Genomic DNA, 64,583 nt, shown 5'->3' on the forward strand with positions numbered 1-64,583 from the left:
TCTGATTTTCTTTTTACAAGTACGCCACAGAGCGAAGCATCATCGAACAAGTCTTCTGACACTTCCATTTGGTCAGACTTCAATACAACAAAGCTATAATTACATTAGTCAATATATCTCTATGATAGATTTTTTGGTCCATATGCTTTATTAACAAGAAATGTTCAGTGTGCAATACATTTACCAAAAGTACATGATATAAAATAAATGACATATCATTTTTACATCAGGCAGATATAACGTATTATAAGCCTTCGAACGTCTCAGCTCAAAATGAGCATATAAAGAAAACTTTGTCTGATACAGTATGCGATATAAAAACAAATTTCATGCAATAAGTGTCATTTTGATAACACCTTTAGTATGTCTTTATGATAGCATCAAACGTCTATTCATCTGAGATAACAGTTAGGGAAAGCAGTGACTGCATATTTGATTGACACATTTCGTTAAAAAAACCAAAGAAACAAAATATATGTATCAATGAATAAAAAATAGCAAAAAGAACAAAACAAAAAAGGTGCCCCCTTCCAAAAAGAAAATGAAAAACTCAGACACGTTAATTTCCACAATGACATAATTTTGAAAACATCTATTCTACATTGTTTATACTTACCTTTGTCACATATTTCGCCAGACCAGCCGTCTGCACACCCATTTGAACAGCTTCCGTTAATGTGATTGCATGTTCGACCGTCTTTACAGAAACCACAAGACATATTGCAGTCCTTGCCATACTTCTGGAAACTACAGCCTTAAAATAAAGATTATACACCGCGTAAAATGACATTAGGGGGATTGGAACTAAATTCCATCCCCATAGATTTTTCTTGCGATTGACCCATACATACAGTTAATATGTACATGGAATGGCGGTCACATAAAACTTCATTAGAGTTAGCAAGTCACACAGCGGAAAGTCATCAAGCAACTCCACTTGTAACCATCTAAATGATGTAGAACATAGATACTAGAATAAAAATCATTGAGTGTGGGGATAATGTATAGTTAGTTCCTCAGACTCAGTGAATGAAAGGAATACAGCAATAATGTGCTCAGGCGATATACACTGTATATGAATTCTATACCTACTGTCTTGGAATATATGACATTTTGGCAAGAGCAACAAGACGTGTTTGACAGCAAACCTTTTCCAAGATGTCACTATCTTATACATTTCAAGACAGAGTCGAATACGATGTATTTTGTTTATCCTGAAACATGATATCAAATCAACTAAGGATTTTCTTACCGAAAATGACTCATTTTGCTATTGAAAAAAATCACAGAAGTATACCTTCAGAGTCGACAAATTTATGATCGGTTGAATATATAACAAAACATCCGCAAGCTCTGTAAAGCTTTTCACTGAAGTTGTGCCTTCAACATCCCAATGTAAACGTCAACAAACGTAAGCAGAATGTATGTGGCTATATTGGAGCATAGAATAGAGCTTTGGTGCATTGGGTTACCTTTATCGGGTCATCAATGCTTGTTTCTTTTTGTATCCTTCAAGAATAGTTCACTCATATTGAATGGTAAGACTAGAGGATGGTTTGGGGATAAATAACATTAGTAAGTAAGCGTTTGCTCTCTACCCTGGAAAACCTACCAATTAAATACCTGTAAACATATTATACTTACTACTGTTACATTTTTCTCCGGACCATCCGTCTGCGCACCCATTTGTGCAACTTCCGTTTATGTGATTGCAGGTTGCATTGTTATTACAGAAACCACAAAGCAGTTTACAGTCTTCGCCATACGTATTGGAACTACAAGCTTAAAATCAACATCATGCATAACTTAAAACATATTGGCTAAAGCACTACATCGATTTTAAATCTTATTTCACAAACATTATTATACGTATATATAGGTAGCGGATTTTCGTCCACCTAATATCTTTGTGGAAAGTTATCACTGTCTGATTATCAAACATAGTGAATGTAAGGAGATCAACTGTTAATTTGATAATTTGTAACAAATAGAAGTAACTTTGATCTGTTCAACAGAAAAGAAATTTCATATAGGGGGAAAACTTCTCAATATATTTACCATCGTCACATTTTTCTCCAATCCATCCGTCTTCACATCCATCTGCGCAGCTTCCGTTTATGTGATTGCACGTGTTACCATCTTTACAGAAACCACAAGGAAGTTTGCAGTCATCACCATACGACTTGAAACTACAAGCTTCAAATAAAAATAGCATGAAAATATCACAACTGACCGAAAAACTTTGCTACAAATGCATAAAATATTATAATTTTGTAAAGGTTCCATAAAGCGGATTATCACCCAGCGACGTAGAGTTACGTATTTCCGAAAATTGACAATATACATGTACATACATAGTATACATGTGCCCAGGCTTGGATTTTTCGAAAAAATCTCAAACCTAGGTTCGAGTTTTCTTCTATTTGAGCAGCCAAAATTTGAGTAAAATCTCAGACTTAACGTAGTTCCACACTCCTGTGACGTCATAAGATTTTCCAAAGTCAATAATTTAATGACTGGAACATAAATTTTGTTGGAGTCTTTTTCAATAGTTATTGTAAAAAATCTTGTTAGCCATAGAATATTTCAAAAGTCTTAGTTATATTTGAATAGTCAATAATGTGTTTCAAAATATTGAATCCAAGGACAATAACTGTTTTCATTAAATTATTTATCAAGTCCATTATGCAACAGATTTCCTATATTTTTCACAAACATTTTATCAAGGTGATGAGGAACTATTATCTGTGTCTTTTCATGTAATTACATAAAATTTTAATCCATCAGTGGTTTTGAATAGCTCAGCTGTATGGTGCCAGACTTAGGTTTTTTATGGGGGTGTACATATTCTGGAAGCTATAGATTTGAAATTATTAAGGAAAGGTATGAATTTTTTTTTCATAAATAATTATAACAGATGTACATCTACTAATATAAACAGAAAAAATGATATGTAAACCATGCTATAAGGAAGTTGCGTCCATATTAGTTTGTTTTTTAACATTTTGGAGAATAAGGCTAATTCAATAATTTTGCACTTATTATACTAAAACTTGAATTTCATAAAAATCTACATAGGGGTACATGCCTTCAGTAGTGACTGTAATGAAAATTGATATGGAAATCCTTAACTAATTTGCCTTTTTTTTTCATTACTATGAATGTTAATCTATTGATTCCAAACAAAAAAATGCTACCTAAACCCCAAAAATTCAGGACTAAGGACCCACCTTAAGTCCAAGTTTCGAATTAAGTTCTTTTCGAGAAATCCAGGCCAGGGGTTCTATCTATTTTGTATTGCTTATAGGAGTTATGAGATTGATCAACGTTCATTATTTTCACCTTTCATATACAAAACTTGGATTATATTTTTACGTAATATCAGAATTTCGTTCTACGTTTACCCTCAATTACATCTCTCTGAATCTATCATATCTTTAAATATCATCCAACAGGTGACTCTCTTTGTTTTAATTTACAATATATGAAAATATGATACAAACCGAATACATCTTCTCTGTGTTATGACTACACATTCAATTAGCTTAATGGGTTATCTATGTTAAGAATTCCAAAGTGATTTAGATTTATTTGATTCCCACTGGCTTCCAACCACTGTGCATGGAAATTTGCAAAATTGGTGGGGCAAGTGAAAGAGTGCAGTGCAGGTTAAACATAGACCGAATTTCTGATATTCTTGACTGCCGATCACAATGCTCTAAAATATGTTCACGAACCCAAAAGGGTAAAATCAGCGGTCACCAGTTCTTTAGTTCGCAATGAATAAAAAAATCATCTAATAAACTGTAGTTTGTTTACGTCAAAACGACTTTTGTCAAAGGTGGCTCTCAGGAGAGGAATTTACTTTTAAAAATCATTGGACGAAATCAAATTTCCTATGGGAAAAATAAATCTACTATAAGGAGTATTTTTAAAATCATTTGAAGTTTTTAATCTTATTAAATTCTAAATCCGCGTTGAATTATATGTAGATTCCTATTGAATATATGAAATCCCTTATAATTTTATAAGAATTGCACAAGATTTTAATTTTTCACATACGTTTTTTTTCTTTAGGGGTCTATGAAATTGCCAACCGGAATATCAAAATGTTTACAAGATACAACAGGAACAAGCACAATACCTATACTTGAGGACACGGATATAGAGATAAAATTCTCACATTATCACCAGTTTGAGATCGACTTTACCCATGTGAGACAGCCATGTGAGATTTTTCTGTCTCATACTGCTGCAACATCATTTGATTGTGATGTCATATATTTTCTATGATTTACGTTACACGGCGAAGATTTACTTTATAAGATGAAGTAAAAGTATTTTGCATTGTTATCTTTAAATTTTAATGTAGTATAGCTTTCTGGTGGACACCTTTGTTTTTAGCTCACCTGAGCTGAAAGCTCAAGTGAGCTTTTCTGATCACCCGTATTCCGGTGTCCGTCCGTCCGTCTGTCCGTCCGTCTGTCCGTCTGTAAACTTTTCACATTTTCAACTTCTTCTCAACAACCACTGGGCCAATTTCAACCAAAGTTGGCACAAAACATCCTTAGGTAAAGGGAATTCTAAATTGTTAAAATAAAGGGCCAGGCCACCTTCCAAGGGGAGATAATCAAGAAAAGGTAAAAATAGGGTAGGGTCATTAACAAATCTTCTTCTCAAGAACCACTGAGCCAGAAAAGCTGAGATTTATATGAAAGCTTCCTTATATAATGCAGATTCTAAATTGTTAAAATCATGGCCCCCGGGGGTCGGATGGGGCCACAATAGGGGATCAAAGTTTTACATACAAATATATAGGGAAAATCTTTAAAAATCTTCTTCTCAAGAACCACTGAGCCAGAAATACTGAGATTTATATGAAAGCTTCCTGATATAATGCAGATTTTAAATTATTGAAACCATGGCCCCCGGGGGTCGGATGGGGCCACAATAGGGGATCAAAGTTTTACATACAAATATATAGGGAAAATCTTTAAAAATCTTCTTCTCAAGAACCATTAGGCCAAAGAAGTTCACATTTACATGAAAGCTTTCTGACATAGTGTAGATTCAAGTTTGCAAAAACCATGGCCTCCAGGGGTAGGTTTGGGGCCATAATAGGGACTACGGTTTTACATGCAAATAGATATGGAAAATCTTCTGATATGGACCAAGGTGACTCAGGTGAGCGATGTGGCCCATGGGCCTCTTGTTTTTTTTGTTTTTTTTACAGTGTAAACCATTTTCGGGTATGCTCTCGTTGCCTATCTAAGTAGTTTTTGCATCTAAGTTCAAATGAGGATTTTGATAATTTAGAATTTTCTCAAAGCTCCTTTATGCACCTAACTGTATAGGTAACATGTGAGAAAAATAACCCTTCATTATTTATTCGTGTGGGATAGGGAAATTCCACCTCTGGAACAAGATTCACTGTCTAGGACTCGGCAAAACCTCGTCCTAGACTGCGAATCTTGTCCCCTCGGTGGAATTTCCCTATCCCACACTCGTACTAATGAAGGATTCTATTAATTCCTTACGTTTGTCGCAGAAGTTGCCACTGAATCCTGTATAACATTTAAAGCAGGCCCCTGTTTCCATGTGGCAGCGCTCCTCTCTGCAAGAAGATGAACAATTCCGACATTCTTTCCCCTGTACGTAGTGGTTCCGTACTGAGCAGCCTGAGAAATAATAATAATATCAGGCAAGTTAAATCATACATACAGTTCCGAAAATTAGATAACTTTCGCAAGTATATGTACATGTATAAATACATACATTGTTGTCTTCAAATGCTAAAACGTAACATACATGTATAAGCATAAAAAATATGTCAATGTACTTTTGTTCTTCTTCAAGACCGTGTCAATTACTAATTTTACTTTAATTACGATGTACATTTCATGTACAATATATCAGGTCAGCTGGAGTACTCCAGAGTGGTGGTCAAGAATACGTTATTGAACGTCACAAAGTAATAACGTCACACTTTTAGATGAATCAATCTGTCAAGATATATGCAAATTCCCAGAGACAGGGGAGACATAAGCGCTCAATATTGTGTTTGGGAATCGACATCGTTCAAAGAGATATTGTCTATCTCACAAACTGCCGTGTTTGTGACGATAGATATCCTTTAATTTCTGTTGGTCCTCAGGTTTAAACAGACTTAATTAAGGTTTACTACTTGTTCAAAAGAATGTTTAGGCAGTCGATGAACTACAGTTCAGGATACACATCTCAAAGATTGATTGATTGTTCTGCTGTTTTCCGCCACACTCAACAATTTTTCAGATAAACATCTCGCATCTCAAAGAGACCTCCCCTCTAAACAGTGTTTCTCTCCCGGGTCTGTATTTCCAAAATACATGTACTCAAATCCGAGTACTATTGGCGCTTTATAATCTTAGATATGTGGTTATTCTCATACCATGCATTAGTATTCTAAATTCGGTAGTCAGACTATACTCTTACTAAGTGTCTAAATGTCGATTGCTACCCTACAATATACTATATAGCCTTGGACTATGCTTTATTTTAGGCTTGAAAAAGCAAAACATGTACTCAATCCCTCTGATCCTATAGTACAACTATGTAACCAGGATTTCTAACTTTCTAGACTATAGGATTGATAAACAGGTTTTGTTAAACTCGAAACAATTGGTCAATCAAAAGGAAGAGAGGGAAGGTAAAAAAAAAAAAAAAACTGCTATCAGTGACGTCATATACGTAGTCAAGAAAACATCTTCAGAATTACCCATTTTTTCGGTGGTTGATTTTAATTGCTATAAGGGTCCTATGCGTTGAAAAATTAGGAAAACAAAAACCACATATCGGAATTTAGATTAATGAATCACCAATACGTATATTCTTATTTAAAGACAGAGGGGCAGGGTAGAACGCCCTGTGACCTGGGTACCGTGTCCTCGGCCGCATATTTTGCTAAAATGGTCATTTTAGGTTAGGTGCGTATATCACTTTGTTTATTTGAATTTTATTTATTTAAAATTAAGACAGGCGATACACTTAGTCCCTCCAAGTGACAGTAGATTTGTCAATGATTAAAAATACAGAAGAAAAAAATACTTATCTAAACTTATGAATCTTGTTTTATATCAGTTGCTGATATCTCTCTTATATCTAATATCTATCTTATATGTATCTTATATCTAATATCTATCTTATATCAGAAACACATATATAACAGAGATTAGCAACGTCCTCAAGTATCGTATTATCTCGCGGTTCCCTGTTTTCGGTAAAAATGTACACAATGATTTAATTAAGAATTAAAGTTCAAATCTTCCAAATTCTATCATTAAAACATTCAAGATACATTATATTCAGAAGATGTTTTACTTTTCAGGACATGTTTACGATTTGCCTATTTTTTTGTTAATAATATAGTTGTTGATTACCAAATCATTTAAAAACTTGTTACGTTTGATTCCAATTGATGATGGCAATGGATTAAGATTAAATCAACATCAATTTATCAAACCAATAATTATTACATATAGGTGGGACCGTCACATATTTTAAGCGGCCGTAGGAGTTGCTTATCTCTGTTATACATATATGTCTCTGCTTATATATACGTGTAACAATCTTTTAAAATTCTAGTACAAAATACAGACTAAGTTTTATACAACAAAGTTCGTTATTGGACATGTAGTTACCTAATACTTCTACTTCACACAGTTCAACACGCATGTAATTGAAATAGTAATCGGGATACGTAATTTCCGGTCTCCTCTCATTGTAATATATGACGTATCGCCCTTGGATGTCACAGTTAATCGTCATGCTGGACGGCGGGGAGTTAATACCATTCTGTATCTCATGGTAACACAGATAGCCATTCTCTCGCTGTGTGTCGTTTGAGATGTAGAGAAAGAATCCAGCATGCAGTCCCCTGTGCAATGTATCTACAAGAGGTGTTGATCTGTCAAGTTATTACAATAAAGGTACAAAGCCGTATCTAATAGTTTGTTAATTGGAGGAGGGTGTGGCAACAAGCACACGGTATGAGGTTATGAATATGCGTTTCTAAGCAAATAAGATAAACAAAACATATAATTACAATAATAAGTACAGGGTTACGGTGTTATCTTTCACACTTCTATATAGATTTACATGTCCAATGGTTTTGCCTTTGATATATCTACAAATTGTAACAGCCATTTCTTCATGAATGCACTGCAGATGTAACAGGACAGGTACGCGTATGAATACAGATAAATATAGTACGTCTATTTCAATGACTGGGAATTCCTACAGAAATGAAAGTAAAATGTAGTGATGGAGAATAAGCTTCGTTTTTGAAAATACACATGGGTATAAACTGCAGCGCTTCACGCCAGCGTACAGCGTCGCAAGTCATACCCTCATGTATTTTCAAAAACGAAATTGTTTTAAATAACATCATATTCCAATGACATGCATTGTGTAATATTGATTACATATTTGTTATATGAATGAATAATTCTTGGCTTTATGATTGGCTGAAATCCAACAAACTAGAAAAAACCCAGAACGTTATAACGCCACGGCGGGTGTGACTGGTTGACAGTGGATACCTACTCCTCCTAAGCACCCGATTCCACCTTTGGTGTGTCTAGGGGTCCGTGTTTGTCCTACTCCTGATTTTGTATCCTTTATAGGATTTATGATCATTGATTGTTATCTTCACTTTTTCATTTACATCTTTATGATTTACATTGCACTTTTACATACTTTGGGGTGAATATAAGGTTTGATTTTTCCACCATCTAACCAATAAATACGTTAGGAATTCAGAAAGTGATACGATTGCTTATTACTTTTGTTTATCCAATGAAACCTCGCGTCCTCAATAACTTTCGGCAAGTCTTGCACTCTACAACAGCTGTAAACAAAGATGACGTAGCAAGTATTGTTTCATAAGCTGTAGTAGCCAAAGTCGATGTTTTAGACTATTCTATTCGTTTATGAAACAGTCTTGACAATAGTTACTTTTGACTGTAGGTCTTGCGCTCTGTTCGACCGAGTATAGGTTGCTTACCTGTAGTAAAAGGTTTCGATGTTTTAAATCATTTGATCTTATAATATAGCAATTATTGATCTTATACGTGTAGTATATCAATTATTGACATTTTGCGGTCATTACAATGACCTGTCTACCCTAGAAGTTCAGAATCTACCTGGAATACCTAAGTTTCTAAACCACCTGGCGAGAAAATGAAGGAATTGTCAACATAAAACAACAGAATTCTCTATGGCCACAAAATAATTGAGCTATTGGACTTATACAGGATGATATTTACACACGTTGGATGTAGGAATACTGGTAATATGCAATTTAAATTCTCTCTCTCTCTCTCTCTCTCTCTCTCTCTCTCTCTCTCTCTCTCTCTCTCTCTCATATATTAAATTTCAACAGTGATAAAACCTACCCCAGTCTTCAGCCGGTTCTCCCACACGGTTGCCAATCAAAAAGAAAAGTGAAACGTCGTGAACAAAGTGATCCTTCTCCAGATCGACATACCACCATGTACTTTTGTTAACATTTTCACTGTTCAGGGATATGGCACACGAATCTCTGTAGGCATATTGCGTCCTGTCTCCATCTACAGCATTTTGTGAACCCCATTCAGCCCTGTATATTGTCGATTGATCTGTGCGTTTCCCTTTTGCAAGATTTTCTTCGACGATATGAAACAATGAAAAAATATCTATGTACATACATTTATAATTTGGTATTCAATTCTACATTACAATTTCATCTTTAGATTTTGTACAAAGATAGAATAAAAGTGTTTTTCTTATTGTCAAGGGTTGATTCACGAAAAGAATTAAAAAGCCCTTGACTCTGTAAAACTAACAAATTGACGTGGAAATGAACTTCTGACAGGTAAACAAAGATTTTTTTTTTCATTTCGTTCGTTTGTTTTTCCTACCCATAATATGTAATTAATTTCATAAATTGATTTAAACGATGACGTCATGTTTGCTTCTAACACTTATTTTAATGTCTGGGAGGTCCGACAGAAATGAAAGTAAAATGTAAATATAAGAAATAAACGTTAGTGCTTTATAAAACATGCCAGACTGAAGTGTTGCAGTTCATACCCTCGTGTATCTACAAAGCACTGCAAAATATTTAAAAAATACCGGAAATAGTTTTGTTTCTTTTAACCATTATAATTAGTCTATTTCTTATGAGACCGAAAAACCCGGTCACAGCAGATGTGGCACGATAAAATTCCCTCCCTGTTCAAAGGCCGTAAGCGCCGAGCATAGGCCTATATTTTGCAGTCATTCACTGGCAATGGTGCCGTCTCCATATGAGTGAAATATCCTGGAGGGGGACGTTAAACAATATACAATCAATCAATCAATATGGAATCAGAGACTTAACGATTTCGATATTAGTATTCCCATTATTTAAAGAGAACAGAAACATGGTGGGTTTGATCGCGTGTGAATTAATTCTGAGTTAGCAATGATATATTTATCTTGTTCCGTAAGCAGTGCTTTGTGTAAATTACATATATGCTACATGTATTACTTCTTATATGGATTTATTCTAGTGTTATTATCATTTGATTTAAGGGGAAGGGGGATCATCAGGAATCAGTGGCAGATTTAAGCAGCCGGCGCACGCCCATGCACCCACCCACCCCACAAATTTTCAAATTTAAGGTAAATCGTGGTATTTGCCCCCCCCCCCCTCCCATCAATTTTCAAATTCAATATAAATCGTGGTATCTTGTTTAGAAAAATGTACTAAACGATAAAAGAAGAAGTAATTTCTTCCACTCTCTGAGTAATAAATGACAAAATCTTTTGATTTCTTGAATTACTTTATTGGGAGAACTTCATTTTTTCCAAAAACTCTTAATTTGACTAATTTCACCTAATCAAAAATGATAGAAAATAGTACAAATGACTTTTAAAAATAGGAAACATATTTCAAGCCCTATAAAATCTGTAAAATCCAAGAGCTTTCGGGGGCTTCGCCCACTGGGCCCCCACCAGGGCTTAGCCCTGGACCCACTAGGATCCTCAAGACGACCCCCTGTCTCATAAAGTGGCGCCCCCTTAACCGCAATTCTGGGATCCGCCCCCTGGGAATACAACGTTTTCTATCGTACGGAAACCGGTCGGTACCAAGTGCACCAAAAAACAAAAAAAAAAACAAAAAAAAAAGCCCATGATTATCTGGCGGCCGCACAAGATTTCCTCCACTCTCGGAGAAATAAATGACACAGTTTTTTTTTTATTTACTGAATATCTTTCATTGGGAGAACTTAAAAGTTTTTCTGTATTGAAAATGATTACGTAGGAGACATATTTCAAGCCCTATAAAATCTGTAAAATCCAGGGGCCCCACCAAGACTTCGCCCTGGACCCCCTGCCTCATAAAGTCTCGCCCCTCAACCGCAGTTCCTGGATCCGCCTCTGATGACCACCAAATAATTATGTTCCCGTAGGGATCTGGGTAAGATTAGGTCCTCAGTCCCCTTATTTGTCGTAAAAGGCAACTAAATGGGGCGATTCTTTGGATGAGACAGGAAACCCGAGGTCCCGTGTCAAAGCAGGTAATTTGCAGCCCTTTACTGGCGATGGTAAAGTCTCCATATTAGTAAAAAGTTCTCGAGCGGGATGTTGAAAATAAACAACCAAATAATCATATGTCGGCCGCTAATCCGAAATATCTGACGTTTTCCTGACTTTTTAATGATTTTGATATTTACCGTGGCACGGTAAAATCAAAATCATGAAAAATGGCCAGGAAAACGTCAGATAGTTCGGACTAGTCGGCCGCATGAACTAATAATGGGCGACCGCCAGAAACATTGAATCAACTATTTTTCTCACGTGCGATGTATATATTTTCGCAATTTTAATCCAACTTTAAGTGTAATGATAAATGGTAAACGTTTCCAAACTTTGTATAATAAATCTATATATATCAACAGATTGAACTGAAAAGGAACAAAAATTAAGAAAGATCGTGACAAAGTTTTAAAGCTCATATCAAATACATAAATAAAAGAACAATTATTTACGTCACAATCGGACGTTAGATGACGCGAAATCTACCATTTACCGTTAGAGCTGAAGTAGACCCGTGGTACTCAAAGTATTTTATAATACGTAATTTCAAAAGAACCCCAACATGTGCTCACAGATTAAAGAATGTTGATTTAAAAAAAAAATCATAAACATGTATATATATCTCGAGCTCATTATTACAATGTACAAGCATTTTCTATTTTATGAAGGACAAATGAACATAATGATGTTGACGTGCCGTATGACAATGACTGAAAAGAATAAACCTCGCGTCGACGATGCGTAAATATCATACTTTGATCGCCTTGTAAACATATATAGACACAAGTAGACATTCATGTATACACTAGTATGTATATGTAATGTACATATATACTTCCTTTGACTGTGTGATAACGCGCGGTAACTTTGATATTTGAATAGAATAATGATGGGCCCCTAATAATAATTATTATTATAAATATGATATCAATAATAATAATAATATGACATCACTCACCATATGCTGTAATGCTTGAATGATATAAAAGTAAAACCAATGGCAGTAAGTTTCCTAACATATCGGCGCTGTTGGCTATTCATTTAGTACAAAACTTCCCTCCACGGAATATATTTCAAAACTCATAAATCTAGAGTAACGTCGTGACGTTACAGTTACGTCATTTTACGCTAACGTATAGCCTGTGTGGTGATATCTTGGAACGTCATAATATGATTACTGATATTACTTTGGGTAGCCTGCCAGGCCCGTTTTACAAAATAACTTACGACAAAGTTGCAAGTCTTAAAAAATAGTTTTACACACTTATTAGCTTAAATGATGGAATTAAAACTTTATGAAATTTAATTTTCAACATATGTTTTCACTATTTTACATTGGAGTGATTTATCTTACAATAAACGAGATAATTCCAGTATGTAAAGTTGGTCGTAAGTCGTAAGTTCTTTTGTAAAATCTCAGAATACCCACTTCAGTTTTTTCCAAAAAAAAAAAAAAAAAAAAAAAAAAAAAAAAAAAAAAAAAGTCTTCCTTACGGATATGATGTAAGTTGTAAGTGTCATAAATGATACACTGTATATTGGTTAACTCAGCCTCAGAATTTGGAAAATTAAACTTGATATTGTTCTTTATTTTGGACCTATATGAAAATTACACACTGATCATACATTTCATACATATAACTATGTTAAAGAATAATAATTTGTAATTACATTGAAAAAAAAATTGAGATTATTAGTGACCAATAATCATAAGAAAATTAGTATTATTGACAGGTTACAGGAGGGAGATCATGCATTGTAACAGCAGAAACAAGACCGTAACAGGGAGGACAATTCTCATATAAATGGTCTTAATACCAAACCTATGAAATGATATATATGTCATATAAAGTTGTTGGTCATTTTGTACCAAGATCAACAAATTCATGCAACATGGAAATCCCAATATCAATTGTTCAAAAAACAGTTCACGGACTAAAAACTAAAAACATAGAGGGACTACCCCCACCCCCCACCCCCGTACTATTCACATTCAGATGATGCCAGACATGAGGTGCACGAAGGGGTATATTAAATCATTACGCGGGTTTTCTTTTTCGGTAACAGAAAAGACATATTTTCAAGTACACGATTAATGTATAAAAAAAAAGCAATATTCGTGGACAATTTACAGATTTGCCGAATGCTGTTAACATCCTTTATTTCACAACTTTTCAACAACATAGTTTTTAGAATGAAATACTATTCTAACGTGCATATTTTCGACTTAATTTAAGCGTTAGTGATTTAAATATATTTTGGAACTGCATATTTTCCTGCTTTTTTATTGAATTATTTTGACTGTGTGATATCAACTCTTTCTATTTGGAATATATATATATATATATATATATATATATATATATGCCAGACATGAGGTGCACGGAGGAGTATATTAAATCATTACGCGGGTTTTCTTTTTCGGTAACAGAAAGGACATATTTTCAAGTACACGATTAATGTATAAAAAAAAAAAAGTAATATTCGTGGACAATTTACAGATTTGCTGAATACTGTTAACATCCTTTATTTCACAACTTTTCAACAATATAGTTTTTAGAATGAAATACTATTCTAACGTGCATATTTTTGACTTAATTTCAAAAAAGTATATTTTGGGATATGTATATATTTGAATGAATTGCATTTGAAAATATAAAAATACTTATTCTGATCATTATCAATATGAGTTTTCCAGCATGTCAAACTTTGAGAACGGAATATCACACTCAACAAATCATTCAAAATATTAAAATTATAATCAGTTATTTCATTATAATGACGGGGCGATGGCCGCACAAAGAAGACATTTGATTGAATCTTGTTAAATACATGTACGTACATGCACATTATATACATGTGTGTAGTTACCTTTTGATTAGCATCTTTGGGCCGGCATTGTGTCATATTTCTAGATGAATGTACAGCTTCAGCTCGGACATTTTCGAACGCTTTATTCCACAGGCACTTGTATCGCTTAGGGCCTAATTACTATATATACTCTTATATACAGTAATTAGACCCCAAGCGATATAAGTGCCTGCATGTGCTTTATTCGTTATAGAGTTCGCGCCTTGCGATGGCTCGCTATTTATGGATTGAGCAACAAGTCCTTTCCATACAAGGTCAAAAATATATCAAAATATATAGTTGTATTTCTTAATAAGGGACTGGTTCAAGTTTTTCGAAAAAAAAAAAAAAGTTTTCATTTTTGATGTTAAAAATTAAAACTATAACTCATTTAAAGTTGACAACCAAAATTTGGACCGTCTGAATGCTAAAATACAAAAATTGTTTGTATTCACCTGAGGATGGATGTTAAAATCCAGAAAGCGCTAGTGATTTAAATATATTTTGGAACTGCATATTTTCCTGCTTTTTTATTGAATTATTTTGACTGTGTGATATCAACTCTTTCTATTTGGAATATATATATATATATATATATATAAAGCACAAACAAACAATTAAAACACCCAACCTTACGTTTACCCCTAGGATCTAAACGATACATGTGAAAATCAATTAATTAATATATAAAGCACTAAATAATCACAACTGCGTGCCGTACGTCGCTGGTTCGACCCTGGGCTGGGGCGAAAATTTTCAGTACCTAGTTGTGATTATTTAGTGCTTTATATATATATATATATGAAATAAACTTGGATCAATATCCATTTATTTTAAAACTTCGAAAACAATAACACACCTCAATCTTTGTTTTCAAAACCAATGATAAATTATCTATAATGATCTTCTGTCATGATGAATAACATTATAATTTCATTGTGAAACCTTCTAAACACATATAAGACTGTAGATTTTGATCATTTAAAGTGAAAAACAAAATTTGGGGGAAAATCGTGAATCAGTCCCTTTAAGTTAACATAATGATACATGTAAAAATACTGCTGATAGTGATAGAACAAATATTGGTTCCGTGATTACAATTTATAGGATGAATTATATTAATATTTGAAGACAAGATATTCTAGATATTGCTAAGATATTTTAAAGGGGCCGGGGTTAGAATAGGTCCTCAATACCCCTTGCTTGTCGTAAGAACCGACTAAATGGGGTGGTCCTTCGGATGAGACCGTAATAGCCGAGGCCCCGTGTCAAAGCAGGTGTGGCACGATAAATATTTCACTCATATGGAGACGTCACCACTGCCGGTGAAGGGCTGCAAAATTTAGGCCTATGCTCGGCATTTACGGCCTTTGAGCAGGCAGGGATCTTTATCGTGCCACACCTGCTGTGACACCGGCCCTTACATTTTGTGGAATCATCCGAAGGACCGCGCCCCATTTAGTCGCCTCATACGACAAGTGCTGAGGATATATTCTAACCCAGATCCCACGGGACCGGGATTTGGACGTAGTCTAGATCACATACACGTTTGTCAATGCAGTATATGTTCTACAAGACTGTGAGGAGTCAAACAGCTTGCGTGACCTAGGCTAGATTTGGACGATGCAAATATATTATAAAAGCAACATGAACGATAGCAAAGTGTTCCGTCATATTTTTCCCGTCGGTTTGTTTGATTTATTAGTGGACCATTTTACGCCGGTCAGATCACCGGCGCATGTCGATCTTGGACCAATGCCATTTATTGGGTCTATTTCAACGTACGCCGAATTGCATCGGTATATGACCAGCGAACTGACAAATGAGAGAGCTCATAAGAACATCCACTACACTGTTTCATTGATTGATTGTATCTTGTGTAACGTCGACGTCTCTTTCGAGAATTTTCCCCACATGAATATGAAGACGTCACCAAGACCGGTGAAGGGCTTCTTTAGGCCTTTGCTTGGCGCTTAGGGCCATTGAGCAGTGAGGGTTCTTTAGCGTGCAACACTTACTGTGACACGCGACATCCGCTTTTAAGGTCATCTCCGAGGACCCGTGACATTCACACCTGATGCCGAGCGTTTGGCAGTGGAACTGTGACTACCTATTTTCACGACTTAGGTCCGTCGCAGATGGGATTCGAAATCCGGCCTTCCGTATGCGGGGCGAACGCTCTAACCTCTAGATCACCCCAGCTCTTACAAATCAAACAAGAAATGCTTGTAAAACATATATGCCTCCATGGTGCAAAGTCAAAAGGGTTATACACATGCATCATTTAATTGATAGTGGTGCCAAACCATTTCAAAATATTGAGTAGACAGTATCTTCCTATGTCCAGAGTGGATTGACCATGTGACCTAAAAATCAAAAGGGATAATCTACTCCTTATGCTATACCAGTGTACTAAGTGTAGTGTCAATCAAGCAAATGATTCTTAAAATATAGGAGACAATATATTACTTTGTTCAGTTTAACCCTTGACCAGGTGATTTGAAAATCAATAGGGGTCATCTACTCCTTAAGATGTACCAGTGTACTAAGTTTGATGTCTGTCAAGCAAAGGATTATCCAGATATTGAACAGATAGTATATTCCAATGTCCAGTTTGGCCATTGACCTCAAAATCTATAGGGGTCATCTTCTCCTGAAGACGTACAATTGTACCAAGTTTGATGTCTGTCAAGAAAAGGGTTCTCCAGATATTGAGCAGACAGTGTCTTCTTATGTCCATAGCGGATTGACCCTTAGACCTAAAAATCAATAGGGTTCCTCTTCTACTCATAACCAACCCACATATGAAATATCGTTATGATCAAGAGAATGGTTCTAAAGGTATCGAGTGGACACCATGTGGTTCGGACAGACAGGTGCAAACCAATATGCCCCTCTTCTTTGAAGAAGGGCATAAAAAACAATCATTTCTAATGGTTAAATTTTGGAAAACGCAAAATGGTAATTTCCTTGAAACCCCCCCCCCCCCCCCCCCAAAAAAAACATTCTGACATGTATAGATGCAGGAGTCATGTCTCTATAAGCAAGCTTACAATGCATGCGAGCTCTGTACAGTTAACAGCACTCTACCAGACATCATCCCTAACCACACTTACCGAGTCGAGGAGTACCGAGTTACCGTAATAGGCAAGGTTTGCAATGTCTATCTAAATGCAAAGTATCACTTAGTCTATCAATCACAAAAACTAGTGTACACTTCCAAGAAAGTTAAGACCCCCCCCCACCCCCCCATCAACAACATATATACTTTACTCATGTGGCAGATCTGATTGGGGAGTGAATAGTGTATATAGATATTATTTACATAACATATCTCCCCTATACTAAATGAAAAAAATAAAAGAACCAATAATTTATCCAAAATATAGAACCCCCCCCCCCCCCCCCCCCCCAGATCACCTTCATAAGTCATTTTAAATACTTTATGCCAGCTTTTGCAATGACCACTTGATACCTGTGCTAATATATGTAGTAGTGGTTGTTTCCCTTTCACTGGTCATAGCCAGTGTTCACATTATCAACACTGAATATTATTTGAATCTTGTCTGGTTCACATTATTTGAATCTTGTCTGGTTCACATTATTTGAATCTTGTCTGGTTCACATTATTTGAATCTTGTCTGGTTCACAGTTTAATCAACAACCTGTCACAGAACACTTTAGCTTCATACAATACAAAATATAACATGGATGAAATTTACAATACGAAACAATTTTATTAACAAATATTATATTATGTACATGAAATGACACAAGATGGATTGCGTTGGTGTTGTCTTTTAAAAATGTTTTCTGAAAAGATTCTATGATCTGAAACAAAAAAAAAGAAAAATTAATTCTATTTATTTCAGACACAGTGTTAATGTATACAAGAGGCCCATGAGCCTTTACAGACACCTGGGTATCATACAAATTTCATATGTAGGTACATTTATTTGTTTGTGTTACTTCCCTTGAGACTGTAGGTGAGGTACTAGTCTACATTTGTGAATTTTACACATGTATTTGAATTCTGTCTTCTTACACTAAATCTTGGATTTGATACAGATTTACTTTTTCTAGAAAGAGGTCTATACTGTAAATTCCTAATTATATACGAGGAATTCACTATCGCGTAATTTCGTGAGAAGCATCACTCGCAAAATAAAATTATTCGCCCAAGACCTTTATTTCAATATTGCTAAAATACATGTGAAAACTCTTGATCAACAGAGAACTCGTGAATTCATGTTCTCGCGATTTGATGTGTATGAGTCATTTTGCAATATAAAGTACTCGTCACGTAAAATAAGGGGTGTACAATATCATTTGGGATACTTTATCATATCAAGGGTACTAGAATACAAAGTATTTACAGTGAGTTGGGAATACTAGTATGAAGCTTTCTAGTCTGAAGTCATTCTATGTAAAGTATATATACAGGGTATATAACTCTGTAATTCACAATAAACCATGGACATTTCATGATACATACCTAGATACTAATTCAATAATATAAAAAAATTTATACACATATATCTATTATGTATGTATATGTAGTCTGACAAAATTTTTAAATATCTTCAGAATTCATATACTGTTACATTTTATGCACATTAAGAGTTTGGGTCTGTAGTATATATATCACTTATTTTTTATTTGTCCAAAGTTAATCATACACTGTAAATTATAAATCCAAGGTTTACGGATAAAATGATATTTATTCCATGATCTTGCTTGAACAACAGTTGAAGAGGGTCAAGATACAGTCTCTGGTCATTACAAAGTTACTGTCCAGTCTAGGACAAGACAAGATACAGTCTCTGGTCATTACAAAGTTACTGTCCAGTCTAGGACAAGACAAGATACAGTCTCTGGTCATTACAAAGTTACTGTCCAGTCTAGGACAAGTATAACAAGATACAGTCTCTGGTCATTACAAAGTTACTGTCCAGTCTAGGACAAGACAAAATACAGTCTCTGGTCATTATAAAGTTACTGTCCAGTCTAGGACAAGACAAGTATAACAAGACAGATCACAGTCACAAACTCCCCGATTCCTACATGGATTTTAAGATAGTACATACCTTGTTTGCTACACAAAGATGCCAACCCACAATAGTAAGAACACAACACCGAATCCCATAAAAACAGATGCTACGAGGGACACTAGTAATTCTTTGGAAAGGTCACGGGTAAATTTGTTAGAGGTTACCTCATATCTGATGTAGTCGTTAAGGTGAAAATTTAATGAATTTTTCAATGTTTTGATACTGAAATTAAACATGGACTAAAACAAATTTAAGCTAACCTTTTATGTCATCAGTCCATTCGGACTGATGGGGTATAATTTCAACCAGTCCGCAGAAAATTTTACCAGTCCAACAGAGTTTTCCGGAAATATTAAACATATTTCGTTAATGTTATTAAAATGAAATTAAACTCAATATGCCTCAGTCAGACAATATTGTAACACTTAAATGTGGGATTTATATTTACAAATCAGATTCGTCTGATATCTAAAGATCGAAGCATGCCAAATGTGTGTATAAAATTTCATAAGTATATTTTCCAAACTGGTGCTTTAGAAAATTAACCAGTCCCACCAGACTGACTAAAACAAATATCAGTCAGTCCGCCATACTTTTAACCAGTCACAGACTGACGCGCATATGTTAATTTCGAGCCCTGTTGTGATGTACATGCAAAAGGATACACAAAGAACCAGGCCATAAAGAAGATTCCTATTCCCAGAAGTACCACAGTGAGATGTGGGAATACAGCGGGATTAATGGGACTCACATACCGGCTCATCATCTCCACTGTCATATCGGCCTGTAAATAGATCATCGAAAAAAAGAGAACATGAAATAGGGGTTAGAAATTACACAATTTCTCCACTGTCATATCGGCCTGTAAATAGATCATCGAAAAAAAGAGAACATGAAATCGGGGTTAGAAATTACACAATTTCTCCACTGTCATATCGGCCTGTAAATAGATCATCGAAAAAAAAGAGAGCATGAAATCAGGGTTAGAAATTACACGGTTTGCCTGATCACCTGAGATGGTCTATTTCTCAGGAGGGCATGGTGGTCGGGCTGATTTTAACAGTGAGTGTACTAAACTAAATGTTAGAAAGGAACTTATTGGTAAATTCTTTCATATAAAGTAATACACATCACAAAACTGAAAATCAGGATTGGACAAATTATTAGTGTAGCCAGCCCTGTGTCGTGTGACTGACTCACAATCCCACTGAAGTTCTAAACCTTATGAAATCATGACCCTGTTTTAAATTAGCTTTATCATATGAAATCATGACCCTGTTTAGCTTTATCATATGAGCAGCAGCCGTTCCTAGAAAAAAAGGGCCCTTAAGTATTTTATTGCCAAAGTGTGAACTATAAAGAACAACCCCTCAAAATATTAGAGCATAATTGATTGTCAGTTAATCAACGATGAAAACCAACTTGTGATTGGCAATCGTGACCCTTTTCTGTACAAGTATGCAAAAATGACGTCACATTTTTTCATTATGACGTTTTTTTGACAAATATTGTTGAATAAGATAAGGGTCTTTTTGCTAGGAACAGCTCAATTATGGCTAATGAAATCGCTAGGAGCTCTGTGTAGTGTGCACAAATATTAAGAATTCTGACAAAGGCAATCACATTTAATACATGCAGCAAGCAAGCTGGTGATTCCGACAGTCTGACCTATTCATGTATTAACACAATATGTACATGAATTCTGAGTTTCCAGTACCACATCATCCTTATAAATCATGGCACTGACAGGCAGTCCCACAATAAGTGGCCTTCCCCAGTACTTACAATTACATCAGATTCAGCACCTTTCTTACTTATTCTGCTGTTACAAACATGTACAGTACATATACAACTAATCTGATAATAAAATGTTCATACTTGCAGCAATTACTCATCGACTAATTTCATGATTTTATTTATTTTCTATGAAAGGGGGGGGGGGGGGGGCTTTTTTAATTAGACAAAGATGATGTATGCTTTCAGAAATCTCATATTGAACAGTAAGTAATAATTTGTGCCATGTTTAGTATGTAGATTTACCCCTCCCCTTTTTCCAAAATAAGCCCAATTCTTCAAAATATTTACATCGCCACACCAAATACAGTGTGCGAAACTAACTTTAAAATCCTATAGACTTTCGGTCCATAGTCATTTCATTTCCTATAGACCACAACAAATTCCTATAGACTGAAATTTAACATGCAATATTCATTGTTATTAAAAAATAAATAATACACACAAATTCGATTTGGAAATTCGTTCATAGTTTAATTATATTCTTTTTCAATTTCATGCACAAGCTTTTCAATTAGAATTTTCGTTTTCTTTTTCATTTTGATCCAGCTCAGTTTCACTGTCTGATTCTTCATCTAAGTCACTTCTACTACGTTTCGTTTTCTCATAATTTTCTGCGACTTTAGCCTTCCTTGAACTTGTACTGATCATGACCACCTTCCGTTTGATTCCAGGGCGTGCACCTTCCACATATTTTTAATCGTTCAAAAAAAACATATTTCAAATTTGCACGAAAATGACGTACATTGAAGTAAATATCAAATTGATCTCTCTCTCTCTCCCCCCCCCCCCCCCCCCTGAAAATGGAATAATCTGATTCGAATGATTTGTAATTACATTGTGGAACATTTTATTACAGCTAAGGGTTGAACAGAAACATAAGCATAATACATATAAACTTGTCCTGCTTCTCATATATGTTAATAAGCGACGGGAAACCAGTTTTTTTTACTCAGAATTCCTATGGACAAGTTGGTCTATAGCTATTTCGATCGTTATAGACCGACTCGGTTTTCTATAGACATTGTCTATCGGTCCATGGTTAATTTCGCACACTGCAAATACAACTAGCCTACAGGTGAACTTTAAAATCTCATCAGCTAATGTTTACACATTTATAGAATTGTAGTAATTAGGGCTACATGTGTATACGGATCGTGGATATCGGCCTGGGTAGCTCTGTGGTTAGAGTACCTGATTAGTAATGCAGGGGTCCCAGGTTCAGCCACAAATCACCCCCCCCCCCCCCCCACTAATATATACTACAGAATCAAATGGTGTGAAAACGGTGACTATGCATTGTATCGGCACCATGTGGGTTAATTCAGGATTCCACTTACTCGTATCCGCTTTTATATTGTGATCTCCCGCACATGTCACAATATAAACGCAGAGGTAAAAGTAAGAGGAATCTCGGATTAAATGCGAGTGGTAGAATGCTTACGTGGCTATCGTTGCATATTTTTGTTATCAAAGATAAGCTAACAGCATCACAAATATATGAAGATAGATAAAATACAAAGCAATTACGGATCACAAAACTGAACATTACAAACAAGCCAGTAATTATTGCAAACTTTATGCAGATATATAGAAAATTGTACCATGTTGACGAATCGTGTTGTAAACGGAAGTGCCGGAAGAAGAGGTGCGACTAACTGCGCATGTCCAAGAAGTGAAAGTAGACGAGTCTAATGGAAATGTAGATAAGGGGATATTTTGCATACTATTACCATCTTGAAAACTACTTCATTCGTTACATATTTTGAATTCTTCCCAATACATTGAATTCTTGAAGGTCATTGGATAAACATTTTTTGAAATATAAATTGTAGCATTAAAGATGTATTGACATATACGTTTATCGTGCTGTCTCATCTACAATATTGGAATCGTCCATATTTGTTTCCCTGTCAGCGGTAAATAAATGGAAGAGACTTTACACACTTCAGAAGTCCCAACGATCAATAATCGATTACTTTGACGTTAAGTTATAAAGTTTGTGACCGTTTAAAAAAAAATATGATCACTTAAACAGCTGCCGTGATTGTGTAAATCACAACCCCAAAGGATATAAAAGTTAGGGGGAAAACAGCAAAAAATGATCATAATGCGTTCAGTACAGTGATTTCTGAGTGACAATTATGCTGAGTCCGCTGACACGGGGATATGGTTCCTGGGATGGGGCTCATTATGACCCTTATAGTGACCATGCTACAGAGGTAGGATTTTTTTTTCTGGAAAAAAGAAGAAAGAAAGATATTTTATATTCATATAATATCAGCAGAATGAATAGATAGTAACAACATGGTATTGAATTCTAAAGAAATGTGACACATATGATATTAGATCTAAAATCATTGAAATCAGTTGAATTTGATACATTAGAATGTGATGTAAATAAGTGGAATAAGCTCATGGTATCCAGTAAAAAGGCAGATGTAACTGACCAGTCATAGATTTACTACTATAATTTAATTTATGATTTTAAATAACTTTACAGTTTTAATATTTCACTAGAAACAATGGAAATCAAAGCAAATCATTTTAGTATTTTTCTTTTTCTGTTGATTGGTATCTATAGTGAAAGCATTATACTTAATTGCTGTTAATGTAATTCAATTTAATTTATTATTGAGAAATTTTAGATATTAAATGACTATATATCAACTGAAGTGTATATGTATTGAAACAAATTCTGCATTAAATGCTAATATATTGAATAAAACCAGTGATATACTGCATATTATCGTACAAAATAATGTTAGAGCTTGATAGTCAACTGTATATAGAACACATAAAAAATTAATTGTCCTATGATGCATCATATTGTATATATATAGTCAATATCTTGTTTATAATATATATTTGTAAATCAGTTATAGACTGATTATTTGTTGAAAGGTGATTGGATTAAATTATTTTCATTTCAGATTGATTAATATAATTCATAATCATTCATATTTGACAAGAGTTTAAAACTTGTTACAGGAGAAGTTGCCGCAGATAAATGAACGAGAGATTCACAGGCATGGTGTGACTATTGGTCACATGTCGAGATGTTCTACCTCTCTTTCATTCAAAAGCAACATAGCACCTCCTGCTACACCCATCAGCCGCTCGGAGAAACTTCAGAGAGAGACCACCCACAACAGACTGCCAAGGGAGATTACTTCTGTTGATCAGACCAACAAATATGATCTCCCTAAAACTTACCTCACCAAAAAGGGGGCCCTGATGTTATTCACAGCCCCTAAAGAAGAACAAGAGCTTGATGAGGCCAATGGAAATCCAAAGAAAGTGAAAATGCACCGAGTTAAGAAGCTGTTGGATTCTACTTTACAGATGGGGTCTTTAGATCGACTAGCAATGTCTATCTTGCAATATGGAGATGAAGAGGTAAACAAAATTTTAAGTTAACTACCGGGGTATTGGTATACTTATTTAGGATGAGGATATCAATGATTTAGTATATAAATGTTTTAGTTGTATTTCAGTCCATCATCATAGTCAGTCTTGACACTATATACAAAAATCTTCTGTGAGCACTAGCCATTTGTACTGAGTACATGTAGAGCTTCAGATTGAATACTAGTCTTGTAATATATATATGAGAGGAGAAAATCTGTGGCTGGACTGGGAATCGAACCCGGGACCCCTGCATTACTATTTACTAGTCAGGTGCTCTAACTACTGGACTATCCAGAGCGATATCCATGGTCCATATAGCCCTATCTACTACAATCTAAAGAAAAAAGTTAGTTAAAAGCCCTAACTAAGCATTGATTATTTCGTTTCCTTTCATGTAGGATCAGCAGCGATCCGAACGTGTGGGTACACCCTTGATATGTTTGAGAGAGGTCATATGTTTATCATAGGTATCAAGGGTAGCTAGATGTATGGAGTGCCAGTGTGTTCAGGATACAAGTTCTCTCTATGTATTATCAATTCTTAGAATGGTTCATCAGCACGGGTCTGGTGATAAACTGATAATAGACTTCAGACAAATCTAATCCGCAAAATCTTGATGTTTTATAGGTCAATGAAATTCAAGTCAACATTAGATTTTGATTATGATTCAAAATTTTTGTGATTTTAACAATCTAAGGATAAGTATCTATGATGGTTAAGGAGCAAGGCTGGCAAACTTCTATGGAAATGTTATATTTGCAGGCCTGGATTTCTCGAAATGAACTTGCATCCAAACTTGAATTTAAGTCTGAGATTTTACTCAAATTTTGACTGCTAAAGTAAAAGAAAACTTCAACTTAAGTTTGAGATGTTTTCAAGAAGTCCAAGTCAGATCTCTAAGTTTTAATTTTATGGCCTCACTCTTTGAACTTAAATTGAATGGCTAATTCGAAGCACTGAAAATTTATGAATCGATCCAGAGCAATCTGAAAAGTTATCATATTTTTGACATTATCATCAGTAAGACTTCATTTGATGACTTGAGATGATGAACAATTATTAATTTTAGTCTGTTCCTTAGTTCAGTGCAGTAATTGCATGCATTGTCGGGTTCAATTGTGTTAAAAGATGTATTTTGTAAGATTTGTAGTGCGGATTGGTATTGAAGCACTTTTGAATGTTTTCATTGGAATCAATACTTTCGTCTCTGCATGCATATAAGCATTGATTCATCAGGGAAATGGTAATTAATCCCTTGAAGGAAACGGAATGATTTTCCTTGTGGGTGAAATTAGATTTTGTAATGTACATAACCAACAGTATCAATATTTGAGGGATTGATGACATGCTTGAAAAACCATTAGCACCTTTAAAAGTAAATAAAAATCGTAGGTAGCAAAAATGAGATGTTATTGAACGTTTTGAATGGGTTGTCAGGCAGCAGTAACTAAATAAAATCTCAAGTTTTATTATTTTTACAATGAACAATGATGAAAAGGCAAATATTATTGCATTGGTTATGTTTGTTAACTGGTCAATATGTTTGCTTAAACTTCTGAACATCAAGTGTATATTAATTTTGTATTTTTATAATTAGAGAATGTTAATTGGTGTTTTGCGATGAAGTAGATCATGCTATGTCTTCTGATTGCAGTAATAAACTTTGTATACATTTGATTGTTTCAACTGACTTTAATCCAAAAATATTATATAAATGGAATATGATGCTAAATGTATGATCATGATGATAATTGTAAATGTATTGTATTATCCCACACATAATACACATTGAAGTCATCAAATTTCAATTTTTATTAATGGATTCTTTGGTTATACGTCCATAAGAAATTTAATTTTAATCCAGCTAGTACAACAAAACACACAATTATTTGTATAATATTTCAATGCAGGGAAATCATTCTGAAGACATTGCATCCCAATGAAACAGAAAAATCTTAGCAATCCATGAAAATCACCTCTCCTCCAGTTGAATTTAAGTAACATGTAGCATGTATATTATGTGTAGTAGTCCTCATATGTATATAATAAAACCATAATTATGTAACTGATTGATGTAGATTAACAAACTGATAATAGGCAGAAATACATTTTATTTTTGTTGCTTTTTAATTTCATGATTATAGTGTTAAAAATTTTGCAATGAAAAGATCTTTGTTTGAATTACATGCAGTAACTTGACAATCCAATTGTAAAAGTTACAAATACATAGAAATGCATAAGATTGATTTCCATTAATGGTGTCTATATTATGTTGCAGGAATATGATAAAGAAAATACAAGCATCTCGGATGAGAAACACAAATTGTTCATGAAAATCTTACGCAAAGCTGAAAACCAAAGAGAGCTTGATACGAGATCCCAGCCTGGCAGCGATCTCCACTCCTATCTCAGGGATCTCAAATTCAGAGCTAGGTAAGCTGATATATATATGTTAATCCAGTGTAAAGGCTTGATCAGGTACTAGACGATCTTGTTCTAATTAATTAAGTTTGTATTTCAAGCCCAAATATACCCTTTGCACTAATGGTACATAGGCTAGTGGTCTATACAGCTATTTATATCTGTTACACTTATTGTTTAATTTAGTTAATTTCAGCAAAATTCAAACTTGTAAATATTAAATTTTGCAGTTGCATGACAAAAGTAAGCCCACCACCACCCCTACCCCACCCACCCACCCATTTAATAATTTGAAGAAATAAACACCATTGTTTAAAGACCATCCGATGGTTTGCTCTTATGACTCCTTAGCGTTCAACTTTACAACCAATTTCAGCTGAACTGAAATATGTTAACTTAATTGTTAAAATGAATTTCTTATGTGTATTAAAGATATAGTCCGATCCTCTCAAAATATCAACTTTTCTGAGTGTCATGCTGCTTATTTCATCAACATTGAACCACAAGTTACTTCAAGATAGATAGATAGGTTTGTAAGAATGATATACTGGATAGGAGTTTTTCCTTGTATGGGAACTTACATTTGTAGAAGGAGTGCAAGTTATGTGCATGTTGATACTGCTCTTACCCTGATAACAAAAGATGGATGCTATAAACATAATTTAGATCTATCCTGTGGACAATGTATCTAAAATCTGTTCAGTTAGAGTATATGGTGCAGATGAAATTCCCTTTTCCACTAGAAAATGTTATTTTCTTCAAAAATGTATAAGTACATGTGATAGAATGCAGAGGAATCTTTCCTGGTGAAGTGTTTATGAAAATGAATAGTACGGGGGTCCAAAATTCCTTAAGCCAGAAGTTTGGGATTACTGATTCTGGGTTCTAACTTTAATTGTATAGGCAATCAAAAACCACAAGGCTGAGAGACTTGGCTTTAAGTGAATGATAAATATGAAAACATTAATTCAAGATTAAAGTGAATATGGTTTTAGATAATTTCATTTTGCATTTGTGTTTATGTTCAGAAATGAATGTCACAAAGTTAGAATTTTAACTTCACAATGACGATAATTGTTTATGGTGTAAAACAAGTTTGAAATTGACAACTTTAGATTCATTCAGTGCACATTGACATATCTTATTCACACTTAACTCATTATTAAGACTTAATTGATCATGTGGAAAAAAAAAATTGAGCCCTTGAAGTAATTCGACTTATTTTTAAACCATTTACTAATATTAGAATATGCTTTGTATGGAAAACTGTATGCATAATTTTTTCCCCTTCCCCAAGACAATGAAGTCAGCATTAAGCTTAATGCGATCAAGATCACTCACATAATCAGGAGTAATCGGTGTTCAGAAATCATATATTGCCTTATGTGTCACTGCTAATCAATAATTGCCTTTAAATGGCCACTGATCTTTGCAAACTTTGTTATTTGTGGTCATAAATTTTATACCCTATGTAAAATGTTTAGTAATGTGGGCACTTATTTTTACAAGCAACAAAAGGCTTTCAATCCAGCAGTGAAATACTCTTGCTGAATTGAAATTCCCGAAGTACCCCATTCCAGATAGAGAATGAATTTCATGTACTTGTATATTTGAAAAACACTTTACAAGGCATTGATTTATTAGTTTTCAAACACATGATACTGAGTTTCCATGTTTTCACCAAACACTCATGACCATTTAAATCCATTGGGAAGCCATAAAAGGTTTTTTTTATTTTTCGTTTCATTTCCCTCTTCCAATTAATTCTGTGAAAAATGGTTTAGATCGACACAAAACTCAGTGGTATTAGAAAGGCACCCTTCAATGCCTGAGCATATCGTCTGCGCAAACAAAATACCTGTCACAGTAAAGAAAGCATATTGACTGAAGCCCAGTTTTGACTGATTTTGAATATCACGGATTGCCTTTAATGGATTAATATTGATCGATAAGTCTCATGTTTTCCCTGTCTTTAGGTAGTTGGGTAGATATCTTGCACATATTTGAAGACCTCATATCTTTAAGGTCTTTAAGATTAGAAAAGTAGAGATGTACTCAATGAACGTTTCTTTGAGAAGATAATTGTTGTAAGTTCGATTGTAATAATACATGTACACAGTGTATCACACACACAAACGAAGAGAAGAAAGTTTTAAAAGTTTCTGGACACTGATTTGAATTTGGTGTTTCTGAAACAAATATTAAAATGCATGATTTAATTATGTCAGAGAGAGAGAGAGAGAGAGAGAGAGATTGCTTTTCTAAGGGAAATAACTCTTGCTTTCAATATTTATTTCAGTTACAAAATTGTTTGAAATATGTTTGATAGGAAATATTGTATATTATGTTTATAATCAAGAAATTATGAGCATTCTTGTTTGTTTAATCAGATATTCTAGTGGCAATACTTCTTAAATAAATGCTATTTATTTGTATGGTAAGGTCTGTTTGTTTGCTGAGACTTAAAAGTGCAGAGCACTTACCACTGCAGTTACCTTGAAACCAACATTTAAACGTGACTCAAGAATGATTTAGTGGTATTTTGTTGAAAAAAATATTTTTAGTAACAGATTCCATTTATTGATGAACAAAATTCAATGATCCAGAATTCAAACAATAGCGTGCTCATTTACAGAAATGATAATCAAGATTTATAGGAGGAAAAAACCCTCAAAAAGAGAAATATACAAATTTCATTGTATAAACTTATTTGATTTCAATTGCCACATTACATGTAATATTATTTTCTGTAATTTTCAGGGATTAGGACATCTTGATCTATTAGTCAGCAAAAAACCAGTCCATCACTGGTACATTTAAATTACGAATTAAAGTCATCGCAAATAAAAATTGGTGTACAGTACTAAAACAACATTGATCAGAATTCTAAACATCATTACAAATAACTGAACCGACGAAAAATTGTAATTCCCATGATTTTAGAAGATCTGGCAAATGAAAATAATTAAGTTTATAAACAGTCATGGCTGATTGGTTAATTTTTTCTGCAGAGCGAGCATGAGTGGGGACACTAATATTCCGAGGAGTCGGGAGGCAATGGAACTGCGTGCAATACTTCAGGGTCTACAAGACGACCGCTGGCCCATTGTATACAACACCGAGTCGGGAACTTATGAGAACCGCAGTAATTTCGGGGACCAGTTTACAAGACCAGCATCTCAGCAGTCTCATAGACCTCAAACATCACCAGGGTATGTGTGTTATACCACATCTCAGCAGTCTCAGAACTCACACATCACCAGGGTATGTGTGTTATACCACATCTCAGCAGTCTCAGAACTCACACATCACCAGGATATGTGTGTTATATCACATCTCAGCAGTCTCAGAACTCACACATCACCAGGATATGTGTGTTATACCACATCTCAGCAGTCTCACATAACTCACACATCACCAGGATATGTGTGTTATACCACATCTCAGCAGTCTCAGAACTCACACATCACCAGGGTATGTGTGTTATACCACATCTCAGCAGTCTCATAGAACTCACACATCACCAGGATATGTGTGTTATATCACATCTCAGCAGTCTCACATAACTCAAACATCACTAGGGTATGTGTGCTATATCACATCTCAGCAGTCTCATAGAACTCACACATCACCAGGGTATGTGTGCTATATCACATCTCAGCAGTCTCATAGAACTCACACATCACCAGGATATGTGTGTTATATCACATCTCAGCAGTCTCACATAACTCAAACATCACTAGGGTATGTGTGCTATATCACATCTCAGCAGTCTCATAGAACTCACACATCACCAGGGTATGTGTGCTATATCACATCTCAGCAGTCTCATAGAACTCACACATCACCAGGCTATATATGCTTTAATGAAAGACGAAGATAACGAACAGTGGTCAATCTCATAACTCCTATAAGCAATACAAAATAGATAGTTGGGAAAACATGGACCCCTGGACACACCAGGGGTAGGATCAGGTGCCTAAGAGGAGTAAGCATCCCCTGTCGACCGGTCACACCCGCAGTGAGCCCTATATCCTGATCAGGTAAACGGAGTTATCCGTAGTCAAAATCGGTGTGCCAAGAACGGCCTAACAATCGGTATGAAACATGCCAGACAGCATTTGACCCAATGATAGGTTGTATTGACGAACTAGATCGTTATAATGACCATATAATTTGCGAAATGCTGACTTCAATCGAAACTGTTGAAACCCCTGTACCATCAACTTCTTTGTCAGTAGCTTGCCTCAATTTAAAAACTGACTATACGCAGAACAAGCTCTTGCGTATCGAATCATAGATGCATGGTTAAATGCCTTTTATCCTCAGAATGTGAGCTCGAAATCTCTTGAATTTAATGAATCTCATCTTTCTTCTGTCAACATGTAGTGTGACTACACCCCAAATTTACTTTCATGAAAGGTCATATTATTGATCGAAACAAAGGTTTCAAATGCAGTAATTGATCGAAACAAAGGTTTCAAATGCAGTAATTTTCAGAGTAGTAAACACTATGTTTTTTTTTAATCATTCATCATTTTCAAACACAATTTATGAAAACATGTTGTATAGCTGTGTATTAGAGTGTGTGATCTACCTGTAGTGAGAGAGCATGAGTTCAATTCCTGGGCACATATAATGATTTTGCTCTGAGATTTATTTGGGTAGTGATCAAGCACTAAGTTTAAGGTTGGGGCTAAGTCTGAAGGGGAGATTATACTATTTTGATTTTCAAAGATCTTTGACTGATTTTGTTTTAATTTACCAGAATATTTTTCTTATTTACCAGACTAATTTATTTTAATTCACCAGAATAAAGTCATCAATAACTACCTTATAACAACTTTTCAATAATGACTTTTAAAATACTATACACATACAATGCAACTTGTGGCTCATGGAGTCCTTGTTTATAATTTACAAAGTATTTATTAATAAGGCCAAAAAAAAAAAATATACTGTAAAGGGTAATAATTTCACGGGTTGTAATTTTCGTGTTTTTTTGTTTTTTTTTCATTTTAGACACATTTGCGGGTTCATAAATTCTTGGATTCAAATCACTTGTGTATTAAAGAAAGGTTATGAAAAATAATATTCAGTTTCTTTAATTTGCGGATTTGTCTAGACCGCGAATATAGCGAAAATTTCCACCGCAATTTAATTTTCCCCTTGTACAGCATGTGCTTTTCCTACTTCACTCCGAAAATAATTAGGTAGGTTAAAATTTGAGATTTTATTAAAACATTTTATTTTAAATCTTCATAAAAAGAAAAAAAAATTCAAATTCTGGATTTTGATTTTCTTTTATATTCATGTATATCATTAATAAATTATTTAGTGTAGTAGCAAATTGGTAGGTAGGAATGGGAAACTGGAAACACACATGTATTTTATTTTGGCCTAATACTGTCATGATGCTTTATTCTTTAAAATGTTTTAATACCTGATAATATCTGATACTACCCATGTCGACAACTTTAGAAGTCTTTTTTTCCCTCATTGTCATTGATAGATGACAATAAACCTTTGTGATTATACATGGTCATTGCACTTCTGTTAAACATGGCTTGTAGTTTTGTCTTCTTTTTTCAAAGAAAGAAAACCCTTTAAATTGAAAAGATAAGAGTCTTATATAGCATGCATAAAGAAATTACAGACTTTAAACTTTCGGAGATGAGTGAATGGTCTTCATGTACATATATATAGACTTAGTAGCTTGACATTTTTTCACTGACATTTTATTAATGTATGCTTGCACACCTATTTTATTGAGTTCTGAGTAACTGTTGTCTGGCAGACATTACAATAGAAAGATTATGATTGGGTCGTTGGCCCATAGTTCTCGCAGTTAGGGAGCTAGCTATTTCGTTTGGCAGACAACCATATCATATTGAATTCATCTTCGATGAGACACTTTTTAATATTCAATATCAGCTTGAAATTATTGGAATGTGATATTGAAAATAGGTATAAAATGGATTTAGTTTTCTTGTTTGTTTTTCATTTTGTCTGTGATATTAGTGATTTTACAGGGTTGGGTTTATTTGGTACAATATTTTTTTTGTCTACATGTATCTGATATTATTTTCAGTTTAATATAGTTCATGTATAGCCCACTATATTTGTATTTATTGATAAAATTTTGAATGCAGTGTAGTGCAAAGAATTCTTTTAATTCTTTCAGAACTACAATTTAAATATATGTATAATTATGAATTACATGATACATATAATTTATGCAAAAAGTGGTAGGAATAATAGTACATCTTACATTATTGTTAGATGCAGTTTTAAAATGCAATCTACACGTGTATGTTTTAGTGTGTGTTGAATTGATTTCTTCTGTAAGAGTTCGCACTAAAACCGTTTTATACACTACTTGACCAAAACAAATTCATAACTTGAATGTAGAGGTTGTCATTCTGTGATGAAGATTAAGCTTGTTCAAATATTACTTGAGATTGTGAGGAGGGGCACTATGGGGGATCAAAATGTTACACATTCAAGAATATTTTGTTTTAGAATTTGTACAATACATCAAGTTTATACAGTGTAATATATGCAAGCATCAGTTCCCATGTATTGTATTCATAAATTGAAGATTGTTCATAACATACATGTAACCCCTGGGGACTTTGTCATGTTTGCAGGGCCATGAAAACGATGTAAAAAGTGAACTCTTTAATTTTTTTCATAAGAATCACAAGGATATGACATATAAGATTTATATCTTCACGTTCGCTGTAGTGTATATTGAAGTGTGTTCATACCATAATCTCCCTGATTTTGGCAGGGCCATAAGAACTGTAAGGGTTATATATATACACACACACACACACACACAGATATATATATATATATATATATATATATATATAAAGCACTAAATAATCACAACTAGGTACTGAAAATTTTTGCCCCAGCCCGGGGTCGAACCAGCGACGTACGGCACCCACCGCCTAGCAAGATTGTCAAACCAGTGCGTAAGTCCACTCGGTCACAAGTCGTTGTGATAATTTAGTGCTTTATATATTAATTAATTGATTATCACATGTATCGATTAGATCCTAGGGGTAAACGTAAGGTTGGGTGTTATAATTGTTTGTTTGTACTTTATATATATAGAGAGAGAGAGAGAGAGAGAGAGAGAGAGAGAGAGAGAGAGAGAGAGAGGGACTTTTAAATATATTCTCAAGAATTGAAAGTGTGCATTGCATGTCAGGCTGACACACAAGCTTCCTCGTGTGCAGTGATTCAAATAATTATATATCTCTGGGGTTACTGAACCACAAAAGTAATTTAAAGTTGTAAGTGGATGTAGAAAACAATCTTAATCATGTTTGCAAAAACTTAGTAACTCCAGCTAACTCTGTCAAATTAATGTGAAAGTATACAGTGTAAGTATACAGTGTATCTTATAATTTTTGACCACCTGGATCAAGATGTGGAGTCTGCAGCCCCACAAATATAAGGAAGACTAAGTACTTAGTCCTAAGGAACAGGAGGGCCTCTGACTCCAGGGTGGGGCCTACGTTGCCATACATAGTGTTTATGTGTAAAACATTTAAATAAAATCTTCTTTAATGCTATTGATGCTAAACTGTAACTGAATGGATATTTAGAAGGAGCAGATATTCCTTCACCAAAATTGTAAATTTTATGATCGCAGGGGCATGGGTTTTGGTATCAACATGGGACCAAAACAGTAAAAATTATTAAATGTGTTAATTGACCAATTTTAATTTCCTGCTGATAACTATCCCTCCAATTCTCTAGGGGGCATTCATGATAAATTTTGGGACTTCTACATCCCTAGGGCCTTAGGTATGGGGGACAAAACTTGTCAAAAATCGACCATTTCTCTACAACCCCACATCTGTAAATTACTAATAAGAATTAGATATTCAAAATGTTTTGAATATTGAATTCACACAAGTAGTACTAGAATTCACACAAGTAGTACTAATTGAGATAAACACAACACTAACTAAATCTCAATCAGTTTTACTAGCATCATCAGGAGTTCTTATAGGTATATATATTACACAGAAATTACGTTAGCATCATCAGGAGTTCTTATAGGTATATATATATTACACAGAAATTACGTTAGCATCATCAGGAGTTCTTATATACGGATGTATATTTAATTTCCGTGATAAAATTTAGAAATTTATTTCAAAATTAAGGATTATCTCCCTCACGCATAGCTCTTATACTTAGACGAATTTGACTCCACTTTTTGGCACACTGTTTTCCCCTATAATAGCTCTTAAAACTTTGTTATTTCGGATTTCAAACATTTCGGTTGAGCATCACTGAAGAGACATTATTTGTCGAAATGCGCATCTGGTGCATCAAAATTGGTACCGTATAAGTTTTACATGTATATATATATATATATTACACAGAAATTACGTTAGCATCGCTTGGTTGCAAATAGAAATAATAATTGGAAAAGTATGTTCAAAGATTCATGGATTCCATTTTCTTTATTCATTGGGAAATAACGGGGATTATTTTTTTCAAGGCTATTTATGAAAAAGGGAAGATAACAAACAGTAATCAATCTCATGAATCTTTTATAGAATACAAAATCAAGAGTAGGGTAAACACGTACCCCTCATCCTAAGCATGCACCTTTTAATTAAAAATTTTTAAAAGACATTTTCCTGTTGATGGAATGTTGATTGTTCTCGTTTCTATCTGTAGATCTGGAACTGCCACTCCTCGTTCGATTCTGTCCGCCAGTAAGCTAAGAGCTTCACTCAAGTCCTATAATACCTACATGGGTCGGCCTGCCACAGGTAACTCGCTCTTCAGAGAGGACATTTGTGCAAAACGTAGCTTAAGAAATTATCTTAAATGTGTTTTAAATTTCGGTACGTGAATGTTCATTTGAATCAAAATATAAAACTTGTAGAATATCACATTGTCCGGCAGCAAATATTACTTAGAAAGATCAAAGGCAACACATATTACCGTATGCGTATTGGTGTCAAAAAATAAAATCTATGGTAAACTGACCATGCTAGGCTTTAAAATTAAGTAGATTTTCGTCCTGTCTTTAAGTAGTATATTATGTGAGAAGAAAGACTTGCAGTTCATTTCATTTAAGTAACAGAGTACAGAAAGATGGAAATGTTAAATACATGTACTACTCGTAACGGTTTTTTGTAATATTTGTTTCTTGACACCAATACGATAAAGCATTTTATGAAGAGAAATAGGATAACACGTACATGCAATAGCATTTGTATGGTGTATATTTAAAAGCAGAATTGTATAGCATGTATTGTTGCCTGACCGGTGTTGTGGAAAAAGTGGAGATATTTTTTATTGTACATTTGTACATTTGTTTACATATGAACGTTATTTTTTTTTTTTTGACTGCTTATGAATTGAAATGTTTGCAATCTGTAGATTAAATAGCCAAGTAGAATGATAAAGTGATGTTACATACAGAAGGAATATCAGAGAAAAGGTTACATTATATTGCAAGACTGTGGTTTTTCCTTGGGGTTTTTATACACCACATGCTCGTAATAGAAGACTGCGGTTTTTCCTTGGGGTTTTTATACACCACATGCTCGTAATAGAAGACTGCGGATTTTCCTTGGGGTTTTTATACACCACATGCTCGTAATACAAGACTGTGGTTTTTCCTTGGGGTTTTTATACACCACATGCTCGTAATACAAGACTGTGGTTTTTCCTTGGGGTTTTTATACACCACATGCTCGTAATAGAAGACGGTGGTTTTTCCTTGGGGTTTTTATACACCACATGCTCGTAATAGAAGACGGTGGTTTTTCCTTGGGGTTTTTATACACCACATGCTCGTAATAGAAGACGGTGGTTTTTCCTTGGGGTTTTTATACACCACACGCTCGTAATAGAAGACGGTGGTTTTTCCTTGGGGTTTTTATACACCACACGCTCGTAATAGAAGACGGTGGTTTTTCCTTGGGGTTTTTATACACCACACGCTCGTAATAGAAGACTGTGGTTTTTCCTTGGGGTTTTTATACACCACACGCTCGTAATAGAAGACTGTGGTTTTTCCTTGGGGTTTTTATACACCACACGCTCGTAATAGAAGACTGTGGTTTTTCCTTGGGGTTTTTATACACCACACGCTCGTAATAGAAGACGGTGGTTTTTCCTTGGGGTTTTTATACACCACACGCTCGTAATAGAAGACGGTGGTTTTTCCTTGGGGTTTTTATACACCACACGCTCGTAATAGAAGACGGTGGTTTTTCCTTGGGGTTTTTATACACCACATGCTCGTAATAGAAGACGGTGGTTTTTCCTTGGGGTTTTTATACACCACATGCTCGTAAGACTGTGGTTTTTCCTTGGGGTTTTTATACACTACATGCTCGTAATAGAAGACGGTGGTTTTTCCTTGGGGTTTTTATATACCACATGCTCGTAAGACTGTGGTTTTTCCTTGGGGTTTTTATACACCACATGCTCGTAAGACTGTGGTTTTTCCTTGGGGTTTTTATACACCACATGCTCGTAATAGAAGACTGTGGTTTTTCCTTGGGGTTTTTATACACCACATGCTCGTAATACAAGACTGTGGTTTTTCCTTGGGGTTTTTATACACCACATGCTCGTAATAGAAGACTGTGGTTTTTCCTTGGGGTTTTTATACACCACATGCTCGTAATAGAAGACTGTGGTTTTTCCTTGGGGTTTTTATACACCACATGCTCGTAATAGAAGACTGTGGTTTTTCCTTGGGGTTTTTATACACCACATGCTCGTAATAGAAGACGGTGGTTTTTCCTTGGGGTTTTTATACACCACATGCTCGTAATAGAAGACGGTGGTTTTTCCTTGGGGTTTTTATACACCACATGCTCGTAATACAAGACTGTGTATTATAGACATTTCTAGTACTAGTCAATGCATGACCTGCATAGCTTATAGTAAGAAAGTGCTGTTTTACCCCTATATGCTTAGATGCTTTAGTCGTTTACATGTATTATTGCTTTTGGTGGTTGTTTCAATGCTTTTGCCAATTTATGTCTTTTTGCAACAGATGAAACCGCGAGAGAAATAAGATCGTCTTTACCAACAGTCGGCATGCGCCATTCATCTGCCCCTTCTATAGGGTCCAGGCCTTTAGATATCATGTCCCCTGGGAAAGGAAGACGTCGAACCCAATCTTCAGTTACCGGAGGAAGTATTGCGGAAGAAGAAGGGGGATTTCTTCCCCTTTATTACGATCCTTTGTCAGGTATGGAAGGATCCTCAATTGTGTACACAGATTCCACGGATCTTGGACAGCACATGTACACATTTGATCTGGCATCAGGTGAAAGTTCGCTCTTTGATGTGGGAAGTCACGGTGATGGGATTAAACCTCTGGGTGAAGGAAGTGTGGATATGGTGGAAGAACCTGAAAAGGAATCTGATGTAGAAATGTCAAATGTAGTGGGGCAAGGTAGCACTGAAGTGGCTAGTGAACCTCAAAGTAGTTCTAACCATATACAGGTGGTGGTGGAAGACCATGACACTAACACATGTGATTACTCCACACAGTATGATTTTGAAGTAGATTGTGTAAAAGGTGGTGGTGATGGGGTTCCCAGTAGTACAATTGGTGGTGGTCTGTCTACCAATAGTCTTGTTGATATTAGTAGCGCAATTAGTTCCCAACATGATCCTCTTAGCGAAACCGAAAAACTCGATGTTGAGACAAGCACAACTATCAGTGAAGATCTGATAGAACCCCCAGGTGTCAATAAAGTTGATATAAAAACTATTGCAGGGGTAATTCCCGAGGAAGAGAGTGTTGAATTGGGTTTTGATGGTGAAGGTGTGCACATCCCACAGGGTATTGATGAGGTGGATGAGGGTGAACTTGATTGGGAGGAAAAGGGCGAAGAGGCAGCTTGCACTGAAGTGGATTTGGCACGATATGGCATTATAGGTGAAGAAGACAATGGGGAAGGTGACGATGTAGAGGAAAGCACCGATGAAATCAGAGTTTCACCAAAACCTGATTCTGCACAGGGAAAATCTCCTGCACCCTCGCCTGCACAACCCACAAAAACTCATGATCCAACATCACCCCCTAAACAGGAGCCAGATTCCTCTCAAATAAAAGCATCCTTATCACGTCCCGGATCTAGGGCATCTTCAAAATCGACATCTCCCCAAATTCCCAGGACCCCATCTCCTTCCAAGCAATTGTCTTCAATTTCACAAAGCAATAAAAAATCCCCATCCCCTGTTCAAAAAACAGTGTCCCCATCTCAAAAACCTGATCCTGATAAGTCTTCATCAGTTGAAGTTATAAAACCTTGTCCCTCACCTGAAATTCGAGGTAAAAATACCCCACCTTCTGTTACCATCACAAAAAAGCAATCTCAGATTCAAAACAATCTTCTCTCTTTCGATGCTAAAAAAGATACCGTCACCTCACCTAGTCATACTGTAGGCAGTCTGTCCCAGGTTTCGACCGAGAAAAGTCAATCAAATCAAGAACACACAGACATCAAGTCTGTAAAGTCTGAAGAAGTTCTTCCAAGTGTACCTTTCTCTAGTTCTGATCAGAAAGAACAGGGTGCACCAGATGCACAGCAATCACAAATTATGGACGGGGGAGCACCTGCACAAACAAGCGTCACATCTGCTATAGAGAAGGAGGAAAAATCAAAGCAAGGTTGGTGTTCGCATTTTCTACTTCACGTCTCTTCTAATTAAAAAAGAAGATGTACATGTATATATATTTCATAAGTTTTAAGTATCTTTTTTGTTGTTATTGAAATAATCCATTTTCTGAAAAAAAGATATACTATTTATATTCTGTTTTGCATTAAAACATTAAAAGAGAGAAATATTTTTTTCCACACAGGGTTATATATCATACTTTCATGCTTTGATAGGGTATAGTATATTTTGAATATCACACACCTTGTTGGTGTACTTACATTATTTGTACAACAACCAAAAGTTACGGTACCATTGTATATGCATGTTGCACGGTACACTGTATATAAATGTCACATATAATCATGTTAATTTATAAACGAAATAATTTCTTGATACTCACCTCCATTTAAAGTTGACGTTAAAAATGATGGACAAAGGGACGAAACCCTTGTTTACATGTTATATTAGCATGACTTCGTTGCAGCGTGTTGGATCTGTTGTGAAGCATGTAGTGGTCGTCATTCTTAAATACAATCAGTATGATGCTGAAGCATGGTTGTGAATTTAAGAGAACTTAGAAAAATATAGTTTCGATGTGAAATCCTTGAGCAAATCTCATTACATGACGTTGTTAATGCTTACTTTATCAATTAGGTTTTTTATGTTGTTGTTTTTTTTTTACTATATGTGCATTGTATGAAGGGGTTTTCTGTTAGAATTACACGAAGGTGATGGTGAATGCTGCTTTTTTTTAAAAATCATTTCATGTTTGAATTATTTCACTCGTTATATCATGAATTCAGCTAAATTGAATTTAAAGACCGAGTTTATCAATCATTTATGATATCAATAAGAAATGTGTGAAATGACAAATACTTTTACATTTGCAAACAGAGGATGAAAACGAGGAATCCCACGAGTCATCTGTTACCTCAGCTGAAGGTACGTGAGCTATGTTAATGGCAGAAATATAAAATGATATATGAATTATTCAAAATTTCAAAAAAGTGCTCACACTTTGTATGTTACATGAAAGATGGAGTTATTGCACTCCCTGTTTATCGTAATTTAAACAATATTTATTCAAATAATTTGATAAGATTAGGCAGCAGGCTTTATATATAAGCCCCCCCCCCCTCTCTCTCTCTCTGTGTATAGGGGGGTACATAAGACATGGTGTCCTTCAACATTCGTATCAGATTTCTAAGTTCACTATGCCGAGTGCATGATTTAATTTGTACAATGCAATTAATATGCATTGTGTATAATGAACTTGAAATTCAAATTTACGTGTTGTTAATTAGAATCTGACAGATAATTATGTACTTCTCAAACACTGTATGAATTACACTGGGTAATAAAGAACACAATGGTGTGAATGTTTTTACTGCTTTTGATATCGGAGCCATTGTGGTTTGAACACTTGCGGCATGAATGGGGAGGTGTAGTGGGGCAGAACTATGTGGTGATTTGTCATGTCTGCACATAAAAGATCATGCCCTTATCTGACTCTTTAATATTATTTGATGTTTATTTTATTCTTTAATTTCTGTCTGCATTACACACGGAGAGTGGATTGATCGTTTTGTGTTTGTTTTTCGACTTTAAGATATGTAATTTCACTTAATGGTGTACACAGATATAGCTAATTCAATAGATTTAATCCATACAAAGTTGGAAATGTTTACATATGTGCTAGGCATTCTGATGCATTTATTTTGAAAATAATAGGAAAGCATGGGAACTATGAAGTGGTCTCCACGCTGATTTTACAAAGAGATTTTGCCATGAGGTGGCATTGTGTTATACGGTTAAAAGTCTTATTTCTAGTTCGTTTGCAGTCAGACCTTTCTCAGTAGTTTGATTAAGGACGTTTGAGTCCGGCTTCATTTTTTGGTATTCTAGATTCCGTAGTGTTAGCCTAATTTAAGAATACTTTGGGCCCATACATATCTAGATGGAAAAAGCACTATCCGAAATGGTAATGTGTCTCAAAGACTTGCACTGATCTATAATGTACCCACACATTTTGTTTTTGTGGTGGTACACGTGAAAGTTTGCAATTATGGGGATGGATGCATTTACATTTTATATGCTTTTTGTTAAAGATAAAAGCAAGAAGAAACAACTCCAATCGTAAGTATATTTCAATCATGATGTCTTGTATCATTTTTATAACATATGTCAGAACTGTTATTTAAAGTGAAGTATAAAACTATTGCGTAAGAATGCAATATAGAGATTATGTTGATAAAGATGTTGTAGCTTGAAAGCGTCCTATAGGTCATACCTGGTGTTAGTCATTGTTAAAATACATTAACCAATTCACATGAATTGTTTCACTCAAAATATGTTTCATTTCAGCAATGATGAGCAAAAGGAATATAGCGAAATCGGTAAGTAGTACATCAGATATGATTGTAATTTTCTATTGATCACCGTTCGTTATCTTCACCGTTCATACAGTATACTAGCAACAAGCAAACGAGCTACTTTCATCATTGATGTGCATTAACATATTTTATGGAAAGCATTGTTAGTATTTGTCATTTTGCCGTAAACCTTAAAATCATGAAATTGGTACACGTTACCGATATTGCCACAAACACTTTGAAATACTTTATGCAAGTGTAAGATTAGAGGGAGGTTCAAACTAAAATTCTTTGTTTTTCACCCGAATTCACGCTGTATTTATATATATATATATATATATATATATATATATATATATATATATATATATGTTTATATGGGAAACATATAACATCAGCTATGTGCTTTGAAACGTACAGAAAACCTTTGTATGATACAGAAAACCTTTATGATTACACAATTTTCTACATTATTGAATTATGTAGAGAGCACCAGCAAAACAGAGCCAGAAGCCCCAACCAGGCTGATCGATCAGATGCCAGTTATACCTGACTATTTGAAACCAAAACCACAGAAAACGGTAGGTGTAAAATTGGGAGAATTTTATTGGAGTAAAAGGTCGTGAATATTAACATATTTTTCTATTTATTTTATTTGTTGTTTTATTTATTCATGTATTTATTCATTTGCCGTATTCACTTGCTTTATGATAGTAAGACCTGACACATTTTAAGTTGACTAATCATTGGAGACATTGACATTTATTGATGAATAAACATGAAAACAACGATGCGTCTTTACTGTAAACATGAAATGTGTGCATACATCTAATTTGAAAACTAATTAATTGTGCAGCCAAAGACGAAGGAGAAGAAGACCAAAAAGCAGCAGCCACCAAGATCAAAGAAAGATGTTACGAAAGCAATGTCAGTAGCATCTATACAACCGGAAGCGGAAGTGACAGGAAAAGAAAAGGTAAAGGATTAGATACACTGTTTTAATCAAACATTTTTTTTTCAAATAAGGAACAATGAGTTACAAAACCAATGATAGTTTGAGGTGTAATAAGCGGTATCGCTGATTTGATTGTTTTGATACCCCGATAATATACATGAAGAAGAAACTTAGAAATTTATTCCTAATACATGTATTTATATTTTCAAATTTTAAACTCTAAGGTAAATCAAAAGGTCGGTACATGTTATTGAAAGATGAAAATGTACATCATACACTAAAACAGCATACTGTTATATGTTTTATAAAGAAGACATTGGTGAAAGTAAATAGAGAAATTTAAAACACAGGAACATGTAATCGTAACCTGTAAATCATCCAGGCGTATTACAAACATACTTATATGTAGAAATAATGTCATGTTAGGTTACTTTCTCTCCAATTTTCATATTTTTGAGTTTTCTCTCTTTTCATTATTTTTGACATTTTCAGTTGTAGTACTGCATTTATTTACTATGTTTAAGCTTTATTGAACAATTTCAATTTGTTTCTGTCTAGTCCGCACCAAAAGTTTGGGAACATGAAAAAGTCGACATCCCCCCTGAAAAAGAGGAACTAGTTATTCCTGACCACATGAAGGAAGCTTTCAGCAGGGACACAGAGCAGTCCAAGACTGCATTGGAGGAACAGATGAAGCAAAGTAATATCCCCAAATCAGTAACTCCAAAATACAATATTATAGTGTCCATCACAATTTTAGATAAATAGATTTTACCTCCAATCCTCTAAATGATTGGTAATTGTGTTAAACAAGCACTATGTGAGTACAGTTTGTTATCAATTTTCTATCATCTAATTGTAAACTAAGGAAATACATTTTGAATTCTAGAATTCTATTACTAACAATGTCTCTAACATTTTGTTTAGAATATAACATTGATAGGATGTCAAGAAACTCTAGCAATGGTAAGATCGAGTTTGGGATATAAATGTTGGTAGTGGGATTGTAAACACAATAAAATCGAGTTTGAGATATAAATGTTGGTAGTGGGAACAATGGTAATACCTGTGTCACATTACACTGCGATTAGGTATCCGACTAGGTAGCGGGTTCTGAGTGGCCTGAGAATGCCAAAATCTGAAAAGTGTCCGGCCGGGGACCATGCGGTGAGAACACGCCATTCAGGGCCCGTATACCCCACCGGCAGCTTTTAGCGCGGAGTTAAATCCTGGCGATGTCAACCCCATCGTAAGATAACGCTCACGTGCTTCAGCGATTTGTAGACGTAGGAACGGCAGTCTCAGATGCCTCGGAGGATTGGCCATGTCGATGTTGATTGCAACAGCGTCGATGATGATGTTGGAGATGATGACGATGACGATAGGTATTTATACACCAGTTTGCAATTGCCTTAATTGCACTTAACACGCATGAAAAGGCAAAGGTCACCGAACGATACCCGGATGTTCTCAGAACGGACATCGTCCGGGCTTCATCCGATACCCCTCAGGTGTCCGAGCGGTGACCGCACGGGGGTACCTAGTCCGTACGATGTCCGTATGGGTACCGGACGTATCCCTCCTGGTTACCTACCGATAACCTTACGGATATCGGGCGGCCACCAACACCATCATTCCATACGCTCCCCGCCCGGTAAACATACGGCTGCCTTCCTTGTCCCGCCCGAGGTGCGGGCGGTATATGAGGAGAGCTAATCACCCGGCAGACTTGGAAATGTGTCCCTACGGTGTTAGATCTTGACAGGTCCCCCACCGATACCTATACCTCGCCCGGTACCCGCTAGTAATGTGACACAGGCATAAGATTGAGTCTGATAATTGTGTGGTACAGGGAGTGAGTATATACTGTGAAACTACATATATCATGTAAGACTGTTTTAATATAGCGGGATAATTTAAAGGACAATTAAAATGAAATGTTTAAAGTTTTTATTGTTTTACCCTTGTATTCTAGATTATCTACCCTCATTTTACTATTAAGAATATATACACTAAAAGTACCATTGCGTAATTATTCCTGTATCATTAATCTAATATCAATTTTCCCTTACCTTGAGGAAAATACAGTAAATACCATGGGGCGTTTTTTATTCATTGGTGGGGTAGATGCATGAAACTATTGAAATGTAGTTCTATGTTGTAGACACAGCACATTTAGAACAGCACAAATTGAAAATACATATTGTTACATGTACACAACACATTTCCGATGCAACTGTACATTCTTTATATAAATGCATACTCATGATTCTCTTTACAATAATTACGTACAAGTATAGTAGCATCAAATGTGATAATTGCATCAAAAAGGCTTCAATTGAAATGAAAAGAACAAACGTATAAGTTTACATTATAGTGGAACATCGTGTTTTTAGTAGAATGCACCAGTTGTACTAGAATCAAATTAAGTTGACTTGATTCGTTCTGCTTCTCTTTATAACTTTTGTATTACACATTTTTCTGGCGAGAGTAGAGAAAATCGCATTAACAGGTCGTTTAAAGCTAATTGCATGCAATATGCATAATGACCATCTACACATCAGAATGGGCACTACACATTTGATATCTTTAACTTCCGACTTGTTATTTAGAGATGAAGTATAAGGTACAATAGTTTTGTTCTGGGTCTGTTCACTGACGAAAAATGATAAGAAAATCTTAATCAAAATTTGATAACATTTTTAAATTATTATTTGCTATCTTTTATCGTTATTTTTATCCCCTATTTTTGATATTTCAGAATTTTATTCTAAAGAAAAAATCTTTAAAATCCACGAAAAAATTGTAATGAAATTTGATTTTCTTTACCATTTTGTATAGCAGGGCTACTTTTAACACAAAAAAACATGTTGAATTCACAAACACGATGCACACGCTTTCCTCATATTGATGACGATTTTGTTTCATTAGTAAGGTATGCAAAAAGGTAATATCAATTATTATATATTTTTAAGTGTTAGATTTCAAAATAAATGTATCTGTTCATTTGATCCCTTACTACCCATCCAAGGAAATTGTCCGTGATTTCTTTTTGAAGTTTAGAATTTAGGCTAAGGCTATTAAGTGTGAATGATTCAGACCTTTAAAATCCAATATGAAACTGCACATGTAAAACTTTAAGTGCGAATAGGTTCGATATAGATATATTTAGCTCATCAGAACGAACACCGAGTCCCATTTGTAGGTCACCTGAGTCACACATTTTAACTACTGCTATTCGTGCCCGTCCATTCATCATGTGTCGTCTATCGTAACTTTGAACAATTTTGACATCTTCTCAGATACAACCTCGCATTGGATCAAATGCTGTCTGACGTGTTTCATACCGATTGTTAAGTCGTTCTTGGCACACTGATTTTGACTGCGGATAACTCCGTTTACCTGATCAGGATATGGGGCTCACGGCGGGTGTGACCGGTCAACAGGGGATGCTTACTCCTCCTAGGCACCTGATCCCACCTCTGGTGTGTCCAGGGGTCCGTGTTTGCCCAACTATCTATTTTGTATTGCTTGTAGGAGTTATGAGATTGATCACTGTTCGTTATCTTCACCTTGCATTTGTAGATAATTTTCATCAAAATTTATGTGGGACATCTTTGGCTGTAGGAAAACAAAATTTAAAATTCCATGGTCCCTGTCTTAAAGAGTGGAGCTGAATCTACAATAATACAAAATGTCCTTCTGTACTCCCGGGCGTCTGGCCTAAAATTAGAGTGCATGTACTGAGATGTTTAAACATATTAGTTGCATATCTACACTGATCCCAAGATATCTCTACCAATATTATGAAAAGGCATGGTGGATGGGCCAGGATTGATTGGTTGATGTTTTTCGCCACACTCAACAATTTTTCAGTTGTCTGGTGGCGCCCAGTTTTTATTGGTGGAAGAGTGAACCCAGATACAATGTACCTGGGAAGAGACCACCGACCTTCCGAAAGTCGGAAGTAAGTGAGAAACTGGGAAACTTTCTCACAGACCGGTGCGAGCAGGATTCGAACCCGCGCCGACAGAGGTGAAAGGCCGTGTGATTTTGAGCGCGATGCTCTAACCACTTGGCCACGGAGATCCTTGGATGGGCCAGGAGTTCAGTAGTGTATATATAACTAAAGTGTCAAATGTTGGAAATATTCTTTACTCATGGATATCAAACACAAGAACTAGGTGTGGAATGATGATGATCATGTATGTCTCTACCAAAGTCTTGAAAGTAGTAGCCCTGTCAAAACTGAGTCCACATAATTAGAATACGAGAACCTTTATGTATCTTCCTATGGAACTTTGAAAGTCTAGAACACACACTGGGTTCATAGTTATAATGAGCCCCAGAGCCTTCACTACCCGGTAATTAGTACTATTAACTGCTGGGTTAGAGGGTCCATCCCAAGGAGTAAGGCTCTACGGATCATAAGCTGAAATGCATTATGTCTTAAATATACTCTCTACTCCTGAAAATGTAGCTCATGCTTCTGACAAAGGTAGCTTCTAAATAGAAGAACTAACATCCTAATTTACAATAAGGACATACAGTTCTGGAGTTTTTGGTCATGTGATACTCGGGGTAAGACGAAGGACCCTCTTGTCTTTTTATTTGTTTAGTTGTCATGATGATAGAAATGAAAATATCGTTACAAACAATTCTTGATAGAATCGAGGATTGACCATGAATATTATCTTTTTGTTTTGTAGAGATAATCATGGAACGTTTCTTATGAAACAAATGTGATGGATGGGGAATTTTATAAATAATTAGTAGGCTGTTTGTTGTGGTATTGTCAATATCAAGGCGAATTTCATCTTGTTACTATTGATTCTCACACAAGCACGGTGCAGAATTCACATCGAGTGCTCATTGTTAGTTCTCTGACTGTTACAGTGGCTAATATATTAGACGACACCTTCAAAGTTACTATAGATGAGGAGCTTCTGGAAGTTGGTCTTACAGAGGAAGAACTTTTGGAAGCAAAGATGGAAGTAGAGGTAAAATAGACTATCATAATTATTACAATTCGTGTATATAATTCAGTGAAACAAAGCTTGGCATGATAGGAGTATCTTTTATTTTTTTAAAATCTACATTTCAATACGGAATATCAAATAGCCAGGCTTCTTACCCCCCCCCCACCCCCAAAATAAATTAAGGTAGCTGTGCTCTGTGTTAGATTATAATGATTGACTGATGTACATCCCGTTATATGTTTATATCTTATTATATTTTAGTGCTCTCCTTTTGCACTTCTTGTGACACAATGTGTTTGAAAGGTTGTGCATAGTACATGCATATTTTTTATTTTAACACAGGAGAAACTCAATGTAGCACAAGCGAAAATAAATGAGATGGAGAAAACTGGTGGGGCAGATCTTGAATCTGAAGAAACTCAGAGAGCAGAGAAAGAAAAAGCTGTAAAATTGAAAGAAGGTAAAGCCAAGAAAAAAGGTGGCAAAGGAGGTAAATCCACACCAAAGGACACCGTAGCAAAAGTTCAAGGAAAATCTGATAAGGAATTGGAAAAACAGGTAAGTTTCTTACTCCTTTATCCCATGAATAGCACATGCATATTGTAATATCTCGCATGTATTATACATAAAAATCATAATTTGTACGTTGATGGAGATATGTTTTTCATGGTTTTATCTGTTTTCTTAAAATAAAGAAAGTACTCAAAAAGGAACAAAAGAGGACAGAGGAGAAGGTAGCTTATATCATAATTGTGTGCATATACATGTTCAGTTTCTTTTTCTAAATGTGAACCTGTAGCAAGCACTTGAGGGTGTTGAATTTATTTGTTAATACTTTGTCACATAAAGGTGGTATGCTGCACAGTGATTAACACAACATCGGTTATTTGTATTCCTTTGTTCAGATTATATGCATACAAACATATATATTATATATCTTGCAAGTCAGGTCTTTGAATAAAACAAAACACTCCAGTGAATTCATTCATTACTGGATGATCAAAGCACTACAATACATAGGGCTTGGAAATTCAAAAGAAATATGGGTGGTTTAAGTTATGTATTAGACTATTTTTGATATTTAATTAATTTTCAGAATGGATATTTTGCTGGTAATGATTGCTAGTTATAAATCATTTAGCAACTTATTGAAATGCTTGATTTTAAGATTTGATGTGATAATGGGTACCTGTAAACATATCATAATAATAAAGTTACAGGAAGTGTTCTGTAATAGTTAACTAGTCTTGCATGTATGTTTATTACAAAGCTGTTCAATGTATCATTGACAAAACAGGTTTGATTTTGTTTAACTGATTAACATTGAAATGAAATTAACATTCTGACTTTTCATGGAATCTCACAATTAAAAAGCATTCTGTGTGAGAGCACCAGTGTGTGAGGGCTTTTTATTGAGGAACATAAATAATATTAATTCATTGGTTGCCATATTCACTAACACTAGAGGTACAATTGTAGGTCACTCCTCAGATACATTTATCAGACTTGCATTAAGGAACTACTCTAAATAAAGATGCATCAAGTTCATGGATATGATAATAACATTTGACAGAAACTGTAAAACTATTTCAAAATATGCAAGATTTTAATCAATCCATAATCAAGATTGCATCGATAAAGGCAAGAACAATTCAAGTACATTTATACTGAGGAGTCTCAAACAAAAGTTTTTTGTTTATTAATGAATTATTTTCAACCAATCTGTTTTTTATTCAAATTGCTTCATGCTAAATTTAAGGAGGTGTGCTACACCAGAGAAATTTGATGTAGATGAAAAGTGGAGGATATGTACAAAAATATTTTGAAGTTGAAAATTTTCAAATTTACTTTATTTTGTCAAAAAATACAGTTTTAGTAGAAGGTAATCTGAAAAAATTTTAAAACCCCTGCTGCACTCGAACCTGCGACCTACAGGTCAGCAGTCGGTATTCTAACCTACCGAGCTACTCGGCTAGGTATTTAAATGGAAAAGTAAAAGTCAAATATTGCTGATATCAATTTTTTCATCCATGTTTTTAAAGAAAGTCAGCCATTGTGACGATGTAGAGTACTACCTTAAGAATATCATTCAAAGATAATTGTGATATACACATTTCCAACATATTCTATGTATAAAACGTGTTTGTTTTTAGCTAGACACATGCGCATTCAGCGCAAAGCAAGTTATTATTAGTGTTATAAGCTAGTGTTAAATATATATAGGCTGGGATTAAATTATGTGTAAAATCATATTGATTTGTAATCATTTATCAATGTTCAGATTTCTTTCATCAAATCTTTGGAAAAATTGAATTAAACGTTTTGGTTAACCCAATTGCAGAAAATTGTTATAATTTTTATATTATATTCCATTTATGTGAGTTTATTACTAATTAATGAAAATGTTCGATCAATAAAGCATTATGGCAACGTTTATTGTACCATTTAATTCGTTTACTTTCGTGAATCTCACGGCATTTTTACGGTACATAGTAATAAAGCATCACGGGCTTCTTATTAGCGGAAAGTGTTTAAGTTTACGAGTGTTAGATTGCTTTCGACGTGTGTAATTATTCATTAGTTTCTCTACGTAAGACTTATTTCATCAATTTATAGAAAAAGTTAGAAGAAAAGCGTAAATTGGAGGACCAAATACAAGAAAGGCAAGAACTAGTGGAAGAACACGAGCAGAGAACGCGAGACAAAGAATTGGTAAGTCTGCAGATCAGTAAGCGAGCTACTTAATCCCATAAATTATCAAGATTACAGATTCTGAATAAATGATGGAGAATGTGAATGCTTGTATTGCGTACAGTAATTAAATTGCAAATAGTAAAAGACGGGACTCTCGTGTATGCCACAGCTTTTTCATTACAGCGGATATTGTATTGTTCAAAATAAAATTTTCACATATATTCTGGAACTTATTGTTAACTTTCGATGAGAAGTACAGGAACTTCATGCACTGATGTAAACCAACGTTTTATTCATTCATTACAAAGAAACGTGGTAAAAAGGAGAACAAAAAGGTACTAAACACTAATGCACAAATGGTCGAGGGGTTATGTGTTTGTCTTTATGTCAAATGTGTATTTTGAATATTGTGGATCTGAACCGGGTTAAAAAGACACTCTTCTGTATATCAAAGTAATGCTCAAGCAGCATTTGCACTGGGGAAAAAGTGTGTAAACCTGGGACACTTGCAACTGGTATGAAAGAAAAATAATTCATTATTTGTATAATTTTTCTCATGTAATACGTGCATTTCTCGGTCATCAACATTTTAGATAAAGCTACGCGAGTATATTACAATTAAGGCAGGTTATACTCCATTTGCGCAGAGAAATTGTACAAGTGTTTTGTATGACGTCATCACACGGTTGTCATAAATATTCATGAATTTTCCCGAACGAAATTATAAAAACAACAAAGTAAATATACTACGTAACTTCAGAGTTGAAGCATTTATCAAATTGACGATATTAATAGAAGACCACCCAAAGGTTATCAAACGTGCTGCCGGAATACTATTGCTTTCAGTAAGAAATACTTATTAAACATCTGAACATGAAACATCTCAGTTTCATCACTGATCTAAAGTTTTCTATTACATGTATAATTTGATTCAACACTAGATACTAGCAGCACTTCCTTGCTAGTGTATTACCTTTCAGCCGATATATTACATGTAAAACAAAAACAAAAAAGAAGAAAGCTTTAAAAGTATGTCCCTTCTTAGTGTTACACTTTTACAGTTTTGTTTTAAAGACTGGATAGCGAATGTGAATTCATTTTTCTTTAAACAGAATTGTCAACGAATGAGAACATACCTGCATGGTATCGATGAATTTATGCTGGGTGTTTCACGTACATGTTTATTTCATGTTTATTTCTAAATGGTTCATAGAACTCTATATTTAGATTGCATAAGTAACAAATTCTGGAGATATCCTCCTCACTCGGTGCATAGTTATGACGTCATCAGTTTGGTTTTAAGATGTTAACTTAAAAAAAAAAAATAGGGAGTAAACTATGATATGAGATCGATATGAGACTTATACAGTATTAAATACTAGCTTTCAATTCGACGAAGATCTCTCCTAATTATGTTTGCTATACCCAATGGGAAGCAAAACCGGATGACTGGAAGTCGGGATGTATATTGTGTTCGATTTATTTTTCAAAAAGACCAAGTCTATAAAAATGATTTATTTTTGATTATCAACAGGAAGGGAGTTTATCGTCAATATTAATACATACAAAAATATCATTCCTTCACGAGGATGAATCAATGTCCAATGATGCAAGTATATAGGTGGTAGAATGGACACTATTTATATAGATTTTTAATTATGGATGAAGGGTGTTGTGTACTAAGATAAATTTGGTGTCGGAATAACTTAAGTAAATAAATGTTTGAGATTATAGCAGAATTAGTAGATATCGTATTTATTCCTCGTATTCTATTTTTTGGCCAAACAAAACATGCCGAATAACAATAATCAAAAGATTGATAAAACTGTAACAACTTCATCTGAAAGAAAAGTTTTGAAGATATTTTAAGAACGCGTGAAACTATTTATGAAAATTGTTACAACATGTATTTCACAGGAACTCAAGCTCGAAGTGGATCGTTTGAGGAGGGAGGAATTAGAAATGCAAGAAGCTGTAGATGAAGTCCACAAATATCTAGCAGAGTCAAGGAAACGCCAACGAGAAGAGAGAGATCAACGAAGGAAAGCAGATCAAGAGAGAAGGCGTGAACACGCACGGGAGAAATTCGAACAGGATAAAAAGAAGAGAGAGGAGGATAGCAGGAAAGTGATGGACGAGCTGGACAGGATCCATGACCTGGAGATGAGAAAGCAGAAGAAACTTGAAGAGGAGATGAGGAGGGAGGAGGAGGAGAGACTCGCCATTGAACAAGCAGAGGTTCGCATGAATTTCTCACTATTGAATAACATGACGCCATCATCGGAAACACACGGTCGGTCACACTAAACGTAGCGACCGACCGTGGGTTTCCGACGATGAACATGACGCTTGCTTCAACTGTTTATATTTCTTTTATTCATATTTTTTGTTTCATATTTCACACTCATCAAACCAGTCATAATCAGATTTAATTTAAGATGCATCAACACAATATGCAAATAAATGCGTAAACCAGACTTCTACATTTCTACTTAATTGTAGGAAGAAGAAAATAGTAGAGTGAAGGCAGCGGAAGATCAAGAGAGACGGTTAAGAGAAATCGAACTGCAGGTACGGAGAAACTTCACTATTATCTTATTATGACGGTTAAGAGAAGTCGAACTGCAGGTACGGAGTAACTTCACTATTATCTTATTATGACGGTTAAGAGAAATCGAACTGCAGGTACGGAGTAACTTCACTATTATCTTATCATGTAACAATAATATTTACCGGTCATACTTAATCGTATGCTAAAAGTTTTATTTCAACATCGGATATAAATGTTCTGACCTGAAATACATGTACGAATTTGTCATTAATAAATCTTTGCTGTATTAATAAATGTTATTTCTGGATTAAAGCACTGCCCTCTGACTCCTGAAATGATAACCTATATACATATGGATTTAATGTCTAAATATTTGTGATATGAAGGGTATTAAAACAGTAGAAGTAAGAAGTGATTTCAATAATTATTGAGACCCTTGGGGATATGAGAATAATTGATTTTCATAATCATTGAAACCCTTTATAATGTAAAAAACAACTGTTGATTTCTGAGAGGTAGGTTCAACGTGTATGATGCAAATCAGCAGCAAATGATTGATTGTTTGTTGTACATCCCGTCGAGAAATTTTTCACCCATATGGAAACGTCACCAGCTGTACGCGAAATACCAGAAATTTATACCTATGCTTAGCGCTCAGGGCTGTAGCAGTGAGGGTTCCTTAACGTGTCATCACCTGCCGTGACACGGGACCTCCGTCCAAAAGACCCGGGGTTCTCACTTGATCCCACCTCTGGTATATCCAGGGATCCGTGTTGCCCAACTATTTTGTATTGCTTATAGGAGTTATGAGATTGATCACTGTTCGTTATCTTCACTTTTATAAATGCCGAGCTGGAATCTCCGTTAGAAGCGCAAAAATCTTCTACGAATTTATTATATTAGAATTTTTGTATTGAAATTATCTATACTTTATTTGCATTAATTTTGTATCCATGATTTTGATGTAGGTGGATTCTGATGTTCTTTTTCCTCTTTGTTTTGTAGCATATCTCTCATCTATAATTGTAATATTTTAGTATATATCTTTTGCCACCGCATTATTTTGCTACGTCTCCATATGAGTGAAAACATTCTCGAGTGGGACGTTAAACAATATACAATCAATCAATCAATCAATCGTTACTTTACTGGACATTTCCGCTAAATCCGTACCCGTTTGCTTTTCCTGGAAGTTTTGATTTGAATTTTTAAACTTCGATTTGAATTTTTAAACTTTTGTGCTTGGGAATTCTATAGATGGAGGAAGAGGAGATGCAACGACTATACCTGCAAGAACAGGAAATAAGCCGACAGAGAATTTTGTTGGAAATGGAACGAGAGAAAATGTCGGAGGAAGAGGAACTTAAAAGGTGATATACTGTCACAAATATCTACTTAATGGTGCCTCCATTTTTTTATCAATCTGATACCAAACTGATACCTAGTTATTTTTACGCTCGTTCATTTAAATTGTTGATGAACTGTGAAAAGCATGTAATGGAATATCAAAATTGAATGCATTCTACACATGTGCGGTTTTATGCTTGTATACATTTAAATATCTATCAAAGTATCTCTATACACGTATATACATGTAACAACAATTCAAGAACACTTGGAAACTAAAGTCGTACTGGCGCTTTTCTTCTTAGACAAGAACTTTTGGCAGAGCAGATAAAATTGGAGGAAATCAAACGGAAAAAAGAGGAAGAGGAGCAGAGAGTGTTGGATGAGCAAAGACGAAGGCTAATGGAGGTATGTGAAGTTTTGTCAAGAGTATATATGGAGGTATGTAGAACGGTGTCGTGATTATGTTAGAGAAGTGGAGAAGACGAAGGTTATAGGAGGTGTGTGGAATTTTGTTAATAAATGAGTAGGGACAAAGACTAATGAGGTATGTTGTCGGAGGTGTTGGATGAGTAGAGACAAAGGTTATCAAAGGTATGTGGAATGTTATTAAGAGGGCAGTAGGGGTTAGAGAAGCAAAAGACGAAGACTGATAAAAGTACATGTATGTGGAATATTGTGAACAGTCACGAATTGTTAGAGGACTACATATATTATGTAACTAAGAGATAATTAACATTGTTTGCTAACTACATAAGATTAATGGGATGATATTTTCACGTTAAAGATGTACTGAATTTTACTTGTTCTTCCACAAATATGCTATAAACATTTCAATGATTCAACACAGTTGAAAGAAATGGAAGAAGCAGCTAAGCTAAAGATGCAGCAAGATCTGGAAGAAAGAAGAGCCAAGGCTCTAGCCAGAAGGGAAGAGAACTTGGAAAACAAATCTAACATGGACAAATTGAAGCAATCACAAGGCATCACCAAAGCATGGGTCTTCTCTTATTTTGTTCGTTGGCCACTGGAGTCGTACATGGTGTAAGTAGACTAAAATACACGTGCATCTGCTGAAGATTACGAAATGTCTTGGCATTTTTTATACTGATATTTTTTTTATCCATTTGATCGTTTTGTCGTAAGTGTACACATTTGTGTCAAGTTGAAAGGTCGCTTGCACGTGTCACTGCCCTTATCGGAAAATGAATACAATTTGCATAATTTTGAAATGTCTAAGATAGATCTGTATTAATTTTTCAATGTATTATATTCATTCTGACCCTGTTGGTTCAATTTTTATTATAACGATAATTTCGATTGGTGATTGAAGTAATCCTCGACAGTGTATATGTGTGTGGTTGTATAATGAACTATCATAGAATGTATTGTTGTATAACGAACTATCATAGATTGTATTGTTGCAAGAAAAGTGAATAGATAGAAATTATGAATGAAAAATGCAAGGCCATACTTTCCCCCGAGAAGCACTAACACACGCTATTATTTTTATCATATTCATTTAGTTACAGTCTTTTATTGTATTCATTTCTTTACAGACCTATTGGTGGAGACGAAACCAAGAAGAAAGGCTTCAGACCAAAAACCAACAGACCCAAAACTGCGAAATGATAGCATTAGAACAGCATTTATTTATTTTCATACAATTGCATGACTTCAGGTGGAAAGTTCTTAGTTCTCAACATAAACAAATGTACATGTAAATGAACATTTAAAGATGCACAAAACAATTAAATCCACCCACGATTTAGTTTTCTTAATTGCTATTTTATCCCATACTTTTATTTGCACATATTTTGACACTAATTCAAAACCCATATAGAATCTCTTGTATGTATAGTTTTGTTGATTTCACTTTTCTATTCAATCAATCATCGTGCCAAATATATAGTATTGTATGTATAAAATAAGTAGAGATAGGCATGGTGGCGCAGGATTAGACTCATTATTTTTCTTGTTGATATGATTTGTGTAATATACATGTATCTGAGGCTGTAACAATGCATCTATGACTCATATGAATCTAATAAATAATTTAAAGACTCGGAAGATTTATTATTGTTTTTGTATGATGTATGTGATGCTAGTATTGCTTACATTGATGTAAAGGGACAAACAGTATATTCACTTTTAAGTTCTTGTACATGTGCACACGCATTTGATATTGAAAAATTCAAACTCTACATTTTAAAACATTGCATGCATATCCAATGGGGAAAACACAAATAGTTTGGGAATATTTGTACATGTAGTTAAAAATACTTATTTATATACATACCATTATCCATAAAGGAATAGATGACGCATGATGTACCGGTATTCACCTAAAAATCATTCATTCGTAATCTAATAAAATTTAGCTGTTTTGAATCCGCTACTGCTGTTTGAGAAGCGGTACAGCGGATTCAAAAAAGCTAATCTTAATTACATTGAATCATTCGGGATGTTAAATTGAATCCGTCCACACTACTATTGAATATCTGGAAGAATGGATTCTGAAACAAAAATTAAAGGTCTGGCTCTCGATCAAAACATGAGTAGTGAGTATGCCTTTGACATTCAGGTATGACCTTGAAAACGGAGACGCTGTGTCACGATATACATGTACGTTGCACAATGAAGAACTTTCCCTGCTACGTCCTTGAATGCCATGCATTGGTTAAAACTTGATATTTTTTTAAAAACTTTCAGCTGGATACCTCTCGTTAGGAGTAAAAAAAAAGTGAAGATGGCGATCAATCTTACAAATCCTGTAAAATATACAAAATTAAGAGTAGGGCAAACATACCTCTGGACACACCAGAGGTGGGAGCAGGTGCCTAGGAGGAGTAAAAATCGATCCCCTGTGGACAGGTCTCGTCCGCCTTGTGACCCGTATCTTGATTAGGTAATTGGAGTAACCCGTAGTCAAACTTAGTATGTAAACAACGGTCTAACTAGCAATTGGTATGAACCACGTGAGTGAAATATTTCCGAATGGGATGTAAAACATTGTTAGATGTCTTTATGGACGAGTATGGCGCATTTTTGAATTTGATATATGTATTACAAATCATCAATACAGTGTGTATAACATGAAAGGCAGTAATATTGCATAATTCCATTTTACCACATTTTAATAAATTCTGAATTATTCTATTCATATTCTTTGCAATCACAATTAAAGGGGAAGAAGTACATCTCCGTTTCATGTGATATATTTTACCACAAGTAACGCAATAATTCCAATATAACCACGACATTACGGCGTCCTAAAATAAAGTGAGGAAAGCAACGCGGTGTTTGCAAACATATTTCGTGAAATAAATTCATTAGCCCAAACCTGTTCCGAACGAGAATGAGAGTACATTTATACGGAATTGAAATTAGAAAGGACCGACTAAGTTTTCACGAACTGTTTGTAATAATCAACTTTAACATATATCCCATTTTCATAATGGTTTTGAATGCATGAAGGACCTATTTGCACCCTTTACACAATGTTGCATGCTGATTGGTTAAAAGAGATCACGATGAAGGGTGATGTGACTGCCATATGTATTATATGTACATCCGCCCATAACTGATCAAGCAATATTACAGAGTAACCCGCTTATACCGACAACTTACGAGTGTTGTTACGCGTTCATTAGAATATGAAAGCATCATAATTCAATTCAAAGTTAGGAAATATAACACCCGGTATTTCATTATTTATAATTGAAAGTTCTATTATTTTTCATCTTTGAATTTGTGTGTGTGTAAATCTACCAGTTGGTAGAAACTGGGAGCACAAGTTATGCATATATGAATATGTTATTACAAGGTGAAGGTCATTCTGTGCAAGTGTGTATTGAGCACGATTTGGAGACCAGAACGGCATGCATACTGTAAGCTGTAGGTCTACATGTAACCGTGCTTAGCTACACGTAACCGTGCTTAGCTACATGTAACCGTGCTTAACTACATGTAACCGTGCTTAGCTACATGTAACCGTGCTTAGCTACACGTAACCGTGCTTAACTACATGTAACCGTGCTTAGCTACACGTAACCGTGCTTAACTACATGTAACCGTGCTTAGCTACATGTAACCGTGCTTAGCTATATGTAACCGTGCTTAGCTACACGTAACCGTGCTTAACTACACGTAACCGTGCTTAGCTACATGTAACCGTGCTTAGCTACACGTAACCGTGCTTAACTACATGTAACCGTGCTTAGCTACACGTAACCGTGCTTAGCTACACGTAACCGTGCTTAGCTACACGTAACCGTGCTTAACTACATGTAACCGTGCTTAGCTACACGTAACCGTGCTTAACTACATGTAACCGTGCTTAACTACATGTAACCGTGCTTAGCTACATGTAACCGTGCTTAACTACATGTAACCGTGCTTAGCTACACGTAACCGTGCTTAACTACATGTAACCGTGCTTAGCTACACGTAACCGTGCTTAACTACACGTAACCGTGCTTAACTACATGTAACCGTGCTTAGCTACACGTAACCGTGCTTAGCTACACGTAACCGTGCTTAGCTACACGTAACCGTGCTTAGCTACACGTAACCGTGCTTAGCTACACGTAACCGTGCTTAGCTACATGTAACCGTGCTTAGTTACATGTAACCGTGCTTAGCTACATGTAACCGTGCTTAGTTACATGTAACCGTGCTTAGCTACACGTAACCGTGCTTAGCTATATGTAACCGTGCTTAGCTATATGTAACCGTGCTTAACTACATGTAACCGTGCTTAGCTACACGTAACCGTGCTTAGCTACATGTAACCGTGCTTAGCTACACGTAACCGTGCTTAGCTACATGTAACCGTGCTTAGCTACACGTAACCGTGCTTAGCTATATGTAACCGTGCTTAGCTACACGTAACCGTGCTTAGCTACATGTAACCGTGCTTAGCTACACGTAACCGTGCTTAGCTATATGTAACCGTGCTTAGCTACACGTAACCGTGCTTAGCTACACGTAACCGTGCTTAGCTACACGTAACCGTGCTTAGCTACACGTAACCGTGCTTAGCTACATGTAACCGTGCTTAGCTACATGTAACCGTGCTTAGCTATATGTAACCGTGCTTAGCTACACGTAGCCGTGCTTAGCTACATGTAACCGTGCTTAGCTATACGTAACCGTGCTTAGCTACACGTAACCGTGCTTAGCTACACGTAACCGTGCTTAGCTACATGTAACCGTGCTTAGTTACACGTAACCGTGCTTAGCTACATGTAACCGTGCTTAACTACACGTAACCGTGCTTAGCTACATGTAACCGTGCTTAGCTATATGTAACCGTGCTTAGCTACATGTAACCGTGCTTAGCTACATGTAACCGTGCTTAACTACATGTAACCGTGCTTAACTACATGTAACCGTGCTTAGTTACATGTAACCGTGCTTAACTACATGTAACCGTGCTTAGCTACACGTAACCGTGCTTAACTACATGTAACCGTGCTTAGCTACATGTAACCGTGCTTAGCTATATGTAACCGTGCTTAGCTACATGTAACCGTGCTTAACTACATGTAACCGTGCTTAGCTACATGTAACCGTGCTTAGTTACATGTAACCGTGCTTAACTACATGTAACCGTGCTTAGCTACACGTAACCGTGCTTAACTACATGTAACCGTGCTTAGCTATATGTAACCGTGCTTAGCTACATGTAACCGTGCTTAACTACATGTAACCGTGCTTAACTACATGTAACCGTGCTTAGTTACATGTAACCGTGCTTAACTACATGTAACCGTGCTTAGCTACACGTAACCGTGCTTAACTACATGTAACCGTGCTTAGCTACATGTAACCGTGCTTAGCTATATGTAACCGTGCTTAGCTACATGTAACCGTGCTTAGCTATATGTAACCGTGCTTAACTACATGTAACCGTGCTTAGCTACATGTAACCGTGCTTAACTACATGTAACCGTGCTTAGCTATATGTAACCGTGCTTAACTACATGTAACCGTGCTTAGCTACATGTAACCGTGCTTAACTACATGTAACCGTGCTTAGCTACATGTAACCGTGCTTAACTACATGTAACCGTGCTTAGCTACACGTAACCGTGCTTAACTACATGTAACCGTGCTTAGCTACATGTAACCGTGCTTAGCTATATGTAACCGTGCTTAGCTACACGTAACCGTGCTTAACTACATGTAACCGTGCTTAGCTACACGTAACCGTGCTTAGCTATATGTAACCGTGCTTAGCTACATGTAACCGTGCTTAGCTATATGTAACCGTGCTTAGCTACATGTAACCGTGCTTAGCTATATGTAACCGTGCTTAGCTACACGTAACCGTGCTTAACTACATGTAACCGTGCTTAACTACACGTAACCGTGCTTAGCTACACGTAACCGTGCTTAGCTATATGTAACCGTGCTTAACTACATGTAACCGTGCTTAGCTACACGTAACCGTGCTTAACTACACGTAACCGTGCTTAGCTACATGTAACCGTGCTTAGCTATATGTAACCGTGCTTAACTACATGTAACCGTGCTTAACTACATGTAACCGTGCTTAACTACACGTAACCGTGCCTAGCTTCGATAGAACCATTTTCTCGCAGTTTATCTACGTCTTTGTCCAAATGCGTTTTTGAAAAAGTACAAGGACAAATTATACTAGGTTTTTTTTATGAGAAATATTCATGCACAAATTCTACTAGGTTATTTTTTTATGAAAAATATTCATGCACGTTTTTTCCCGCATACTTTCCTTCGAGAAAAAAACAACACCTCAGTCTAAATCCTGTCTATGACAGCTAGTACACCCTTAAACGGCACAGAACACCCTAATGCAGTGTTATTTTTAAAAAAAAATCTATGTCGCAAGATTTGAATTCCATCACATTCAAAATCAGAAACTACGCAATCTGTTCAACCTGATTCAAATCTTAAAATTACATGCTGGTACTCTTACTTACTAAGTCTCACGTACATGGTTATACCGTAAAATAAGTAAAGGACAAGATCAAAAGAATTCAATTAGGAGGAGGGGGGGGGGTATAACAAGCTCTCACAAGTTTCTGTCGCCCGACATGTATTACTCTTTGGTGGAAAAGAGAAATGACCCCCCCCCCCCCCCCCCCAATAATGCATACTTGTGAATCAATTCCCCCTCCTCCAATTCCCTTAAGGGACCATTATCTTGAATGTACTCGTAATAGGACGTTTCTGTTGAGACAGTTTGCCACAAAACCCTCGTGATCCGTGATGCAAGACACGCCCATTTCTGCAAGCCTAGGTACAATCGTACTGAAGGCATAACAACATTTGGACTCTCTTCTCCTGGGCATTGCGATGCGATTACTACACGAGCACCTGTTATAAACGCAGCAAAATAGTCTTACAAATAATAGCACTACTGAGCATTGAGTACGCGTTTCGTTACTATTTCAAAACGGTTTGATATAGTATACGTGTAAATTAAGACAGGGACGTGTTCAGCTAGAATTGCAAGTATAGGGGGCGCGCAACTTCTTTTTAGGCCCCCTAGTGGGTCCAGGGCAAAGTCCTGGTGGGGCCCAGGGGGTAAAAACTCCGGAAGCTCCTGGATTTTACAGAATTTATAGGGTTCGAAATATGTCTCATATGCAGTCATTTTGGCTATTTTCTGTCAATTTTGATAAGGTGAAATTGATAAAATAAAGCAAATTATAAGGGTTTTTTTTTGGGGGGGGGAATGTAAGTTCTCCCAATAAAAGTAATTCAATAAATAAAAAGAATTTTCCATTTATATCTCCGAGAGTGGAAGAAATTATTGCTTCTTCTATCGTTTACATTCTTCAAAACAAGGGACCACGATTTACCTTAAATTTGAAAATTTTAGGGAGGCGCACCAGCTGCGTCCCCCACCCCACCCTTAAATCCGCCACTGAATTAACAAACTATTGCATATCAGATGGTGAAGGGCATTCGTCGCTGTTATCGTTTTTCGGTAGTGAGGATGCGTCGTGCAGTACAACTGGATCGTACTGGTAGGGTTATTTAAATACAGAATTCTGACGATTTTTTTTTCAATTTTAATACTAGCATGTAGGATATTGCAGGGGCGGATCCAGAAATTGCAATTACGGGGGCAGCCACTTTATGAGGCAGTGGGTCCAGGGCTAAGCCCTGGTGGAGGTCCTGGATTTTACGGGGCTTGAAATATTTCTCCTATTTTGTCATGTGTACTATTTTCTATCATTTTAATAAGGTGAAATTAATAAAATGACCCAAATTTAAAGGGTTTTTGGAAAAATTAAGTTCTCCCAATAAATTAATTCAAGAAATCAAAAGACTTTGTCATTTTTTCTCTCCGGGAGTGGAAGAAATTATTGCTTCTTTTATCGTTTAGTACATTTTCCGAAACAAGATACCGCGATTTACCTTAAATTTGAAAATTTTAGGGGGGGGGGGGGGGGTGCGCCGGCTGCGCCCCCTCTAAATCCGCCACTGGGATATTGGTCGCGCAGGCTAATTTCAAAGTAATCATTGGTTTATGTTCAGCTTAGAATTTCTAGTGTTAATTTTCCCAATTCTCTCCACAGCCCCGCTAATCATGTTAAAATTGGATCTTAAAAATTCTTCATACATAATGAATGGGCATTTATTTATAGAATATTCGCGGCATATATGTGTGTATATATATATATATATATTAGACTATTTACTTGATAATTGATAAAATGTGGTTTGAAAATTAATACGCTTTTAATGAGAACTCTAAAGCAGCTTCTTGCTGAAATGAAAATCTAGGTCGTATTTCGGGCGTAGTGTAATATCTATTACAGCTGTGATACATTCGAGTATAAAAGAGTGATAGAGACACATAAAATACATCTAGGAAAAATCACAGGTGCTTGTGGACAGGACTTCCGGTACCCCCCTTCTTTTATTTTTAAATGTTCAATTCCTTGGGTATTTCGGACGTATTTTTGATAAAATATGTAACTTCAGAGTTTATCTATTTCAATGGAATACACAAATCTCGCATAGAAACCGTTTTTAAAAATGTCATATCACCGATCATAATATATGAACATTGATATGACATTTTTAAAAACGGTTTCTATGCGAGATTTGTGTATTCCATTGAAATAGATAAACTCTGAAGTTACATATTTTATCAAAAATACGTCCGAAATACCCAAGGAATTGAACATTTAAAAATAAAAGAAGGGGGGTACCGGAAGTCCTGTCCACAAGCACCTGTGGGGAAAATAACAGAATCACGCTTTTAGAATTATCCGAACTATTCCTTCCCGTGCAATGTGATGTTAGGATTCTGGCTAACCCAGATCATGTATGTTGTACTGCTTGATGTTCTTACACATCGGGTTAGCTAGATGTCATGCTCTATTGTAGAATCGTTGAAATTCCTGGCCAATTTTCGTGGATTGCTGAAAATTTTCGGGTTCGTGTGAACGTAATTTCGTGGATTTATATATTTGTAAGAAAGGTAACTCTGGAATGTAATTATGATTCTTTATTCGTTGAGGATGTAAATTCGTTGGTGAGGGGTACCCACGAATTCCACGAAAATTGAGCCACCACGAATTCTAATGATTCCACGGTATTCTAAAGGGTACTTGAAGTGTACTCATTTTATTTGTTTGTTTTAATATTTTTCGATTAATATATATGTATCATAATTCACTGTTTATTAAGCAAAGGCGGGTTCAAATAAAATTATATTACGGGAAATGGTAATAAAGTCCTGATTCAAAATAGCATTATACACCAAACGTAGCGAAACTGTTGAATTCTTGCTCTACTTTAAAGGGTTTACTATGCCATTGGACCAGAGTTGAATGCAGACATTTTGCAATATGCATATAAATGCCTCAGATATGCGGCATT

General features: G+C 35.4%; 1 protein-coding gene across 13 annotated transcripts; it reads left to right on the plus strand.

Moving 5' to 3' along the window:
* The first annotated feature begins 23,195 nt into the window (after window positions 1–23,195).
* LOC125674515 (trichohyalin-like) lies at window positions 23,196–56,762 on the plus strand. 13 transcript variants are annotated; one of them, XM_048911663.2, is made up of 24 exons: window positions 23,196–23,515; window positions 24,285–24,692; window positions 26,983–27,137; window positions 30,137–30,337; window positions 35,838–35,932; window positions 38,182–39,810; window positions 40,695–40,742; window positions 41,909–41,936; window positions 42,165–42,196; window positions 42,659–42,753; window positions 43,029–43,148; window positions 43,686–43,827; window positions 44,055–44,093; window positions 48,024–48,127; window positions 48,449–48,664; window positions 48,802–48,840; window positions 50,723–50,818; window positions 51,109–51,135; window positions 52,718–53,038; window positions 53,303–53,371; window positions 54,609–54,721; window positions 55,004–55,106; window positions 55,549–55,742; window positions 56,258–56,762. In XM_048911663.2, exons 1-24 carry the CDS (start codon window positions 23,438–23,440, stop codon window positions 56,328–56,330), a joined length of 4,425 nt encoding a protein of 1,474 aa, XP_048767620.2. In that variant the 5' UTR covers window positions 23,196–23,437; the 3' UTR covers window positions 56,331–56,762. The 13 variants fall into 13 exon arrangements, with proteins under 13 accessions (XP_048767620.2, XP_048767621.2, XP_048767623.2 ...); XM_048911669.2 differs by having other exon boundaries at window positions 23,200–23,515; window positions 38,914–39,810; XM_048911664.2 differs by lacking the exon at window positions 51,109–51,135.
* The last annotated feature ends 7,821 nt before the right edge of the window (window positions 56,763–64,583 follow it).

This window comes from Ostrea edulis, chromosome 3, assembly GCF_947568905.1.
Source record: "Ostrea edulis chromosome 3, xbOstEdul1.1, whole genome shotgun sequence".
In the NCBI taxonomy this organism is placed as follows: domain Eukaryota; kingdom Metazoa; phylum Mollusca; class Bivalvia; order Ostreida; family Ostreidae; genus Ostrea; species Ostrea edulis.

What these genes read in the sequence shown, in the direction of transcription:
- LOC125674515 (XM_048911663.2), top strand. Translation starts at nt 23,438, where the DNA reads ATGCTGAGTCCGCTGACACGGGGATATGGTTCCTGGGATGGGGCTCAT. An exon ending in GTCAAGAAACTCTAGCAATG is followed by an intron (nt 44,094 to 48,023) that starts GTAAGATCGAGT and finishes TGACTGTTACAG; the next exon opens with TGGCTAATATATTAGACGAC. An exon ending in AAAAGAGGACAGAGGAGAAG is followed by an intron (nt 48,841 to 50,722) that starts GTAGCTTATATC and finishes ATCAATTTATAG; the next exon opens with AAAAAGTTAGAAGAAAAGCG.